We start from the raw sequence: 71843 nt of genomic DNA, 5'->3' as shown, positions 1-71843 counted from the left end.
TCACTTATCAGTGTATTAGGATTATGCCCAACGATCCTACAGGAAGTTTACAGGTAAATTGTTTACAAAATTTAATTGTATGCTAATATTTTCTAACCATTCCAATGCATATCGACTGAAGGATTGGTTTAATCACACGATAAAACAAAACATATCACATGATTAATTAATTAAAGTAGAATACTGAAGAATCTCAACGAACTGCACTGAATATACATGTCCTTTCTGTTAAGATATTCCGTGCATTAAGACAGCATGACAACACAAGTATTAAAACACAATAAACATCACTATTCATAGGACGGAAAAAGATGATGACGGTCGCGTTTTGCCCCGGCAATGACGGACGCAAAAAATGCGCACACCGGCTTACTGCTTCCGTAATTCCGATAACTTAATTAAATCGTCATCTTCGGGGAGCACCCAAAATGCCCACGGAAGGAACTGCTGTCCAACCGACCTGTCACCCATTTAACGCACTTCGGTCACCTGGGAAGAATAATTATTTCCTTCCATTTCAGCTGGCAGACCGGAATCAACCCCGGTAGGATTTCGTCGGAACTTTTAATGACAAAACTTTACCCCCTTACCCCGTGCTTCATAAGCGTGCGGTGAGCAAATCAGATGGGAATGTAGCTTTTACGTGTGCAGCACTGATTTTTGGGTGCCATGGGACTTTTCCGTTGATGACATTTCTTTATGTCGTATAGCGCGAAGTACCCGGGCGCGAAGTGTCCACCCGGATAAGCGAGTTACATCGTGTAAAATTTCATGCAAAGCCTTTTCCAAGAATCAAACATGGTTTGGATGGGATTTCCGCTAAACGCTACGAATCTGAAGATAACGAAGAAAAATGTCTTCTCCGTAAGCTGTAGATGTAGAAAGTTCTCCCTCTTTGCATCCCCCATTTCATGGTAAGCGTACTGCCTATCCCTCCAAATCTCTTCTAATCATCTCAAATCACCCCCTGCTGCACATCCTACCGAATCGCCGATACGAGGTTTCCTGCCCATTTAAATCCATGTTTGCGTTTTGCTAATGTTATGATAAACTGCAAAATGATCCATTTTTTCGCCCGCTTTCGAGGGCACGGAGATCGGCCACAAATCCTTGCTCCGGCGCTGGGCCCGGAAACACGATTAATCTCAATTTTTTCCCATTGAACCATCGAAACGGAAACCGGTACAAGCATTCCTTTGCAGCCGCTTCTTTGCCTACTGGCCTGCTGACAAATTGGATGTCTGCGGAATTGAAAATCATTTAAAACGAAACCAACCTCCCCAACGAAAGAGCCCAGTCGTACGGGCCTTTTTTTACACTCGGCACGCAGTCCAGCATATAAGGGAAGGGAAAATTCCCCTCCCCACCAAAAAAAAAAACCCATCACCGATAAGAGGGAGCACACAGAAGAGAAAAAAAGCACGCGAGCCGCTTCATATTTTATTCATGGCGCGCAAGTGGTAAAAATTCGGTACTTTTTCCATATTACTTGCCGAATGCTTTTTGACTGCCACTAACCCAAGTACATCCACCGGGCAGGGAGCGAGACAACGCGATGCGTAGCGAAGATGGTTTTGCGAGAAGGAGTTCGCGTACAAAGTTCGCCCCTTCTGTAGACGAATTCCTTGCATGGGATGGTAAACCAAATTATGTTTAGTCCGTTTTCTTTAGCCGGAACGCACGTTGCTGCATTTGGTAGGACGGTTTTTGCAGGGTGACAAAAGTGCTATGCTCAATTTGCATTTCGTTAAAGAATGATCTTTCACACACAGACACACACATCATCATCCACGAGTCTGACCTAAAAGGAACGAATAAATGCGTGAAACGTACGCATATAAACGATTGCGGGCATAATGTGACATTAATAACAATTCCCATTGCATTGATAGGCCCTATCAGGAGCCTTGAAGAACGGTTCGATTAATCAATCGGAATAGCTGATGTTTATGACTTTTCATGCATTACAACAACATATCGTAGATATCTTTTATAAAACGAATCAAGATTGTCACCTGTCTAGCCCTATAACCGCTTCGCGATCTTGACCTGTTGCAGAAGTCCTCTAAACGTCGTCCAGCAATCCGATATCCCGGCCTTTTTGAGGGACTCATCAGTGCCATCACCATTCCATGTGAACGAGCTAAAGCGACTTTACAAAGGGCTGAGTCGTCGGGTGTCATTCTAATGACATGACCAACCCACCGGAGCCTGGCGAATCCATTTCACTGAACCATAGTGAGTTCATGGCTCTTCATTACAGGGGCCACTCTATGGTCTTTTTACCTCTGAGCAAAAATCCCTCTGAGCATCTTCCTCTCGAACGCGACTAAGAAGGTTTCGATAATTTTGGACAAAGTCCATGTCTCAGAGGCGTATGTGAGTACCGGAACGACAGAAATTTCTCAGCTTCGCTCGTTGCAACAACTGGTTCCCTGATTCTCCTACAGTTCAAGAATGTCCGGTCAAATTGCCCTACAGGTGTTCAACAGTTTTAATTACTTTCCATAATTCGAGTAGATAGCGTTTTATTAAAAGAATCAATTTAACCCCCGATCATTAGCAAACCATAAATTGAATCACATTTTATAAAAACACCTGCTAATGATGGGTGAAATGTCCTCCACCTAATTTTGGCCGTGAGTCGACTCATTCGCCACTATAAATCAAACCATCGCTCCGGCACATTAGCAATTGGAATTGGTGATCTGTCTGTGCCGGGGCTACGCTTTCAAGAAAATCGTCCGGATCGGGAGAGGAGTATTTGTAAATATTTTACCACCGATGTTCCGAGATCCGGACCCATAAATAATCCTTTTTTTTTTGGGGGGTGGATGTCGCGTAGAGCGTCGGCCTCTTTCCTGCACCATACCGTGTTGCGTGGAAGGAACAGGTGTGCTGTGCTGTGCTGGAAAAACTAAGCCAAATGAAACGAAATAAAACAACCAAATTGCTTCACAATTCCACAGCAAAGAACCTGAGCAACAGAGCTCAAAGTTATTGGATCTCGGGGGGTAGGTATGCGCCCAGCCTGATGATTTAATTTAACGCCACCGAACTTGTCTGTTGATTTTGGGTAAAGGTTTTGTCATAACGTTTACATGTTTATCTCACCGTTTGGCGACCTTTTCCCTTTGCTTACGGTTTGCTGTGCCGGGCTTAAATTATACTACTGCATTTTAATAAATCATTACCACCATACGGCCGCGGAACGACTCCTTCTCAAGGCTTCCCAAGAATCCGGATGTTCCCGCTCGAGAGCTTACGGCTGGTTGTAATAAAAAACTGAAAACGATTTTTGAAACGTTCTGAAACGATAAGCACCAAATGCGTCCACCGGTGGAATGGGAGCGGAAGAAAAATTAGCTTACGAAGACACTCGCAACAGGGTCCCATAAATTCTGCGACTTTACGTACGTTCTGCCAGGCACACTGCTAATCGAATGACTTCAAGGGTGGTAAAGAAGAGGGCAAAAGGTCGGTTGGTTTTTGGCACTCAAATGCCTTTTTCTACATTATGGTTTTTCCTTTTTTTACTTTTGTACTCCACTCGTAAAATGTTTGTAGTTGAAAAAATGCGTAAAAGATTCTCCTAGAGCTAACGAAGGTTCCGTTTCTCATTATCTGTTCTCCCCTGTTCTGACTCGAATCAATAAATCCCAACTAATTTTCTTCTCAAAACTACCAGCCCGGTTCTTTGTTCACGCTTTTCCACGGATGCACTTTGACTTTCACCACAAAAGTCAAGCATTTGTCAGCACAAAAGCACTCGAGTGTCCCATATACAGCGAGAAGAGAAGGAAAAAATTCTCCCAATCTTCCATCAATAAACCATACCGACGATGCAAAACGGCGGTGGTGATTTACCTCCCTTTTTTTGTCTCTATCTCTTTGCTTCACACTTGTAAAGAAGCACTCGCACTCCTGAACCCCCCACACACACACACACGCGCGAACCTACCCCAGGTTCCGTAATGCAGCAAAGAAAATGGAAAATCGGAAGTCACTCGAAAACCACCGCAGGGCCTCGGTAAATGAACCACTTTGTAGCCTTTTCACTGCAGTTGGCCCGGTGCCAGGTTTCGAAGCTTACCGTGCTTAACTAGCCAGAAACAAGTTAAGCCGAACGGAGTGTGGCACTGCAACTCAACCATCGTGCGGCAGACCTTTAGGGCACACGATCATTCGATTTCATTTCCTACCCCAGCTTTTTATGGGTTTGGGAACTGTTTGCAAAATGAATGAATGGGAGGGCGCTAAAAAAACCCCCCTATTGGAGGACATCCCCAAACAGGCGCTAGAAGTGGTGGGGAAAAAAACGTTAGCTCCAAATGAGAACCGGAAAGCGTTGCCGATGGCACATAACTGATGAAATCGGACAGACAGTTCGCACCGCTTGTTTAATTGTTTTGTCGAAAGCACTCACGGGAATTGGATGGGACGCTGTGCGGTGATTATTTTCCAATGACCATCCAAAGCAAGCGAACGGTTATGGTTTTGTAACTCATGGGACGCTTTGGTCTTCCCGCTGTGGACATCTTTAAAACAAACAAAAACTAAAAAACAAAATGATGATGAATAATTCAGCAGAGAATTGTTCTTAATGGTGTGTTAATGTTAACAGCAAATCGGTTTGAAAATGTTCCACACATTCGTTAACATTCGTGCTTCCTCGCAACAGCACAAGAGTTTGTGGCTATATTCTTGACATCTTTGTATCTGCGAAGAGGCAACGGCACACAATCACACATCGAGCAACATTTGCACGTACCACCTTGAACCCACCCTGATTTATGTGCCCAGTTATGATTGATTGAATTTTTATTTCCATCCCCCATTTCTGGGGTTTCGGAAGGTTTAGCCGAATGTCCTTCCCGGACGATGTCGCACTGCAGAGCTTTAGTTTGAGGGTTATTTCCTGCCTAAGCCATTCACCGTCAGCATCAATCGTAAGCGTCCTCACCATCATCATCAGCATCATGCTTCTCGTCGTCGTCCGTGGTCCTTGAGGGACTTAGCTTACGGCACACAGGCAAGCAGTAAATGGACACAAAAATCACACACGACATCATGGTTGCAATCGTAAAAGCAAACATCATTTGTATTGCTGCATTCGACGATGCCGTCTGCTGCACCTTGACCGTACTGAATAACTTAAGCAAATGTTCGTCTTTTTTATCAATTTTTAGAGTATCTGATACACGTGAACTAGCTTGCCTTTTTTTTGGGCGGGAATCACTCACAAGAGCTTCATCCGAAATAAGACACATACATCATATGGAAGACGTAAATGATGTTTAACCCTCTACCTCGTACTATGCAGCACTACTAACGCAACACCAAGAAATAACTTCCAAATCGTGTCCAGGCGCAAAACCAATATCATTATCCCTGAAGGACCGGTGCAAAAAACAAAAAATTGGGACGCTCTCCAGGGAATTGCCATCATCATCATCATCGCCGCTTCGGTGTGTCCTTTTGGATTGAGTGCACCGAAATGGGAGCATCATAAACGTGTACATGCACATCACTTGCTCTGATTTATTATGCAGTCGATATTCCATCTGCTCAGCAGTTTGGGTCAGCCCTTTGAGGGTTTTGGGGGAACCTTGGACAGACGACTCTTCCTAACATACGTACGGATTAGCAGTGGGTATTCAGTAGATCTGCGAAGTATAATATGCTTTTTTGGAAAAAAACCCCGTCACTACAAAGCATACATATTGCTTTGATCAAGACTGTTTAAGTGTGCTGAAAGATCGTAGTTCCTTACGGAGTTGGTTGTTTTGCTTGGAAGAGATGAGGTTTGGAGGGGCCAACACACATGGGAATATATGTTCACTACTAACAATTTTAATAACCAATACTTTCGAACAAACCAAATCTTCTGCTTCGAGGATTTTGAACCTGTTCAACAGTTGTTACAATTGGTACAATTGCGATTACAGTTATATTACAAACTAATATACTTTACCAAATATTTCGGACAAAAGTTGCTTGAACTAAAATTGCTCTGACTTACCATAATTATGACTTATATTGGGCTACATTTAGTTCTACAAAACATACAATGAGGCACATACGTTTAATGTCCCTCTTCCAGTACTGGTACCCACCAATTCTCCATTGGAATAATGGTAATAAAATAAATCCCAACTACTGCACAACATACGCCTCATCTCCGAGGCCCAAACCAACCGAAACTGGGCAAATAAAAAAACATGACCTAACAAATCATCAGGCATCATCTACGTAATAGATCGCTAAAATCAAATAGCTGCAGCACATAAATTTACCACCCAAACACCGCCATGTTCGGACGTCCTTAAACACATGCCGTTAAGAGATCGAGCCCGTCGGTTTTGGGTTTTATCTCAGCGAAGACTGCAACGACACGCACGGAATATACAAACGGGATGCGGTCATTCGGTAGGCGACATATACGCGCAAATTGTGACACTAAATGGATTGTTTATGGTCCTAACGTGATTAGCGTGAAGCTACACCTTCGCAGGACGGTCCGATCCATTACGAATGCTTGTAATGGGCCGCCTTTAGTCTACAGTACCCATGTACCAGTTGATGGACCTGCAGTCAGATGGACGTCCCGGTCTTTTTTTTTTATTGCAAACCGATCTTAATCCAGTGCCGCTGGAATGCGGTCGTAAAACGGTTCACTTCTTTTTTACCATGTAGCTCTAGACGCTTGATGATACGCGTTCTCTGGTGGTCATTCCCAGTGGACGTCAGGAGTTACGATCGGTACCGAATCCATTCCGGCACCTGGAAGGATTTCCCGACCCATATTACTGTACCGGAAGTACGTGTTTTCTGGCAGGAAGGTTTCTCGCTCTCCCTCTCACACCATTTAGCTGATGCAGTTGTATTTTGTTCCCGTTTAATAACTTAACCTATGAACAAGTTTCCCACCAGCATACAGTCTACGAGGTATGAGACATCTTATCCCACCAATAAAACCCAAACTAACTAAGGTAAGAGGATGTACATACCTCCCCACGGCCACTCCGACAGAACTCCATCATTCGTCTCGAGAAGCTGCAGGAACTGCATGCAACGAGTGTCGTAAAACGTGCCAACAACTCAACTTGCATCACAGGACATCGTTCCGAGTACCTTCCCTGCTGCACGCTGCCCGTTATTGTACTGCTGGCGAAGGTTTCGACATCACAAAAATGACCACCAATGAAAACCGGGAGCCCGAAAGGTGAACGCATAAAAGTGGCTGGACAAAATTACACACGTTTCGGGATTATTTCCTCCATTGCCGGCCCCGAAAGATGGTGTCGGAACACGTAAAACATAAGTAACGAGTGATTTACTAGCCGTCTTACCCCGGGACTCCTTTTGCGGGACATCATTGGGCATGATGGCAGTGAGTTCCTGCTTGTATGTGTGTTTATTTACCATGTTTTTTTTTCTTTCCTAATACGAAAGTTTAACAACAGCCTCCGGTTTATGACAGCAGGTTGTGGCGATGAAAATCGTACGAAAGGTACGAATCGAAACGGTTTTCAAAGGCAAATAAAACACGGCACCGAACTCCGTGGCTCCGTGTAAAGGTAGCGCCAGTATTAAAGGCGGAAAGTAATTTATGAAGGTGCAATAAAAACTTACAGAAATCATAACATCCAGCAGCTTAACGGCACGGATGGGAAGGAAACAACCAACAGCATCCAATATTGGAAGTGTCGTACAAGGCGCATAATGGACAGGGAACATGTTACCGCATCAAAGACCATTCCCATTTCCTATCCACGGGGAAACCAAACATAACGAGGGGCGTAAGATTCAACCCAAAAGAACTAGAGCGAAGGAAAGGAAAACCCGTACATATGTTGCGGAAAATGATGGAATTAGTGAAAGCAATTGAGAGATCGGAAACGTGCAAAGGTAGTAAAATGACACGCAACGAATCACGAAGATGGAAAAAAGCGCAACGCAAGTGAGAAAATTCTGCCCACAACCATGCATGGTTTTCCGCATGCAGGGGGATGTTCTCGTATTACGAGCATGGTGAGGGTGAAACCGGCCGGACGACACCCTTCTAACGCACACCGGAATGGGTCCGTGCGGGAAAGTGTTCGGTTCCGGTGAAGAGCACCAGCGAAAGGCAATAAATTCAAATCCATGAATTAAAAATTCAATAAAAACCAATGTGAACACACAAATACGACTTGTGCGACCGGGTTGCGGTTAAGGGTTACGATCGGGAAACACGTGTTTCTAGACGAAACGATGCCCACTACCTCTATTCACTTACTTTTTTCCTGGCACAGGGGGAGGGGGGAGGGTGGGGGACAGAAAACCGATTGAATATGTATAAGAAAGCTGATCGAATTTCTGGCTAGCTGTGCTATTTTAGTTTTCCATATCGGGGTTTTTTCTTACAAGAGTTGCAAATGCTGCAGCACGTGGCACATAAGTGGTGTAGGATTACGCAATAAAGACATCAAAATGTCAATGGGGGTCGGAGGTTCAGGTTTTAGGATAACTGCTACTCCATCGTTCATTGGTGAGAAAGACTTCTGCTCTTAATGTCATGTGTCGGTATTTGCCGCACTACAAAACAAGTCTAGCGAACGAATCTCATTTTATGTGGCCTAATCTTTTTATATTTGTCACATTTTTTTTATTATTATTTCAGCAATGTTGATCGATTATATGGCTTTTAAGCAAATTTCTTAAATTTTACTTCTGTTGATGTTTAGGTTTACGTTATACGGCCCATTTGCCAAATTTGTCGTTGATTTTAGTTCCTTTACATGCAAACTGTAACTCGAGTCCTACGTGAGCAGACCTTTGCCTAAACCTAAGAAGAGGAAGATATCTAGCTCTGCCATTTCTAGCCTTTTTCGACTGTATTTATTCGAACTTTAATTGTAAATTCTGCGTACGGGGTACAAGTACAGATTGGATTTTTAACCATTCCTGTCGTGTGAAATCGGCTTCACTATCCAATAAACAACAAAGCCTTCCCAGAAACTTAAAATATACGCTGCATCGTTTATATCCCGTAAACGTTTAGAATATACATCGAAGAGACATTTCACACAGCATTCTTGAAGTAAACTTAGAAGATTCTGGATGTAATACAACCAATCGCACTAATCTCTCGCACACAATGGGAAACAAACAACAAAAGTGATCTACGCTGATCGATCTCCGGCTATGAAAAGTAATTCAAATTAGCTTTCTTCTTCGCTTGCACTTCATTGATTGCCTCCATGAAGTCTTCGTGCTCAACCACGGCCGCCGATCGTTTTATCGCAATTATACCGGCCTCCAAGCAAACCGCCTTACACTGTGCCCCATTCATGTCATCCGTACAACGGGCAATCTCCTCAAAGTTAACATCGGCACTGACGTTCATCTGGCGCGAATGAACCTGCAAGATGCGTACCCGTGCTGCATCGTTCGGGTGTGGAAACTCAATTTTCCTATCGAGACGCCCGGAACGTAGCAGGGCCGGATCGAGTAAGTCAACCCGGTTGGTCGCTCCAATCACCTTTATGTCGTCCGTCGATTCGAATCCATCCATCTGATACAGCAGCTCAAGCATCGTGCGCTGGACCTCCCGACTGCCGGCCTGGGATGAGTCGAAACGCTTCGTACCGATCGCATCCAGCTCGTCGATGAAGATGATAGTCGGCGCTTTTTCCTTCGCCAGGGCGAACACGTCCCTTACCAGCTTGGCACCGTCACCGATGCACCTCTGTACCAGCTGTGAGCCGGCAAGCTTTATAAAGTAAGCGCATGTTTCGGCGGCACACGCACGCGCTAGCAGTGTTTTTCCAGTCCCGGGCGCGCCGTACAACAGCACACCCTTCGAGGGCCGAATGCCCAAACGTATTAACTTGTCCTTGTGCGTCAGGGGTAGCTCGATCGCTTCGATCAACTCCTGGATTTGGTTGTTCAATCCTCCGATATCGGTGTACTGCTCCGTTGGACGTTCGGTCACCTGCATCGCCTGAACCCGTGTGTCATGCTCCTTCGGTAGGATGTTCATAATCATGAAAGTATCCCGATTAACTCCAACCAAATCTCCTGGGATCAGTTTATCAAAATCCACGAGGCCTACTAAGGGCAGGATGCAAATTTCCCGTGTAGAGGTTTTTATAATCGCACACTTGCCCTTTCGTTGTGAATCCTGCAACACCATGCCGTCCACACATTCTCGCTCATCATCCAGTGGATCCATATCCAACACCTCCAGAACGTTCGCCACAAGATAGGGCGCCTTACGGTTCTCGTCCAGAAATGCGGTGTTTTTATCCAACATACATTTTAACGCTGCAGCACGCCGTTCACGTTCGATGATATCTTGTTGCATTGAGCTGATCACGTTGTCCATTTTCAGGCCGTACGACACCAGTTCTTCAGTTGACAATGATAACACAAACTCTTCATACTCAGGAACGTCGATATTGATCGCCATCGACTCCACTACGGGAATATTTTCAGCCATTTTTGTAATGTTGTTTCACAATGCGAAGCAGCACGTTCACTTCACATGGATGATACACACAGTGTCAATTTGAATGATTTTACAAAATTGAGAATTTGCAATACTGACGGAAGACAGAATCACTCATTCCCCGAAAAACAATGCATTGTTTGACAGCTGTGCGCAAACGGTGAATATTTTGAATGATTTTCTCTCTTTCTGTTTGTAATTAATGAAGCTAAATAAAATTAAATAACTTATCGAAAAGATAAAAAAACATAAGAATATCTTTATAAAAAGACAAACAAATTTGTACACAGCTTCGCTCTTCAGTTGACATTTCGACCCGGTGGTATATACAGCCACGTTTTGAAAATAACGTTAATGCTAGCGTTTCCAAGAATTAAGCACAAAGTGCACTAGTTCTTTATTGTAACATGATTCAGCGCAAACAATGATAGGTAACTTTTTCAATTATAACTCCGTGAAATCATTTTACAATTTGTGGTCCTTTGATATCATCAATGCAACAAACGCTTTACAGAAACATTAAACTGCGGCAGCAATTTTCAACTTTTGGAAATTGTCACCAGTGGCGGAAACAGATCGATCCATCCCGGCACGATGGGACCAGTAAATGGATTAATAAATACCGAAAGCTGTGAAAAAACTTTTCTTCCACCGCACTTCAGACGGGCGAAAACTCATCAAACACAGGAAGGACTGGTCGCGCGTCCAGCGCCTCCACACCAACCGCGACCTGTAAAATGCGCCAACCCGTTTGCAAAAACCTGCAATCGAATTTTTCTTTCCAATTTCCACGTCCTTCAGCGGGCGAAATGCACATACACACAAAAACAAAGGCGCAAAACGGATGAAAGCAGGATGCGTCAGCATGCGAACGCTGGTGGATGTGGCGTGTTTGAAAGATTCGCCAATAACACTTATCATCGATCATTCTAATCACGTCCCACAATAACGTCAGCAGCGCGTAGTTCGAACTTTGCAACAGTAGTTTTTCATTTCCTCCCCTTTTTTTGCAGGGAGGAAGCAAAACTTTCATCTGCGAAATTAAATGGGAAACTTCCGTACTGCCACTACTGATACTACTGCATTGCTAAAAGGGAAGCACACAGAATCTTGTTTGGCCTGGAGGTGGGTTCCGAATTTTTTTGTTTGTGTCTTGTTGCTTTTCTCCATACTCCAGCTGACTCATATCGTTTCCGTCACGGTTCGATGCATTCCGGACATGGCGAAAGCAGGCCAGTTTCCTTCCTTCGATAGTGCTAAAATACTGTTCTTACTGTCATGCCGGAAAATATTCACCGAATGGGGAAAGTTTTCCTGCCGCTCCGATTCCATGGCAAATGTTCACGGCAATGGCTCGCGGAAAATTGCCGCCAAATTCATCGACTCTCACCGGCTAATGGGTCGCAGCCCCGAGTCTGACCCTCCTCGCCGCCATGGTGGAAAGGGCTAGAAGGACAAATTTACGAATGTTGCTGCCCAGCTCTATCACTGAAATAGGGAAAAGGGCATAATTAAGACGACTTTATGATAATTAAATTTGTTATTGATAAAGTTTTCCTAGGTCGTCCGGAATGTTGCCCAACGGTCGGTCACATATCGTTGTCGATAGGGTCGTCAGTGACTGTGCTAATGGGTGTATTAGATTGTCCCCTGTACTCACACTGGCGCTACAATACACAGCTACACTGCAAAGTAGGTCCACGTGTGGGCAGCCTGCGAGAACACCGGAATTAGCCGTAATTGCCGTGGCAAATATTCATGAACGCTAATAGAGAATAAACCGTATGAGTGCTTATGGGCAAAATGATTATGACGCCGTTAGTCGAGCCAGACCTATGTAAATGTTGTACCGTTTTTAGGGTATTTTAGTACTTCACTGGAAAAATTAGTGACAGTATTATTTACAGATTATTCAAATGTAGAAAGATTATTTAAATATTCAAACATGTCATTTTACATCACCTAATTCAACTGCGTGTGCTGTTCCGAATGTGTTGCATAAGTTGCAGAGCCTAAAAGTATGCAATTTGAATACTTCACCATTCTTCTCGATTCACGATTTCGCCGGAATTCAAAGAGACAACTGGCAATAGATTCAAATTGTACCTTTCTAAAAAATTGTTGAGAAAAGCTATATTACTGGTGCATCAAATTTTAATGGATGTTCCGGAAAAAAACAAAACGAAACCAAGCTAGTTAGCTAATAGGTTATTAAATCATATTAATTTTACTCCATTGCACAGACCCCTTTTCGATTGAAATTTCGTATTTCCTGTCTTGTTCGTGTCGCTTCCGGTTTGTTTGTCACATTACCAACATTCTTCCAATAGTTCACCACGATAAATTAAACTTTCCAATCGCTAATGGCAGCAGCATGTGTGCCAGTGTCAGTCTGTTGTTCTCGCATGCTGTTCCGCTGGCATAAAACTATCCCAACGATGATACATTTCCCATTCCTCTTCCTGGTTCGGTAATCTAGAAAAACAAAGAAACCCCAACCATTACGGGTCTGGCACGGTTTCGCGCTTCGAATCCTTCAGCCAAGATCCGTTTCGCGACGCGTTACTATTTGTCCTGCAGTTTCCTTCCATCCCTTCCCTTCCGTCTATCCACCATCAGGCTACAGATGTCACCAACCTCTGTCATGAAGGAAGTACGCCGGAAGGGAAGCGACGGTTTTCCACACCCACCAAAAACGGACATCATTGCTTTGCAACAGTTGTCCTTCGTCTGGATGATTCGCCACGCTCACTGCCTTCGCGACTTTTGTCCCCCTTCCCATTCCAGCCAATATTTCAACGAATGATCGTCGACATATTATGTTTTTTTTTTTGAAGCTCTCCCTGAGGGAACTGGTTCTGTTGGATATACACAAAAAAAAGACACAGGGAATGCTGACAGGCAACGCAATTTTCCTTCTTCGAGGTCGAGAAATCGAGACCATTTCCGGGGGGAAGATGATTTTCTTTCGATTACTTCTGCGGGTATCCTTCTGTCCCCATCATCATCCGTTATCGTGATCCTCCGCAACAGATCCGGATGAAATGTTCGCTCGAACTGCATGGAGAAAGTCGGGGAGGATCTCACCATCAGCGAGTTGCTCTCGAGTTGTGAGTGCTCGACGAGGGGAAAATGTGTAACGCTCACCGAAACCTGCAACTGCCGCTGGCGCCAGACGGACGCGTCTGGTCCAACCGGTCGACCCGTTGGCGCCGGAAAATCCGGAACCAGTTTTCCCGAGCCCCGGAACGCGCTTCCTTGCTCAACATGCTCCATGTTCGGGGTGGCCCGAAAAGGGGGTTTGCCCTCATTCTACCCTTTGTCGACCAGGCCCCTGTTGATTAACATGTGCGAATTGGAGACCGTTTGCGATGAGATTTCCACTTACGTAGACGCTGTAATAGACGGCCCATTTCGACAAGGTTTGCATGTTCTTTTTGGGTTCCACTTCGTAGACGTACGCTGCTGCTGCTCCGGCTGGCAAGTGAAACTATAACGTCCTTGTATGCTTTTTATATTCGTACAGCATTTTTAGGCAATTTTTAGTGCGTACTGGATGGGAACCAATATTCACTCCTTGTGTTCGTTTCCATTTAGTTCCTTTCGACGCGAAGACGACATTTCTTTGGGTGAATAAGCGAGTTCTGCAATGACAATAAATTGTTGTATAACTTTCGAATGATAGAAATCATTGTGTGATAAAATGAGAAGAAATTTTTGAATTCTTTTATACTTTTTTATATAATTTCCTTGCATTTCTTGATGAGATAATTGGATAAAAATTTGAAGTTAAACTAACTCTATTTAAACATCGTTAGTTACAATAGCAGTATTTAAGCATATTTGTTAACATTTCTATAAAATGTTCCCCAATACCTCATCAACAGATGCTCCGGAACTTTTGCACACACCCAACAGTGTATCTTTTTTGGATACCCGCAGACAGCATAGGGCCCTACGCTAGCTAATAAACCCTCCCTGCTTTCTCACCCATTTCTTCGCCCTGCCTCTTTGGCCAACCATTTCACTGCGTTCCACTGTCTTGAATCTGTCGCATGAGCTCGAAACTTTGGCTCCTGAACCACCATAAATCTTGCTCCAAAACGACTAACGCATCTTCCGTCGGTTTGGTCCTTCTTTGTACTTTGTTTGCTTTCTTTCGCGCAAGAATTGTGGGAACATTTTGCTTTTTTCTCATAAAAAAAAAATCTTTCTCTCACTTTTCTCAACCAGGGGTTCTGTTGGCTGGGGTTGGTGTTTGTTTTGAGGTCATACGGTGGGGAAAGTTCGAAAGCGAAATTATCATTTCAATTGATTATGGGTAATGCAAAGGGATGGATTTTTTCTTCTTTTGCTGAATGCACGCTGAAAGATTTCTCCCGAAACTACTAGCGAATTACTTTCCTTTACTCGTTTGCTCGTCGTTTGCTCGTTGAAGGAAAGGAGCAAAAAACAAACTAAGCCAAAGGACCTAGTGCAGCCAACAAGTTACCCAACTTCCATCGAAACATTGTAGCAAAAGTGTCCCAGATCAGCTGTTATCGCTGTAGTCTCAAGTCGCAAACAAAAGAGAGAAAAAAACCCACGATAGTCACCTTCAAGTAGTTCAAGGATGTAGCTGTTGCGGGTGATCGTAATGCACAACCTCGTACACGATGCAACGGGAAAGTTATAATTTGTTTTCCTATCGCTCGAACAAAATTTCGAGAATTGGTAAATGGACGAAAGCAACTTTATAAATACATTTTCCATTACAAATTGTGCTGAAGCTGGCTTTTTTTTCGTCATTTTACTCTCTACCCTTTGCCACTTATAACAATTAACATCGGGTTTCGTTTTTTGAATTCACTAATGTATGTATGGAGAAAGTTTCGAGTTTCCATAATTATGCCGTATAAAACCGGGAGCAAACAAACAACAGACTCACAAACTGAAACGGCGCCTGTTCCGTTTGCCATCAACTGCAGTAAGGGGGCGAAAAAGCATGGAGGAATATCGTCCCAGGAAGAAAATGGCTACGGCATACAACACGTTTTTGCGAAAGGACGAGAAGTGAATATCTGCATTGCATGCACCTAATTGAGGACCAAACCCCTTTTTAATAACAGTTGTTGGATGACATTGGTTTTGTATTGGGAGGCGTAATGATGGTTTGAAGCGCAAGCGAATTTTTTTTTGTATAAAGAATGGTTCATGAAATGATTCATGCAGTACAATGCACCATGCACCAACAGCATGTTTCCATAATAATTAAAAAAATTAAAGCCCTAATTATAGCAATTGCTGATCTAAACGTGCAGTAAAAGTTTGATCGAAATATTTCTATGAAGTGTTTGAAAAAGTTCAAATATATTTGGGTATTACGGGCATTTATCGTACGTGGTAAATATTTTTTAACTGATATTTTAGCCCCAACATGCTATTGCAAAGAAACTAATAAATTACATTTGCATAATTTTAGGGGTTTTTTTACATGAGGCCGAAAATAGTTATCCAGGAGAATGTAACTCAAGTGGTCCTTACAACCTGTGACTGGAAACCTTGATCGACTAAGTCAATTGCATGCCTGAGTTCAACAGACTATCTGCTTACTACGCACCAGCTCCTATGTCATGCAAAAGTTGAGCTTCCTTGGTAAGATATGTTTTACGTAATGCATACCTTCCGGCGTATAAATTATGTATTGACACGCAGGTATCTAAGGTGGTGCAAGGTACTAAAATACACTTTGATTATAAAAGTATATTAAGATCCTCGCCACGAAATACGATTTTAATTAACAAACTTTAGTTCATAAATGGATTTATCAAATAATGGTTTATATGTTCCAGTAAACGTTATTATTACAGCGGTTATTTCACCTTACGAACAAAATAACTCTGCTAATCCCCAGGATAATTTTCTATTCTCGCGCACTCGCTTCTCTCACTCGTAACGACCCAAAGTGATTACTTGTACCAATTTGTAACGCCTCTAGTAATTCCTACATTAGGTGTGAAGCCTTTATTTTCATCCGTCAGTCGCTTCGTCATCGTCCACCAAAAAAAAAATCGCCCCGATAAAAGGAAGGGGCGCATAAATAAATTATTGCATCTCATAAAGTGCATCGTTTCGTTGGTCGGGTTTTATCCGTTCACTTAAGGTATTCCTTTAACGCGTCTATCCCTCATCCTGTTTTAGCGCTACGTACATACGAGACTGGCACAAAAAAGAGACGTGGAAAATTTATGCTCATCTCAACACACACACACACACACACGGAATACTCATCCTTACCGTCAATTTTCGCGAACCACATGCATGTCGTTGAGTTTTCGAGGATGGATCCTCGAGTGTGAGCGATGCGAATATTATCCAACCGCCTGGAAGATGAACACCAATCCTTGAAGACACGACAGCGATGTGTGTCGTCCCTCCCCGGTTGTTTGCTGCACGGTGAGCATCGTCATAAAAATGGAACACTGTACCGGAACAACGTAGTAATATGAGTCTCCAAGGAAATGTGTCCAAAGGCCATCGTTAGCGCAACGGCGCAAATAAAACTCACCGCAAGACAACCCGGAATAAAATAACCCAACGTCTACAGCATTCCAACATGACCGAACAGAGTGTTGGTCGTCTCATAACAAATTGAGATGAAATGTTTGTGCACCAGCAAGGTACGATCAGCTCGTCTGGCAGGGGGGGGGGAGGCTGCTACTCCACCATGTTTAAAGTCTGCAATGGACACCGTGTCTTACACCGTAGCAGGATAATTCTACACAGCAATTCCGTTGTTCTCCTTCCTGCATAGTTACTGTTTTATTTAGCACTGCCCACAAACTACACACCGGATTGGTTGGGAAGCACCACGAAGGTTAGAAAAAAAAAATAGAACATCTCAACCCAAACCTTCGAAAAAAGTACACCTTCAAACACCAATTTTCCAGTCCACCATTCGCTAAATATTTAATTATTTTCGATTCCGAAGGTAAACTCGCTACCTCGAGGTCGAGAATATCTTAATTTGGTTGCTCCGGACATTGGAAGGTTGCCCTGTGAAGGTTCACCATGTTGCATTGTATTTTTCATAGATAGCTTCCGGAGACGACGACCTCCACGACCGCAAGCACTACGTTGCGGTCGAACTGAAGCTAAACCCATTTCCCAGCAACAACAAGTCGTCCGGGGTGCTTGTTCGCAAAACCGAGCGTCTTCAAGGATGCTCCAAAGTGTCCGGGATCGAATACAACATAAACTCTTGACCAGCAACAGCAACCTTCTTGGCCCGTTCAGTGCGGAAGGAAGCAGAAAAAAACCCGGGGTATGTTTTATATTTCTCTCACACAACGCGCCCCATCAAACAAGCAGATCCCAGGATCATCCGGGAGGTAGCTCTGGCAGAAAAAGGATTCCTTCCAGCACCAGCCACGAAGCGAAGGGCGAAACGAAATTTGCCACACATAAAACATATTTAATGGAAGTTTAACTGGATTGTAAAATTATATTAAATTGTGTTTTATTTCCTTCCTTCAGCTCCCCATTCCAAGTGGGGGAAAACATCTCCCGCAGGAGTTTGACTTTTGCACGATGCACCGCATGTCATCGAGGGCAAACGGGCAGAATGTCTTCTGGACATCGATTTCCGCACACACACACAGTGGGGATGGAAATGGGTGATCCTTTTCCGACATCTTCTCCCCGAGCCCAAAGATGAAGAAGAACCAATTTTCACCCGCACACACACACATATGCGCGCTTCCAGGGACACACATCGTAAGGATGTGTCCAGCGGACTTTTCTCCATTCGGGGATTCCGGGTTTTTTTGGAGAGCGTGGCGTAGCGTAGCAAATGTGCTTCGGTTCGCCCTCGTATCTATGGATTTATGTTGAGGGATATAAACATAAACTAGCAAAAATTTATGACCCTGGCTCAGTGCCTTCACCTAAACTAGCCATCTTCAAGATGCGGACCACCACCACACGGTCCGGGTCCGGGTGTGTTTGAAATTATCTACTTCCGGATGTGCTTTGCCCGGGATGTTCACGGGAAATCCCTCAAAACAGCCCGTCTCCAATATCTGTTTCACTGCATGTAGCTGTGTGTCCCGTTGCCCGATCGGAACGTGTCGTTTAGGATACGAGCGTCTTTTCGCCGGCCGTTTCCAACACTACCCTTACGGGCGGGAGCGGTGTCCTCGGGTTGGAGAGGGTTTAGCGTGACTGCAATTGGTCACATTTTTATCTCGCCGTTCTGATCCGTTGCACCTCATTTATGTATTTGCAGCGGTACAGCCCGTACGGAGGCGCCAGGATCGTTGCTATGCATGAGAGTGCATGAAAATTGCAGTAGCCGGTTTTATGAAGGGGATCGTTTATTCCGATGTGCTGCTCCCGGCGTGAGATATCTGCATCGGATTATGCTTGCGTTACGTAGTGCAGCGCAGTTTGTGGCTGAAGATTATTTTTCCCAATCTGCATTTTTTCCGTGTTATAGAAACTAAATAAATTCTTGCTTGTACGGGGAAAACTAACGTGTGATACATATGCAAATCGAACATTTTATCTCATATTTTAATCATTTATTGAATTAGTTCGATTCAATAAGCTTGAGAGACAACGAATAAAATGTGTTATTGTTATCAGTGAGTACTTTAAGCCGTTTTTTTCAGTAATTCATTCTACTTTCTCAATATTTAATCCTATCGCTCCGAGTCCTTCCCTAGCGCCAATTTGTACATTCTGCACCTTAGAACCACTTTCTTTAAACACTTCACAAGAAAACTTTGACGAAGCTTATCGACTGCTAAGCGCACACCCGAAAGCCTTGCTTAATTGCCAAACTTTCACAACTCCACAACGTGCGTTCGCTTATTTGTGACCAAACTTACCTCTGCACAAAAACTAATTATCAAACAGCCAAATGCAAAACCCCTGGCAGGAAATCATAAACTAGTGTCACCGGCCGTAAACGGATCCCGGCCGGTAGCGACCAAGGCAGGCAAATGCTGGCCTGGTATCGATTAAACTGCATTAAACTGCAGTGTGAAAGTTCTTCAATAAATTGTCAAACTAGCTGATTGCTGCGAGCCGTGAGTAGCCGTGAGTAACCGGGGAGGGCTTAGCGCACGAACGAAAAGGGCCGAGTCTGATGATGATGGTCAGCGCGGTCGGTTCGGCTTCCTGCTGCAGAAGTGTCGACCGTTTCGGCCCCCAAAAAAGACGCCCAAAGGTACGGTTGCAAGACGCCCGGCCGCGCGCGTACTGCTTCAATAAAACCGCTTAATTTATTCTAAGCACATTTACAGCAAAAGTCTACCCGGTGCCTTTTTGCAGCGCGTGTCACTGTGACCGTCTTAGTATTTTTGCATGCAGCGCACACCAGCTGCTCGTTGGCTCGAAGTTGGCATTTTTCTTTCGCCCACAAAGCACTTTGGGTGGGGAAAACATCATTAGGGGTTCGAGTGTTTGAAGGAAAAGACTGCTCCGGTAGGTTTCGACCCAAGACCCCGGACATGTGCACATATGTGCCGGGTGGCATTATGAGGATATGGGTTGGGGGATGGGGAGGGGACAAATAAAACCGACACGCTTCTTGAAGGACATGCGACATAAATATGTCGTCCACCTTAGCCAGGTTTTTCACGTCTGCTGATACCAGGCCGTGGAAAGTTCATCTGCATAGCCTTTCTTCGTTTGCGTGTGTGTGTGTTTGTGGTAAATTTGTGTCTCTCGAATGTTTCCAACCTTCCTTAGGTACAGTAAACGGGATACGGTGCGGAATCCTTCAAAGCGACAGCTTTTGGTGCAATGGGAACGCAAACCTGCCAAAGAACGATCGCGGCACAGTGGGAACAATGGCGATGGCGAGAAACACATGCTAAAATCGCAATAGGCGCTTACATACAGTTATGCAATCCACACACAAACACCCAAAGTTATGCAATGCGCTGATAAATATAACATTTTTACTAATCTTTTATAACATTATTCTAATCATTTTAGATATTTTGTGAAATGCCCTCATACCAGATAGCTGCTTTTCAAAATGTTATTTAATTATTGATCGTGAATCTGGGAAGCAGAATCAAGGTTAAGACGGAAAAGATAATAAATAATAAAAAAAAAACAGAACCTCCAACGAACATTAAGAAGAAAAATTACGATTTAAATTCATTTCTACTAACGCAAAATACATATTTTAAGAAATAGAAATTGACTTAAATTGCTCTTAACAATTTCCCATAGTGAGCCTCTCAAAGGCGGTCCGCCGGAAAAGTCCGAAAGGTGAGCCCTGCAAGGTCCCAGCTGTACAGACTTCTGCCTCCGTTATGGCCGCTGGTTTATGTCCGATGGAGAATAGTGTCCCCGGTTGCTTCGTGCAGGGATCGTAACTTCCGGCCTGCCTGCCCCAGGAACAACTTCTGCTCCCACGTACGCAATCGCTTCCGCTGCACCCGTTGAAGGAATGTCGCCGCTGTAGACGGCCTTAAAAACGACACACGTAAATCCAACCTTCCGTGAATGTGTCGCCCTGGATGAAACCAAACCCGCCAAAACCACCCGTTCGTGCTGTCCGAAACAGGGAACTGGAAGAAAAACAACCATCCAAACGATCCATTTGCGTTGGTGGCTTGGTACTTCATAAGGATGGAAGTTATTTCTGTTGGGACCCGTGGGTGGGCGGTTTAGCAGCAGCAAACGTAAAAACCACCGTCTTCAACCCTTCTTTTAAGAAGGCAAAATGTTCAAAAGAGTTTCAGTTCCTTTGGTTCTTTCTCCCTGCTGAAGCTGTCCACCGACGCTAAGCAGGTTCGAATTTATTTCTCCTCACTTCCACATTCTGAATTCCTGTGTCCATTTTTTTTGCCTTCTTTTTCCTTCCTACTTCCAGGGAAAACCGCACGTGGCTGTGGTGGTTCTGCTCGGTTGCACATTTAACCCTTGTACCCACCCCCTGCGGGCAGGGAGTGAAAAATTAAAAAAGAAAACAGCCAGGACAAACACATCACTGTCGCCCAAACCGGTGGGACAGTTCGCGATTTCGGGGGGTGATGGGGGAGGTAGTATTCCATGGAGCAGCCCTCAAACTAGCAATATTATTTATGGGTTCGGGCGGCATTTCGCTTTCCTTTCGCCGACGGAAGCGAAGAATTTGCATACCAAAGCAAACTGCACCACGTCGGGGTGTCCTTCTCCTTCGTCCACCAGTCCAGTCCAGTTCGTTAGGGCTTATTAATTCAAACATATCACTTTTTGCTGATGGTTGCAACGTTTTTTTGTTTCGTTTGTTTGTGCGAAGGGATCCACCGTTTCTTTGTCATCTTTCTTTCTTCCACTAATTGACTAGAAATAGAAAGGGGAAATACTTTTGGGCGGTGTTGCGTAAACGCTTCGACTTGCGGGAAAAGCGTGGAAAATGTGAAATATAGCATGTCGGCCCATCGTTGAAAGATGGTTTTGTTTTATTGGTTTCCCTTCGAGTGGTAATTATTTCTTACGATTTCTAAACACGTTTCGGTCTTTCGGAGGCTTTATAAAAAAAATACGATGGCAAAAGTAATCTTAGGTAAAAGGGATTGGGTTCTGTGAGTGCGTTAATGCGTTTCAGATCAGTGAGAATGGTGGAGTGGAGTTTTTTTTTTGTTTGATATTATCTCTTTAATGGAAAGATAATCAATAATTAAACTGCGGCTAGTGCTGATGGAATGGATTCCACGAACTGTGCGTAAGGTTGTGTGGATACGTTCAGTGAGTTTGTGAGTGCAATGGAGAGGGTTAGATCAGCAAATTATTAAGTGTCCTGAATGGAAATTTTGTGCTTAAACCCAAAGGGGAATAATCGATACATCGTCAGCTGTTCAATTAATCATCCTATGGTTCAGAAGTATTATTTCCAATACCAATGCCAATACCAATACCTTGTTATAGTATCTAGTTGTAGCTGTAATTTCCTCTGTGGCTTGGATAATTTGAATCGCAAACGAATGTTTGATAGAATTTAACCACTCAGAGAGCTCCTACACAACCTATACGAACTATGAACGTCCGACAACCCGCTTGAACGTTCAGGAATCTCAATCACGGCATCAAGACTTGTGAAACCTTGAGACCAGGAGCAGATCAAGCTCCTTGGAACAAAATGGCAATTGAGGCCTCTTAGGACTTGATAGTTTGGGACAGGTTTTTTTGTCGAGGTTTTTTTGTCCAGAAATTAGATACTTTTAGTTGATGGTTAGAAAACGCTCAGTCTTGCATTAAATTTATTTACTATTTTCTTACTGTAATGTGATAAGTCTTCACAACCAATACCATAAAAATCGTTTAAAAATCCTTCCAACAGATATACTCAACTCGCGATCCTCTTTGGTATCCAATTTAGCAAAACCAAAACAACTCCTCTCGGGTTTTTTTTTCCCCATTGCGTGTAAGGAAGTTTTCCCCGTTAACCAATTTACTGGCACAAAAAAATGCGTACCGGCAAAGCTTCTTTTCAAAAATAAGGACATAAAACGTAAAAGTTTTCAAAAGTGCAAATTGTTCCGCCACACCGCCACCCTTTTTCCTTCATTGGGTGTCAATTTGCTAAACTTTTTTTTGCCACTCCCGAACCGATACGCACCTCGCTCGGTGTGTAAGTGTTCCACCGGGCCCTGGGCCACCCCCGCACAATGAGGGCGGTGGTGTTACATTGTAACAGTCATGATTCAATTTTACGCATCCATTTCATCGCCGGGCTCAGTGCCGGAATGTGGCCAAATTTGTCATCTCGAAGGGATCCAAGGGCCGTTCAATTGCTGGTTGGGTAATGCATCGAAACCGGAGGGGGTGGGGGAGTTGGAACTGCTGAAAAACGGTTTTCCCAACAACGCTCTGTGAACCATTCCACCCAACCTGGTAACGCGTTTTGGGGTGAAAATTCACTTACGACCAAACCCAAATTGCATAACGCAATTTGCGCACCGTACGGTGACGGGAGATGCTTGCTGTGCAGGGCAAGGAATTACGGAATGAGTTGGAAGTCTCATCCATTTCCAACGCTCGTTTCGCTTCGAGAGCGTTATAAAGAAAAAAAACCCAACACGGGAAGATAAAAAAAAACCATCCATATGAAATGCATCAGATTAGAACCATTCGCCGCTCCCATTTCAGTTCAGTGGTGCGACCGAGACCGAACCGAAAAACACATGAAAAACAAATTATCGAACAAAGAAACAAAAAACAAACATGGCACGCGGTACGCATTTCGACGGGTTTTGTGAAGATAAAAGTTTTGCCCACGTTTTTGCGCACTACAATTCCGAGCAAACTTTACATCCTTAAGCAAAATGGGAAAAAGTAAATGGCGGAGAGGAAAAAAAAACCAATCTCAGGTTCGCAATTCTTAATGGAATCTCACTCACTCGTTCCCGTACACCCAAAGATGCCCAGACGTGGGCCTCATATTGGGTGCACGTGTGCATGGGGATGTTTCCGTGTGCAACTGCAAGTGATGGAAAGTTGTCGCCAAAGGGAAGGAAGGTAAAACATTCAATATGGTACGTTTTGATTTTCATCTCTTCTTATCGTCCTGCTCGTGGTGATTCACGGCTACACACTGGTAATGTAAATCAACTTACGTGGGACGGTACGGGTGGAACGTGCCGTTTGGATGATGGTGAAGATTTCTTCTTCTAGCATCACCAAGGGCTAAGGTTCGCACCGGTTCCGGTTCCGGCTGTGGTTGTTTCCCGGCTGGCTAATAAGAGGGTGCTTTGTTTGCCTAGCAGTCTTGGAACGATCAGCTTCTGGGGAAGATTTATTCACCTATCGATATCGGTCACGGTAAGGTCGGCCGGTTCGGTTGCTTAAACATGAGATATTGCTTACTTTCTGTCTTACAACATGCAATGCAACGAACATTGCAACATCTTAAATAGGCTTAATCAATAAGGCTTGCCAACGAACGGTGTATCCATATTTATTAATGTCCTTATAGAAGTGCCCTAGTCCTTTTTGACTTATAGAAGGACTTTATATAGATCACTCAATCATTTAATCAATGAGTTTTTTACATGTTAATGTTTTAAAAAACATTGCAAACTGTATTTTATACCACCAGACATTTCTGAAGAGCCCTTGACTCCTTACACGGTTTCTTATGTCCTATGCCTTTTCAATGCCCTCTCAACCCCCCCTTAAAGAATAGCTTATTATGGCAAATTATCTGTGAAGGAAAAGTTCCACTTAAACTTTGCAACCACCAGTACCCGTCTAGAGGGCTACACCAACACTTACGAAAAGCATCGCACCCTCTAATCCGTTTGGGACATGGGATCCAAATGAGAAATGATTACCAAACCTGGCTCCAGCCGGCGGCTCCGGAATAAACTACACCTCAGCTCCGCACCAGCTTCAACCCTTCCCGCACAATCACGAAACCATCCTTCAATGTATCATACAGCACAGCTAAAAATGCGCAAACTGCCTCTTGACATGCACCTGCTAACTGCAGTGTTTACCAGTGTGGCGCCAGACTCCACCAGAAGGAAATGCGGACAACATGAGTTCCGTTTCTTTTTTGCGGCATTTCTTTCTTTCTTTCTTTCTACTCCTTCGGAAGATTTCCTTCCAACCGAAACGTCCGTGATTGCCGGTTTCGAGTGGTGGCGTGTTTTAGCTTACGGCGCCGAGCAGCGAGCGTACAACTTCCGGCTGCAACCACACAACAAACCTGCAGCCGACTAATTTGACCGACGTATCCACCGGCTACGTGCCTTCGATAATTGCCTCCGGGACGAGCAACGAACTCCCGAAACCAAACATTTCAATTTACGGCTGCGGAGGTTACGGGAACGGAGTTAGACGAAAAAATTGGACACTATTAAGGGGAAGGCCCCGAGAGATATACCTCCAGACGATAGAGGCCTTACCAGTGGGGGGGGGGAAATTAGTTTCAAAATTGAAAATAATCGTAAGCATAAAAATTTCCCACCCAGTCTGCAACAGCGTCCAGTAGTGGGATGAGCAATGGAATCGTAACTAGCAAAAGCATTAGCCCAAGCAGTGAATCGTAAAAAAAAAGTCATACCAAAATTGTCTTCCCATAACAATAGCACGCCATCACTTAACCGCCACCACTCGGAGGGATAAGCGGAATGAGCACAAAATGGCAACAAAACAGCGCAACATAAATACTTCTTTGTTCCGTGTGCTAAAGTTTGCCACACAAACCTGAAGCCTCCCAGAAGCGGGTTGGTGGATTGATGTGCGAAAAATTATGTCCTCGCGTCCTCCTCAGCTATACCGCGCCACATTAAGTCAACGACAAAAAGCGTGGTTTTATGGCATCTTAAAGCTTTACAGGGCTGGGAGGGTTTCTTTTTTTCTCCGTTTATGGAACCACCAACATGTCCGTTTTGCTGGGTTGGTTCGAACATTCTGAGGGGAGTGCTTTTTTTTTGTGCATCGGAGCACACAATGAGTGCTCAATGTCTGGATTATGGGTAAATGACAGTAAAACTGTATCCATCCGTATCCCTTTTCGGCGGTAAGATGTCTGTGTGTGTGTGTGTGAGTAGTACGAACAAAGGGAAAGATAAAGTTATGACTCATGTGTCCGATCCCACGCCTTCCTCCTTCACCGTCCAGGCTTAGCCATCCATCAATGCATATTCGCATGAAAATTATACGATCCACCTTGGAATAACCCACGCATCACACCGAGCGTTGGTAGTGTAAGTTCGAGGTCTTTCATTTTTAGTTGACAGTTTAACATCTATTTTATCCTTCCTTCTCGTATCCTCTCTTTCTCTCTCTTTCTTCCTCGCATTCCATCGCATTTCCACCAAGGATATTCATTAGAATAAAGTTATTGACGAAAAATTACGCCTACTGCAATAAGTGGCATGGCATGCTCGGTGGCCATAAACGGCATGGCACAGCTTAAAATGGCCGCCGTACCGTAAAGCTGGATTACGATCACAACTCGTTGGATGAGCCATGTTGCAGTTTTACGATCGTAATCTTACCCATTTGAATGAATTAGCGAAGCTTGCTGTTGGTAGCGTTTGGCAGGCATTTGCCGTACTGTCGCTGGGTTTAGAGACACTTTACCATTCCACCAAGGTTCGCTATTTTATTGCAAAATACTAGAAGACTATCATGTTCAGCTATCCTGTTTGTTTTTTCCCTTCCCGAACGATGGACTAAAATAATAAAGTTTTATCAATAGAAAGAACCCGATAAGTATAAGGAAATGATAGTAATGTAATAACTTATTTATAACATCTGTACTTATACAAACGAAGTACTCATATATTGCATACTTTCCGGCGTTCATGAATCCTGCCAGAGGAACTATACTAACAAAGTTCCGAACTAGCAGTAGTAAAAGTTGTCTAAACGCAACACTATTCAAACACACCGTATTTAGAGCTCTTTTAGTTGTTAACTTTGCTAACTAATTGCGTTAAAACATGCAAAAATTTACCAACTTGTCCGATGACTAAGTCCACATGACAAGATCACTAGTAAATAGCTTTGTTTACAGCTCATTTATCAATTTACACACCAACTGTAAGCAAGGATTACATGTTTCAATAGGGACGTCAGAATAAATCCTCCACAATTATCGTAAGAAATTGTCGCTCACTCTCTCCTAGCTGATCGAGCTAAGGAAGCCGTGAAATTTTCCCCGTGATAAGCACCTCTTACGCATTAATCATATCATTTCAGCAAACACGCGCACGAGCCACCCTGTTACACGCGTACGCACCTGCACGGCTTCATCAATAAACGCCTATTAACGCACACATATAGAAACATCAACTTAACAAATCGATGGCCCACCAATTCGATTGCTGATTCCAAGGTGGCGTGTACGGTGCGCAGTGATTAATTACACGAATTACGCACGAACAAGGATAGCGAGCAAAGTGACCCCCCCGCCCTTGGTAGCCGGTAGGATGAATGTTGCTGAATCACATAATTCTCCTAACAAATGGCCGGTCATCAACGGTGTAGAGCTGACTTTTCAAACCAACCGTCTGTTGTTTGTGTTGCCTGCTCTTGTGTGCTGTGGCTAGCCTACCTAGCAGGCGCTTAACAAACCATGCATGAGTGTCATAATTCTAGTGCGAGTGTTTCTGCCCTCAGAATACACTGGCGGGCCAGAACTGATACCACATCTGCAAAAGGTCGTCCTTTAAGTAAATATCAATCATTAACTTCGTGCGAGCGAGGTCAACCGGGCAGGGCGGCCAGGAACGTCTTGTCCTCGGACTAATTGTCCCGGCCTCCTGATGTCTTGCTTCGTTGATAAATCCAATTATTTATAGTCTCATTTATTGCTGCATTGGCTTTGGTCTCCTTCTCCTCGTGCCGTTCGTGACGCATTTTAGCTCATTTTGCACTTACCCGACCGTAGTGTGCAGAGCACTGGCTTGGTTTGGCTCATCGCCAAACTCACTTCAAGCGGTCGCTTCACGGAGCAAATCATGAGGTTTGACTTTCGTTTCGGCCGAAGATGACCCTATCTGATTAGAGCCGAGCGTCGAGGTGGAAAAGTTGGTCCAAGCAAGCATTGGTCCTAGCCTTCGAGACGCACGTGAAGCTGATTCGCCTGCGATACATATGTAGCAAAGCGCATAAATCAAACTACACATACGGCAACTGGGGCCGGGAAGTTGCCTTCTTCCGGTGAACGATTAAGATGTTGTTCCGATGATTAAGACTTTGCCAGTTTTGCCTCCAACCGGGACCGGGACCGGTACCGTATCATCTGGCCATTCTCGGTTTCGTGCTGAATCAGGCAACACGTGACACACGGGCACAGCCGTGCAGTTTTCTCATTCCTCGTAAGACGTAATTTAATAAGTTTGCGTAATTTATTTTATTCTCGCAAGCGGCCTAAGCCCGGCGTTGTTGGTGTTTTGATCGAATTTTTGGGTTTATTTTTCTTTTACTCACACAATGTGTACACAACGAAATGCTTGATTGCGTAAGACGTATTGGTCAACGGTCTGTCACGTCGCAGTTGCACGCACAGTTGTTCTACCGGCGTCAGTTTCGTTAAGTGAAAGCTGATGAAACTTTTCTTACGATTTCTTTTCTTGCTTGTGATTGTAGATAGTATCGTGCCTGGGAAGAATAAAATCGTAAGTCATTCCTTATCAGCATACTGCTGTGTTTGATCTTGCTAGAGATTAAGATAACTAAAGAAAACAAACTCCTAAATACCTAAATGCGAACAAATTAATGTTCTAACTTTAAAAACAACGCTCTCGTTGCGATTACTAATTTAGCTTTCACATTTAGAATTTACTATTGCGAATAGCAAACATTTAGGCGCACCTCGCAAACGAATTTTTTATTCTTTTTTGCTTTGTGTTAGGAACATTTTGCACTGATTTAAATAATTTCCTATTTTATATGGACATTATAACGGACATCTTTAATTCGCACCTAACCAAAATCTCGATTTTATCATTCGGTCGACAAAACCACGAGCACACCCGTTGAAAGCTCACGTTCACACATACCGTGATTCAAACACACAGACACACTTTGGGTGCTGGTGCCGGTTTCTACAACACGGTCGAAATGAAAACTAATTTGAAAATTATTATCCCGGAAAAGAAGTAATTTTCGCTCCATTTTCGGCTGCTCCGGTTGAACGGAGTGTAGAGTGAAGCGGAAAGAAGGACCTTTTTTTTTGTTTTGGCAAGATTGTTCTTCCAACCCGAAATGGGAAGCATCCAATGAATCCTTACCGTCCAGCGTTTTTGTGTGTGTGTGTAGGAGGGGGAGGGAAAAGTGAAAACGTGCGAGAAATAATCAAAATGCGGCATGCATTTTTAATCATTCTGTTGGGTTGGGCCAGCGTCTAGCACTGACCGAACCATTGTTCTCCGTGCACTTGGTGCAAGATTCGTCCGCGTACACGGTAAATTCGGGATTCCGCCAGAACGGAGGCAGCTCGTGAAGGATGAGCAGAACGCATCCAGTCCGCGTGAAATGGAATATCCTACCTCCCACCACGCTACCTCATTTGGCCATCGTTTTGAAGACAATGGTGTACCGAGCGACGGCTAACTCTTCTTCTACCGTCTGTAATCTCTTACCCGCTAGTACCCTTGGGCTAATTACAGCTGTACACGGAGATAATTTGATTACTCTTACTCTTACACCACCGGAATATCCGCCGGGTGCCGCTGTAAGATCGAAACTAATTTATCGGAAATTAGTACGTACGTACCGGGAGCGGACTTTACTTGCACCGACCCAATTCCAATCACGCAAATGCAGCGGAATCCGTTTTCTACAGGCATTGATTTTGGGTTTCGCTGTTCCAACTGCAAACAGAGCAAATCGAACCGTTTACCCCGGAACGTAGGTTGGTAGTAATTTCCGCAAATCATGTTAAACTTTCCGGTTATCTGGGCTGGTTGGTAAACAGGTTAGTAGCATGAGCACAATTCATTACCGTATTTGACTAACGCGGTTTACACATTGGGTTAATCTTCTCAAGCTGGGTGTGCATTCATTTCACATACTTTTAGGCGCCAGACATTCTCTTTGATTGCTTCAAATAACTAAATATCTGACTACATGCAGTGTTATCCGAAGACGGTGTGAAATGAGTTTAACTATTCTGTCGTGTATATTATCTAATCCTTGATTCTAGTGCCTATTTATTATAGGAAAATAATTATTTTTAAATCATTCGTTCATTTGGGGTTTTTTTTAAATTGTAATCCATTCCTCAACATCTGGAGTTCTAAAAATCTAGAGTCTATCTAATCCAATTGCTATAAGATGTAAAACTGGCAACTAGATTTGAACTTTTATTAACCAATGAATATTTCTTCAGAACTTCAATTTCAAGAAGCTCATAGTTATGTCCACATGTCGGTAAATATTTACCACTCCTGGTAAATACTATTCACCGTATCCTGTCGTGCCCTATCATCTGAACTTAAAATAAGACTAACTCGTAATAATTCCCTGCTCTACAAATGAACATAAGTTAGGAACACCAGTTTTATAAACATTTTACTGACAATTTGCATAACTTTTAATCATTTATTATATAACATCTATTTTCGTATAAATGTAAAATCAAACACAAAAAATAGAATATACATAGAGAAAATTACTCAAAAAATACGACACGAAAGTAGAATCTAAATTTATTACATCCTTAAGCAAACGTGCCCTCATAAACGATCGTGCGATCTCACGCATCTTTGCACACGATATTTTGGCACACTAATTACAATCATGATGAAGCTAAATGTGGCGCTATCAAAGAAAATATCACCCCACCAAAGTCCCCTTGCGCGATAAGCAATTTCAGTTTCAACACCGACATACCATCTAACCGGCATTGGAATCACCCAAAACAACGATTGGAACGATCGCTCGTACGCATTTTCCGCTCCCACACACTGTACATAAAGCACGCGTACGATGCGTGTTAGCCACGACTCCTTTTTTCCCGCTTTTCCGACGAACCCGCGTTTGACAGGGCGCGAAAACCGCCATCACGAAAAACGGTCCGGTGGAAACATAAACGTGACACATAAAATCGCTCACGCGGCAAGCTGCCTTTAGGCTCCATATTGTGAAATAAATAGCGAAAGATTCGGTGCTCCATTACTGAGATTCGCCCGTGTACATGGCCCGTGTCGCACTTGTACGAGCTTTGACGAGAGTGTGCATAATTACGCGTACGTGCGTGGTTTTATGCTTTATGTATTTGTTTATACAACGTAAATTGCGAATGTCATAAAGTTTGCCCTTTCCTTGTATTTTTTTTTTTTTCTAAATACACCCAAAAAAGGGTGGTTGCGTTGGGGATGTTAACTTGAAGGATTTTATTTACGTCCTATCTACCAAAACGAGAAGGCAAACGAACGCGTGCATCCTTTTCGCTTGGTGTGGAAAAAGGAATAAAAACAACCTGCTGCTTGCACAGGGTCACAACCGATCGTAACATAAAACCAGCCACCATACATAAACGAAAAACACCGGAGAGCATAAAACAGTTCAGTCGATCCTGGAGCAGCATAAAAGTGAGATCGTCCGCCAGAGAGAACACCAGCAACCAGAGACTATTTTTCCATTTTCGAAGCGAGAGAGAGAACGCCACCTTTTTATGCTGCGCTTTTGGGAGAAGAAAAGTATGCCATGCTTTTTCGTTACATAAAACATTTTTCGGTAGGGATGAAGACCCAATGTACATAAAATCTGACGATACAGAGGTTTCCGCCCACTTTTTCCTCGCCAACGCTCACTCACTTTAGCTCACACAATCGTGCTCTTTCTCACCTGTACCAACGGGTGTTTTATTTATTTTTTCCACTGTTGGGATAAATTATTTTACCTATCCTTTTTTTTTAGGGCCATTTTTGGGGAAACTCGTCCGACTCGAGCGATTCATCGTTGAATGCCTCTAACACACACGCACCGAGGGCGCGTTGGAAAAGGCGTTTCCTTTAATTATTACATAGGTGAATCACTGATAACACGCGGTTGGCTTGCATCCTGGCGACGAACTGTCTGGTGGTGTGTGGTGAATAATGGTGGGAAAACCCAGTGCGTTCGTTCCTCGGCACCCAACCGCCAGCGGACTGTTGCATGTTTCACCTCGACATGACATTTCAAATGAAAGTGAAGAATTGATGGCAACGCCCCGGATCGGGGTTCTTTTTTTCTCATTTGTTTGCTACCTGTAGGTAGGTAAAATCTCACCCCCCAACGGTCATTGATCAACCAATTGGAGGTTTCGTGCGATGATGCTACCGGGCTGGTTTGTCTCATCTTGTGCAAAGATTAAAAGTTTACCAAATAAGACGTCCTGTCACGTCTTGTAATTACTTATAAAAGTAAGCAGATTTAAAGTTTTTCATGTTTAAAGCTTATTCAAGCGTACAATTTCACTTTCATTTCGGATAAGGGCTATGTTTGAGTACATTAGTGGTCGAATGCTGTGTTCGTTAGCAAATTAGAAAGTATAGTGATCTTAAAATTTGAACACACATTAGATGATTTCTTAGATTAGATGATGACGTATTGTATGTGTTTTTGGCAATGAGAATTTTTTAAATGATTTATTCATGGCGAGCTGTAATAACCAATCCCACAAATACCTACGCTTGACCATTTGATTAACGCCGAGATGTATGCAATGTATTTTAAAGAACCCTTTGCATAGTTTAGAAATTCCTAAGACAAGTGACCGATCATGAACCCAATCGAATCAATGATATATCCAGCATCCAGCACTATTATTGCATTATAGTTAATATGTTGATTTTACACTCCGCAACTTCACAACTACTGATTTTTCCTTTTACAATCAAGCTTTTGAAATATTTTTATTTAACTTTTCATTCCAATTAATTTCCTGCTGATAAGTATTTTACATAATTCTGAAATTTAAAGGTGTTGAGAGTATGATTGAGTTTGCTATAAGATATATCCAACATCTATTATGTTAAACTCTTCAAAAAAGTGATTTCTTCACCTCAAATCCACTTTTATACATCTAGAACGTCTCGAACTAAGCAGACTGTATTTTCCAAATCCTTCACAATCATCAGCATTCATCACACCGTACCATACATTACCCCGAAAACCCAATATAGTTAAATTACCCATCAATTTTGCTTTGCGGTACGATGACAATTGATGCAATGATGTCGTCTGTGTTGGCTCACTATCATTTTTTGCTCCATTTCTCCTGTTCGTTTCCATAGAAACACCATTCCATTAGCAAACCTAATGCGTTTTTCCCAACAGCGTTTTGTCCGTTGTCCTTTTCATTTTTTTGTTGGCCGGATCGGTGCAAAATTGGCTCTGCCTTGGCCGTGGTAGAGCAAGAAATTTTTCTTCACGTGTCAAAATATTCACTTAACGATGTTATTCACCAAATTGACAAACGACGTCACACGTCGGGGTGCCAATTTCAACCGAGCACGTACCATGTTGCGTGCGTTTAGAGTTCCGTTTGCTTTCTATCGCGAATTGACTCCCCAGTTTTTTTTTTTTGGGTTGGAGATTTTCGCATTGTGTGTGCGTTGGGAAGTGTTTACTACCATTGACTTATTGCATTATGGCACGCATTAGGTGGTACGCATACGTGTTCTTGCCGGCGTGCCGGTTTGCAGTGAAAGGAAAATTCGTATGTTACTCCCAATGCCAGATGAGGCTCTGCATGGCGACGTGCATGACAACGGACCGAAGCCTAAAACCTACGCAGACTCGCTGTCCGTGGAAGCACAACAACATGAGCCCATAAGAGACGGAAAGAATTTCGTACAAATTTGCCAAATATGCATGTCATTCTCGGTTCGACACAAACGAGCTCTTTGTGAGGGTAAATGTGAGATGGCAGCATGGTGCCCGGGGTTAAAATTCGTTTCTCTGCCTTCAAAAGCCTCAAACGGGTAAATTCAATTGGGTGGAAAAAATATACACAACCTTACACCCGTATGCCAACTGGTGCAACCGGAATCACCCACCATGGTAATAAGCCGTTTCATTTTGTTACATTTTATGTCTTTTTCTCGAAGAATATTGCCCCATACGTTCGGGGAAAGTATTTCCCATTTTAAGAAACAAACTGAAAATGGTATTCTTTGAGAGCTTGTAAAATACACAACTGCACAGATATCTTCGAATGATCTCACAGAGGCTTTCTTCCAATATCAAGAACATTAGAAATTATGGCTCTAAAAACATTGCTCACTAAACTTGGGATACAAATAACCAAGGCAACACAATGCTAACTAAATGATTAAACATCAGTTGAATTTCAAACTTTTAGCCATCCAAAAAGAAATACTAGAATGCTGTTCCTGTTCTTGGGAATTTTTTAGAAAAAGAACTGATCATAAATAAAGTTTGAAGATGCAACTCCTCTGCAGAACTGTTCGACTTCATTATCTCGCTGTCTATTTTCTGAGATCGCAAACGATCGTCCGCCAATACTCCTTCATCTCTTCATATTGCCGATAATGCTATCCAATAACGTTTGTTTAAGCGATCGCGATCGTCATACAACTTAAATTGAAAGTATCGAGCCATTGCACCATCCTGTTTCGGTTGATCATACAAGAGTATAAACAAGATCTCTAAGGTAACAACCTACAAAACTACAATCCCATATCCCAGCAATCACAATGACATTTTGAAAGAATGTGAAATTGCAGACTGGTTTAGGAAAGGTAGTAGGAACCTTTAAGGGCCCGTATGATTTTATATCCGTTTAACCGCTGTCTTTCACATTATCCAAATTGCATTCAAAAACGGCATTGGTCGAAAACACTCAATTTAAAAAACTACATATTAGCATTAAATTTGACCAATACACCATTATGAACACAACCAGCACACGTTCCCTTCGCCAACACACATCCACTAACTATCTAATTTATTTATTGTAATTGAATCGAAATTGTGACCAATCGTTCGGGAAAGTTCTGAGCTCACGGGCACATCAATTTCGTGCTGAACCCTGAGGGAGGAGGGATCTCTTACTTACATGATGTCACCCGGCAAATGCATACCGATAATTGCTTTCAGTAGTTGCATTCGCATAATTTGAACTCCCCCCACCCCCGGGGTGTGCCAGTTCCTTCCCGAACTGGTGGGCAAAGTGCAGCGAAAAAAAGCACCGTTCCCGAAAGAACACATTCAGAAGCGATACGTGCGCACCGCTCTAATTGAATCGTACGGCCGCCAACGAGACTGGTCAGCTGGACGCCAGCATAACCTGGGCACTCGGTACTTTTTGCCCCGTACAATGAACCCTAACCGAATGACAAAGCACACTTCTGTGGTTCGCTTGGCAAATGGCTATTTTAAAAGGACGAGCGGTGCAATTTTACGCTTCATAACTGCACTAAAACGCCGATTTTTTTTTTGTCCAAAGATTATTCGATGCATTTGCGAAAACTAACACAAAAAATTCAACCAAAATTGTATGCTTAAATCGGGCATTAAAAAACCCTTGTCTGCCCGGAAGTGAACTTAAATCGTGCCTTTTAATTTGCCTAATACCTGGCAATTAGGTAAATTGGCCCAAACAGACGTGTTTGGAATGGCGGTTTTTTTTTTTGGTGAAACAGGAGAGATAAAATGGGAATTATGATTTATGACCGCTCGCGACCGAATGGCGATGACTAACCAAATTCCATACACACACACACACGAAAAACCAGGCGCCTCCATTTCCTGCCAAATGGGTGACAAATAAAAAAACGGAGGGAGTGGACAAATAATTTTGGCTGCACGGAATCACTTTGATACAAAAATTATTATCTGATTGAGACATTTATTGTGGTTTCATTCGTGGGGTTTGTTTTTTTTTTTGTTGCCAGTACAAGCGTATGTGTGTGTGTGTCCTGACATGCATGTCGTGCGGTTACTTTTCATCTTTTCTATTCCCCCCAGGGCTTGGTTCCAAGACGTGTCAAGTGACCAATATGGAAGAATAATCAAACTTCCCTTTTTGCTCCCATCCAAACCACTGTTTGCTTTCTGCAGGGAAATCGATCCCATAACACTTGGCAACGTCCGGCTGCGAAAGGGACTCGGATTGAAGGTGGCGACAGTGATAAGTGATTTGTTGATAAGGGAAATCATACAATCTTACCAAAGCGGACAAGCTCGTCCTGTGTGTTAGCCGTGATGAGCAACAGGCCAACACCGTTCATAACACTGTCGGGCAAGCTATCGGGATTGCGGGTTTTCCCAACTCTCGAAGGTTATTTGCACTGCCATCGAAGGATGACCATGATTATTCCCTCCGGAGTGGCTTTTTCTTCGGCAACAGTAGCTTAAGATGGAAGTTTTATTAAGTCATTTGAAACATTTTTCTTCGAATGTCCCTTTGTATTTATCGGAATTTCTTTGGGTGCTTCTAAATGCAATTCATTTAATCATTTCACTCATGTTCATTTAATCATTTCACTCAAGATTCCAATAAAAAGTGGAAAAATACTATCAATTCACCAGACACAAACTAAACCAGCGCAGTACGGTATCATTCCTGGCGCCAAACAAATGCAAAGGACGGAAGTACTTAGCAAACATCGTCGCCATCCAACGACGAAGAAAATTCTCCAGAATCCTTCCCGTACCATCACCATCGTCATCGTCGTCGTCAAGATGATGGGAAGAGATTCTTCGAATATGAAAGGAAAGTATTTTACACGTCAACAGATATTGTAATAAATATGGTAATTATTATCCTGCTGTTGAAGAAGCTGCTGAACCCTCCCCCCCGGGCACGGGCCATGTTTTAATGTTGCCTTCATATGCAGATAATACACTCCGGATTGCTGCGGCGTCCCACCAACCGCACACACCCGTGGAGAACGGAGGAATGAATTAAATTCACTCACACACCATCACACAAACCCATCGGGCGTGGATGCTGGCCTCCCCCCTCCCGGATGGATGGATAGATGGATGATCTTTTGAAATTCCTTCGACGTTTTGTTTCCCGGTGTACGGCGGAAGATGGCTTCGGAGGGGAAGGTAGCAAAGATTCATTGCACACCCGAAGCCTCGTGTGACAAAAATACCTAAGGGAAATTAAAAGTGTGATAGAATGCTTGCCTTTGATAAATGCAAATATTCAGACACGAAACAAGAATGACTGGCAATTCTGCTTAGCGATAATAAGCAGGCAACAGGAGAAAGGCGTTTTGAAGTATAACGTATTGAATCGTGTCTGTTAATGTAAGGGCTTTTTAATGAAGTTTGTCTAAGAATGGGTGCAGGAGTAAAGCTTTGTGTTAATTAGCGATTGAGATTACATGGAAGGTTTTACATAGTTAATAATATGTCCATAAAACAGTTCGAGATTGAGACCTGATGAAGATGTCAAATAAATGAACCAACTACATGTGGTTCGACGCCACGCCATTTGTTTTAATCAATGGTTAGTAAAAGTACCATACAGCTGAGCATTCGATGGCAAAATAAATAAACATAATATATGATGCTAATCAATGCTTACAATGCTAATCAATTCACCATCAATCAAAAGTATGCAGCATATTTGATTAAGCATGGGCAGAAAGTGACAAAATCTGTCGCCTGCTACTGCGATTGTTCTCTCCTTTAAAAATCTTAATTCGCTTCGTCCAACTACAGCCGCTCGGCGGTACCTATTCCTTTTGCTTGCTCTTCCTTTCTTTTTAGCAATTTTTTTCATTTTTACATTATTTTGTTCAAACCACTTCCGTTCTGTTTTCGACAACTATCATAATAATCAACACCATCCTTTACATTCCTCCGGTTTTTGCTAGCACGGCGCGAAAAACAGCCAGGGAAACAATACACCCCTCAATTGTCTGAAAAACCGAATCTTTTTGTCCTTCCGTTATCAACCCCTCTCAGTGGATGACGGAGTGTCTTTTCGGCGTACGACGAGTCCTTGCAGTAAGTCATTGTCGGTTATTGCTTTTTTCGGCTGAATATTCTGTGTTCGAGTCTGTGTTGCGTTTGTGTGCCTTTTCCCAGACTACAAACCCTTTCTACAGGGTAAACGATGTTGTTTACGGCGGGTGAAAATGACGATAGAAACAAAACCCTGCGGAAGCTGGGGACAATTTGAAGATCCCGAATCGGACAATGAGCCATATGATTGGTTGCTATCGCGAAGGAATCTTTCGTCGTGGAGAAAACTCTTAAGTCAATTAAACTGTTTCGCCCTTCTTGTTGTACGTTTCGTGTTTACTCCCATCAACTACAGTTTGATGGAATGTTTAAACGAATTCAATACAAAAAAAAACAAACGAAATTCAACCCCTTTTGCTATGCCGGAACGTTGGTAGATGGTTTTTCATTCGTATTGGAACAAATGAGTCGTAATTTTTCGCTTTATTGTGCTTTGTTTTGGATTGAATCAAATTAGGTGCGATGTTAGATTACTCATAATCAAACGGATGGGCTGCGGTAGTAACAATTCAAATAAAGTCTTTCATTAGAACCAATTTATCGTTTGCATTAGGATTAAAAGATCTAAAGTTGCTTTGCTGTTTGAGGACTTCGTTAAGCAAGAATATGTTGACTTTATTTGCATTTTTGATCATATTTTTTTATAGATATAACCATTATAAAAATTCTTCTCATTTGACCCTTAAAACAACATCTACAATTTATTATTTAAATCCCATTTTTCCATTAAACCATCGAAATAGCAGCTGATTCGAATCTATCAAAAGCAGATGGGAGAAATATTTAAAAGAAGCATCATTTTAATTCGCACTTAAAACACGCCATGGATTGATAATTTGGGCAAAACTTTAGCGTTAAAAAACTGTCAAAAGTACTGTCGTAAAATTTTATGTGCACTTGCACGTTGGCCTTTTGGAAAATACGCACAAAACGGGGTGCTTGATCTGTAGTTTTCCCTTGCCCGGTTGCGCTATTTGTATGCTGTTTAAAATCACCAGCCCGGCCACTCGTTAGGGGTGAAAGGGAAAGTCGTCCGATTGTGCGGACAAGGATGACATTTCATCGCATCTGCAGCTAATGAGAACGTCATAACATTGATAAGACGATTGTCCATCCCCGCGACGTTACGGGAAATGTCACCCAAAAGTTGGGCCAACCTTTAATAAGAACTGACTGATTCCGTCCTGCTACTTCTGACCTCCCATCGCGCCCCCATTCCCGCCCGCCATCCGGTTGTCTAATTAACCAATTAAACCTCCGATACGCTGCATGTTGCTAATCCCGTTTCGCTACCATTCCGGTGTAACCGTTACCATTTTCATGGGCGCTTAATTCCGGCCAAACCATCGGGCATAAGTGTTGAAAGTTTCCTATTTATTGCTATTTGCCTTTGCGGCCAGAAGCATAACACACGGTGGCAGTGGCAAAAAAAGAAACATCGGCAGCGGAAAAGGAAAATGGGAAATCTCATCGTAAAACTTTCTCCCCGGTATTAATTCGGAGGAAATTACCTCCGAGTGACGGCTTCATCGGGATTCCATCGAAGGCCAGAAAAATGGTACGTTTACAGCCATCTCCCCCATGCGCGTCGTTACACGGCTGGAGAGCAAAACAGGAAAAAAAAAAACGGTACAAAACTGTGACAAAAGTGTAACAAGTAGCAGGCAGTCGTCGATGGGGATGGTGGCTTTGGTGGCGCAAAACCGAACATTTGACGACATCCGTCCGTCATTTATCGAGTCTACCCACCGATACGACGCTGAAAGGGGCACCCTTTTGGATACGGGATACGCCTTCCGGTTCGACTGCAAATGAAGATGAGTTGGCAGTGTAATAACGTTGGCCCCGGCTTCTATAAGGCTTGTCGGTTTTTTTCCCCCCAGTCCCAGTTCCTGTGTAGATCTCCCTCAGTATTGCCCGCTGACTCTTATTAAGTTTGTCACGTTTACCTTTTTGATTATGCGACCGGATCGGAACGTATCTGACCTGAAACATGATGGTCCATGCCGCCATTCGCCGCCCATTTCTAGTCGCGACTTTTGCCTTTCAACAGATTGTTTTGATTGAACATGGAATGGATATTGATTATACGGTGATTACCGAACCGGGGTTTACCTTGGTGGCAAGATGTGCCTGATCTGGACGATTTTTCACGGATTTTTGTCTCCCCGCAGCCGGAACGGGGATTATGGTAATGGGCCATGGTGTTTGGTGATGTTGTTGTGTGTGTTTTTTTTAAACCATCCCTTGATATCATTCAAATTCATTAATTTTCCATCTTCATCGTACGGCGGCACACACACCACGGGGTGATGGTTTGACGGTTGTACGTGCGACGACTAAATACACCACACGAAAAACTGCTAGGCCGCCATGCGATGTGGAAGCGGGAAACAAATTATCAAATTAAAATCAACTGTCAACGGAATTAGGAAATTCTGTGTCAGTCGCGTGAATGTGCGGTACGGTGGAGCAGGATGAAGCAAGGAAACATTTTGTAAGCTAATTTGGATTTGTTTTAAATTCATAACTTCATCATCTATTGTGATTTTGTTGGAAGTTTGTTTCATGAAAAATGGAACACGAAATAAGTGATTAAAAAAAGCAAATTTTATTAAATAAAGCGTTATGAAAGTTAAACGAAACAAGCGATCAATTTAATAATAAGAAACCAAAAAACTAAAATGAACAAAATCATCCAAATACAAGAAAACTTTAAACACACAAAAACAAAGTCTCCACAAGATTAAAAATCAAACAAGAAAATACAACCGAAAACGAAACATTACAAAATAAATACAAATATAATAAACTATCATACCGCTGTAAACAATTATGATCAATTATTACATACTCGAACACTATTCAACGTGATCTATAAAATATCTGAACGATTCACACTTCACTATTGATGTTAAAATGCTTTCCTTCTTACTATCAAAAGTGTCATTTTCTAAAAAAGTACTATCCGAAATGCGTATCCACGACCTCCTTTTTGTCGACCCAGCTTCAACGTGCAAGACAAGGAATCAGAACCATCCACACACCCATTCGTGGGTTGGGAAATTTAATTTTCGTACTGTGATTTTTCCATTTGCATTTGCATGAGCGAACGAAGAACGCGGCCAGTGGAAAACAGCAACAACAACATGCGGCGAATTCTCGACAAGGCAAGAAAGACAAACCGCGGATGCGAACGGCAACCGACGGGAATCGCTACCAACTACCAATGACCATCCATCGTTCTGTCCATCCATCCGCAACGCGTTCTTATGTTCCTTACTTACTGTTTTTCGTTCTGTTTTGTGTGTGTCTTTTCTAACACGGTAACAAGTTGATTGTATGTTCACCATTCCGAAGGCAGACCCATCGCTTCTTCCGTTCCTCACAACGACCAGTCACAACTGAGCGACGCCAAACATTGCCAGATGAAAGTGAAGTGGATTTTTTTTGGGCATTTTTTTTTTCCTTAATACATGTGAACACACACATTTCGTTTGGTTTTTCTTTGTGTTTTCGCTAACGAAATTTTGCTAGTTGAATATTAATTCTATTAGCCTTTTTTTTGTTTTGTTGCTCACAGTTGTTTCGATTCCGTTCCACAGTTTCACCGGCAAACGGATGAACCGAAACGAAGTTTTGAGTCGTAATTTACCAATTGTGTACTTCGTACCCTGTCTAGCGATAAAATTAGATGTCCAATACTGTAGATGAAATTTTGATCCCGGTCACGGCACCAAACCCGGTGCCCTTTAGGCTTGTACTTTGGTGTAATAAAACTAATTGAATGAGCATAGAATTCAATCGTCGGTTGGCACACTGAAAACGATGCTATTTTCAATGAAAGCTTCGCCTTGCTAGAGGAAACTCATTGAAGCTTAACAAAACCGAGAAGACACACTCGTGCCATCAACTTCCCTTAGACTATTCGCTTAATTACACTTAATATTCGGTTCATGTGTGACACTCTTAAGCCGACTATCTAACGAATTTTATCAAATCTCGGGTTTGTCATGCTAGCGGACCCTAATTCTCAACACTGTCGGCATATAAAACAATGCACTATCCCACTACACGCTCATTACCGGCCCATTTGTTTGCCATAAATGGGAAACTTTGCTTCCTTAAAACCACGTCTCTTTCTTTCTCTCTCTCTCGTTTCTGTTGTGCCGTTCCTCTTAGAAACCTTTAATCATCTTCACGCACACGTCAACTAACCCTTTTTCCTTGCGCTGGACTGTCCGAAAATTAGACACACAAATGTGACCGGAATCGATAAGTGTCTTTGTATGCACACACACACACACACACACCGGCAACTAACACCCTTACGGCTATCAAACAAGGTTATATCTCATTAGGAAGATCTAATCCACACTATACGCACGGCGTCGGTTCGCTAGTGGCTTCTGTTCGGTGTTTACTTTCCAAAAACGGATAACATAACCTCACACTTAACCTGCACAACCCCGCTGGATGCCTTGAACGTCTCTTGAGATTCGCTTTATTCGCCGGGAAACCAACCGGACAGTGATCCTTCAAAGAAACCGGACAAGAAACCCACCGAGCAGTGTCCTAATCCTTTTAATGAATAATTAAGTGAGAATTTGTTTCCTCTCTACTGTAGCCGTGCGGAGAAAATTAGTTTGTGGAAAAGATTTATTCGGGTTTAATGGCATCTTAATGGGAAGGAGTGTTTCGTGTGCTTTTCTTTTCCGAACTTGATTGTTCTTAGAACGCTCGTGCGTAGGTAGCCTTTGGTAAACCCCAAGCCAACGGCATACCTTGTGCTACTGAAGGGTTAAGGAATGATGTTAGATACGAACAGCACACATAAGATGACTCAGTAGGCTATCCCTAAACAGACAAGAAAAAAAACAACTACCAAGGCTATTGCTTTCATGGAGCTAATTGCATTGCCATGATTATGCGAGAGTTTACTTATCTTGCCGATAGTGGACAAAACGTCCGAAAGCCGTGGGTATTCCCCCACACAGCTTATCTGCATGCACGATCCAATTTGCGTTCAAATTGATAGTCCACATAGTAGACCCCACAAAGGGTAGACAAATGTACAAACACACACACACACATAAAACAACAAAAACTTATGCCAGTGCACACATTTTTATCGCATTTCAAATATAAATTCCGAACGCGATTTCAAGTGGATTGCAGTGGCGCCATCTAGCGGACGGTAGTGAAAACTGTTTGTTTATCAACTATCGGCTAGCAAAGCGAAGGGCGATGAGAAGCGCGTTTCAACTGTTTCCTCTTATCGTACAGAATTGAGCATGACGGAGCAATTAGCCTATTTAACACCCTGCCGCCTATTAGCGTGATACACAATGGGAAACAATTGAAATTAGCTAGCCTCTCATTATTAGACGAGGAGCTGCAGTAGCCATTACTCACAACTTTAAGCTGCACTGTAAAGACTATAAGTCTCTCGTCGTGCTATCATTCTTTCTACACAGAGCCATACGCTATCAAAGTGTTGGGAAGATACCTGTTTAGTACCATCTTATCAAAGCGTAGTTATACTACGATAAAAAAGATATCGAAATTCACGTTACTGTAGCACACGCACCAGGTTGAGGAAAATAGATATTCTACATTTGCCACATCTTTCACCAGCTTGATGGCAGTTGCAAACGGTAACAATTTCGCAGCAATGCGATGGCTTCCTCTCCGCTATCTTTATCTCTAGGGGGATCGTACCACGCAACATGCACCTTTACATACTGCCACGGTTAAGCGCCTACTCAGATATCATTTTACTGTGAGGGTGAGCGGACTACTGCGCTGTCCGACATCTTCGTACCGTTCGGTTCGGCGTAATTTCGTACCAACCGTAGACCATGTGCACGAGTGCAGAGTGACACACGACGTCAGCAACATGAGTGCACGGTACACCACAATTAGCGGGCTGCTAGGATTCGGCGAACACAGTGGCAGCAGCGCAGCATCCCAGTTGGAAATCGAAGTACTGCCGGACCCGGACGACAATCCGACAGCACCTGCAAGAAGAACGCGTAAAAGAGGTCAGTATCGAGTGGAAGTGGTGCTCTCACCAATCGGACTTTCATACCAGCCCGCCGTTATCTTCGACATTCTCTTACCCACAGATAGCCTTCGAAAGATCAGTGTACGCCATCTGGTGAGCAAAATAGAAACCCGTGCCGTCGAATCGTTGGAGCGCAATTTCGGTGGACGGTTTTCAGGCCGACTTCGGAAAGAGAAGCGACTGGATGAATCTGCTCTTACCGCGTCCACGTCGGGCACCGGCGTGCAATCGGAGGCAGAAAAGCCCACCAGTTCATCGCCACGGTCCTGGTATATGGTGCACCTGACGCCGGAAAAACGATCCAACCTTTCGGACGGTACGGGCGCTGCTCTCTCGCTCAGCTCCAGTGTGGCTACAGACGGGGACAACGACAACAACGACGACGTCCAGCAGGGCGTTATCGGGTGCGATAAGATAACCGCAGATAGCGCTGAATTTAGCCAACGGTAAGGGAAATGTTTATTATGATGCACGTACCTCGGACGCCTGGAGAGCCCTGTCCACGGGGGAAGCGGCGATAGATACACCTGAACTACATTCAATCATCGATTGATTCGCAAACTTGTACCATAGCAAGCAAGCAGCCTCAGTGTGCCACAGTCGAAATCCGTACAACTTCCGAGACAGCTGATTAGCATCGCGCTGCCGGTTCTAAGACGAAGAGTTCGTTTTATCGTGACTTAATCAAGCCCTGATAGTGGAATAGTTACACCAGTGGCCGTGAATGTGGCGAAGGTCTCGGAGCGGTTTAATGAACTCGTGGAATGTCCAACTTGACGGAGACGAGTTTTTCGTGCGTTACAAAGCGGGATTGGATTTGTGTGAGCTGTGAGTGTTAGTTGTTGATTTTATTGTTAAACTTTAACACAAATTCTAGCCGCCAGTGCTGGAGAGTGATTCGAGGATTACGAATCAAACATAGTGGATACACTAAGTGCTTGAGCCTTACATAGTACTAGAAAGTGTTGCCTAAACAAAACCAAAATTATAACTTTCATGGTAAACGTCATCAGTGAACTCCTCGTAACTTGTAAATCACCTATAAAACGAACCGGTTTAAGGGACAAAGTACGCGTCACATCCGCATGACTCTCCGCATTTACCAAACAATCCATTTCGTTTGCGTCACAAGCAAGTCATTGCGTATTTCGGCCACAAATGGGTGTGATCGCGCCTTACAAATATCAATCACTCAGCACTCCGGAAGTTTACTCGCACAAAAAAGCACATTTTTTAAACGCCCCTATGAGCCAACCACCTACCAGCTGCTGATCGAACGAATCGAAGTAATATGACTCGTGTGTGACATGCGACCTGCAAGTCGAGTTCCGGGTGCATTCGTGTCGCGCATTGTTTTTGAAAGCGCTGCTTATCATGGGACGAAAGGGGCTGAGGCTCGAAAAAGAAGCCTTCGCCAATCGGGATTATACCACGGGCGGCGTACATTGTAGCAATCCTAACTGGGTGCTATTTTGCTTTGTTTTATTGCAGATTGCCGAATGACGAGATGGCAGACAAGAAGCGCGTCATCAAAACCGTGCCCGGCACACCCAGCATTGATCGGGAAGATTCCGGTCGGTGGAGCATTTGTTCGTAAGTAATGGAAAACGCATCCGCATTGCTACCTCACCACCCTGGAAATGTGACCCCCAACATCGTCTTACATTTTAGTGACTTTGAAAAAGATTCTCTGCCGGACGTGGCGGACGTGTGTGACACCTGGAATGAGTTCATCTATCTGCGACTGTCCGAAGACAACGTCAAGCATTTAAACTCCTACAGCCCGTAAGCAATCGCGCCATACATTCTAAATGCCAGATATACAGCAGAGATCCCTCCTTTTTTGCCAGTGACTTTGAAACAACACCATTCGATGAGTTCTACCAACCAGCAGAAGCGTCCAACACGATCATCGCTTTACAGTTCACACCGGACGAGCTACATCGCATACTCTACGGAGGAGATCGACCAGACGACAGCGACGATGAGGACGACATCCAGTCCCATTCCTCGCACGCCTCGTCCAGTTCCGACTTTGTGTTTGTGGATGCACGGCTGCAGGAGTACGCCGAAACGCGCGCTACCCCATCGGTGGATTCCCTCGACGAAGGGGTCGCTTTCCGAGACAGTCCGGTGGAATCGCCGGAACCGCATCTGCACCCAAGTGATATTGACATGTAACGTATTACTCAACACAACGCCGCATTCCACCTTTGTTTCAGTGCCTCAGCACTATCAGCAGCACCCGTTATCACGCTCACGATAACCGTGTGTTGATTTGCTTTTCCATTGCAGTAAAATCTCGTTCCTCATCGAGGAACTGCTCGACACGGAGCGAAACTACATCAACACGCTCGAGAAAGGTATCGCCACCTACATTGACGGCGTGTTCAGCGATCGCACGCCACCCGAGCTGAGCGGCAAGAAGTATCACCTGTTCGGGAACCTGCAGTACATCTACCGGTTTCATCGGAACGTTTTCCTACCGAAGCTACTGACCGCGGGCAACGATGTGGAGCACATCGCCGACACGTTCGTGCACTTTCTCGACAATGAAAGCTTCTACGGCTACGTACTGTACTCGATGTATCATCCCAAGTCGCAGCGGCTGTGCGAACAGCACATCGAGTTTTTCCGCGACCATCAGCAGCTGCACGGCGATAAGCTGGGCGTGAAGAGTTTGATACTGCAGCCGATTCAGCGGTTGCCCCGGTATCAACTGCTGCTGACCAGCTTGTTCAAGCAGTTGGTGAAGAAACCGGGCGCAATCAGTAGGAACACCCAGCTGCACAAGGTTTGCGTGGCGGAGAAGCGGCTCCAGACGCTGATAGGCATTATGAACGAGTCGGTTACGATCAACGATATTCTACAGTGTGAAAAGGTGAGGCACATGTCGCGATAGATCAAGCGCACTGGCAGTAACACTTACACCAATTCCAGGCAGAAGACGATGAAGTCGAACTTGGGTTCGGAGTACCCAAACCGGCCGTCGTGCTCAAGAATCAGAACCACGATAATCAGGTGCTGTTCCTGTATCCTAAAGACAACGAAAATGTCGACCACAACAAACCGGTAGGTATCTGTACTGCGTGCCTAAAACCCTTCGGTGCATTTCCAACAGCGTCTGCATTTCCATTCCAGATCAACATTCTTCACCAGGGCAAATTCCGCAGTGCGTTTCCCGTGTTCATTCACGATCTGCGACTGAAGCGACAGTATCAGGGCCACCTGTTCGTTTTCGAACGTTGTGTGATCTATGCCGAACAGCTCGAGCTCAAGTCGCTCATGTACCGGGGTCACTACACGCATCAGGAGATTGAGTTTGACTTTAGCAACCGACAGATCTTGAAGCTCTCCTCGCGGCGGCACGACCGGTTGGAGATCGAGGTGAAGATTAACATACAGAGCCCGGGCAAAACGCACCTGCCGGACATCATGATGGCGATCAAGACGATCATCGATCGAAGAGATCAGCGCGAAAGCTTTGCGATCGATCATAGTACCACCGATGCGCTGTCGAACGTGCGGGACACATTTACCTGTCGGAATTCCAGCTTCCGCAGTAGCATCTCCAGCACGACCAGCGATTCCAGCTTCTTCAGCGTGTTCAGCGGCCCTACGCATGGGGATATTCCCGAGGAAGAGGACGCCACCGCTGCGCCTCAACGAACCGGCAGTGTCCTCTCGGAATGTGGCTCGATCGAAGCGATGCTCCACTTTCAACAGCACTTTGAGCGTACGCTCGACGAGTGTACGAATGTGTACATCCGCACGCTACCGGACGATGTCGCCGGTCAGCTGGAGCAGATGGTGGACATACTGGACGAGATGTTGACCCTGCAGCGTGCCATCAACGAGCGGCTGTTCGAGCAGGAGTACGAACGGCTCAGCTTCGACAGTGATCTACAATACTTTTGCAGCGTGTTTCAGGACTGTTTACGGCGCAGTGAGTTCGACGTGTTTCTCCGGTACGTTGAGCAAACGAAGATGGTCGAATCGATGCTGATGAGCTTCGAGCAGTACTCGAACAGTCAGCCGAAGGGAGGTGCCGCCGGTTCGGGGACACCTCTCTCGATCGATGCCTTTCTCTACCTGCCGATCAAGTACATCAATCGGTGTCACCAGTTTTTGAGTGTTGTCTGGCACCAAAAGGAGGAGGAGGACCGAACAGCCAACGCCGGGCTCAAGCAGGCTGAGCTGCAGTATGTACACGATCAGATGGCGCTTATCCAGCGCCGGGTGAACGAGAACTATCAAATCCGTCAGCTGATCATGGATGTGCAGTTTCTCAACGAGATCGGGCTGGTAAAACACTCCGAGATCGTGAAGTTGGAAGGATCGTACGCCCTGTTTCGTTTGCTGCTCACGAAAACAGGCCTGCTGTGCATGAAGATCAACGCCGAACAGGTGAGTTCTGGTGGGGTTGATGACGCGTGGACTGAATAGTAAGCCTTTTCTCCCTTCCTAACGTCCCACCAGCACAAAGTCGAAACGTACAGCAGTGTCACGTTCTACTGTCCGTACACGAAGCTATCGGCGCGGACGAGCAAGCGGAAGGGTAGCGTTTGGTACGTCTATTTGGACAGTCGGAAAACGACACTGATCTTTCCTTCGCGGCACCTGCGTTACCTCACGGTCGAACAGTACAACACCCTGTCCACTCAGATGAAGCAGAAGGAGCGCGAAAAGCGGCGTTCATTCTTCTACGTGACCTGACGGTTTCGGTTGCAACAGGACACCTGACGCATGGAACTCGTGATACTAGTGTGTGTGTGTGTGTGTGTGTGTGTGTGTGTGTGTGTGGACACGGCAATGCCATACGGTGATGTAATCGATAGTCAGCAATAAATTATTCCATCATTCTGCATTCGGCGGGGAGTCCCATTCCTTTTTATGTGGAGTGAATAGGCAAGGGATACTTCCCGGAATTCCATACCTGACACCGAAATGATTTGCCGATATCGCTAACGTTTCCGAAAATCAATAAGGTCGCGCTGAGTCATCGGTATCTGTTACACCTGGGTAGCCTTAGAAGTGGTGTTATCTATCCGCGATAACACCCACCCCTTATGGGTGGAAAAGTCCACGAGCTGCGAGTCTGAAAATGCACAACCACACGCACACATGGGACTAACGCGAGTATTCGGCCACATTGTTCGGGTTCTCGCGTGTTTTTTTTTTTCGCTGCTGTGAAACGAATGAAAGCATGAGGAAAATTCAACTGCAACGGAACCACGCCATTAAGCGTTAATTTGGAAAGAACTGTAGCCGTCCGGCCTTGGATGCACGGGAAGGGGTTGGAATGGATGTGCGCGTGTGTTATCTTCACAGCGCCGTGTTGGAATTATCGCATGGAATAACATGTGTCCCGAGTTGTGCGCTGTAACGATATGTGCGCATGATGAAAGGAATTTTAAATTACGCGCAATATTCCACACCAACAAGTTAAAATTTGGATTTTTGTTTGCGAAACTTTACAACACTTAATTGTTGTATAATATTGAAGATTTTTGTTGAATGTATCAAAAATAAATGATCAGTATCTACTAGCCACATACGATCTGTTCGCTGTGATGGACACCTTGTTGAGTAATGAATAAAATTGGTAAAAACATATTTCTTAGTGTTATTATGGTACATCTGAAAACCATGACTCAAAATTGATATTATCAAAAAACAATTGAGAGAACTATTTTCTTTTTAATGATCACATTTTCGATCTGTCGATCAGAGCTATTGCACAGGACATTCGGGATGATATTTCTGCCATGAAGAATTAAATCGATGAGGTGAAGATGTTTTTATGAAATCAACGGACAGATACGAATTTTCATTTTTTGAAGCTTTCTTTAAAAAGAGATATAAAACAAGTCATGTAAACGGAGGAAAAGTTTAGCCTTACATAGCATGAACTGGGTTCGCTATCACATCACTGCACACTAGCACGTGCTTATTTGATGCTTCGCTCTTGGTTTACTCTACGATAATGGCTACCGATCTCACAAACTAAGCATCCAAGCTGTGAGAATAAAGCCCCCAAACTACGTCATTAGCTGCGGTATAATCTACTTCAATCTCCTACAGACACAACACCGCACTCGCATTCGGTTTTTGTGGCGGTGGAAAAATAAACACCGGCATTGTGTCATCTTCCAGCGGTCGGGCAATAGCGACCACAGCGAGGGAGACTACGCACACCTCTGATAACGATCGACTTAGCCTCCGCACACCTGTTGCCGCACTCGCACGCAGGCAAGGGGGTAAGGAAAAACTGTCCCGCGGCTCAACAACAGCGCAGCACACGGCCCAATTGTAACCAACACACCGTCAGTACGGCCTGTAAGCGGACGCGGCCATTCAACTGAGTCACGGAATTCCGCAGTGTGTGTCCGGTGTCGCGCAGCGCGTAAGGGCAGTTTCTTTCCACTGATTAGAAGTGACGGTCTTGGTTTCGGTGGCGTCCGGGAGCTGGCTGGTGTCGGAAAAATTGTGCAGGAAAAGCCGATCGATCTCTTGGGATTATACTCACTCCTCGCTGCGCTGTTTTTTTTGGTTACTGTGCGTGGCTGGAATAAAGTGTCCGACATTCGCCGACTGGTGTACCGGTCATACTCGTACGTCTTACTGTGTGTCGTTTAAATTTCCGCATACAGCGAGCAGAGAGAGAGAGAGAGAGAGAGAGAGAGAGAGAGAGAGAAAGAGAGAGAGAGGAAAAAGTGATCATTCCACCCTCTCACCCCTATTTCGTTGCTGAACAACCCGCGCGAATGTGTGTGTCGATTAGTTCGTCCGAGTGTGTTTGTGGGGAGCCCGTCGTAGTGTAAGTGGGTGCGCGAAAACACGACGATAACCGCCAGATAGCGCGGGGATACAAAAGGGGAAAACATACTGTGTATGTTCGCGATAAAAAGCGGACGCGAAATCAGTAGAAACGAAGCCTTCCACTGCATGACATCTTCTCATCTCGTTTGGCACAGTTTTCTCCTCCGTTTTCCCTCGTGCATCTGAGCCCGTGATCGTCTTCGGTGCGTGAGACGTGAGCTGCCTACGGCACGAAACGCATCCAACTCACACGCCTCCGTTTGCGCAAGATATCAAAATAGTGGGTGGGAAAGCGACATGTACGGCCAGCGTAGCAATGGTGGTAGTGGTACCAACGCCGACGACGATGCTGAGGAGGCGAACCATCAGTCATTCGCCCGGCCGAAGAGGCAGACGCACTTGAAACCAGCTGCCGATCGCATTTCGTGTGACAGCGGTATTTCGCTGGAGGATCCGGCACTGATCCCCACCCACCCACCGACCCTGGTGCGCCGCCCGAATGGTGGTGCGTCGTACGTGCGACGGTTGACTCAGCTATTCGAGAACCTGACACACGACGAGCTGCGCCAGGAGCAGCACCGGCAGGAACAGTGCACAATGTCCTCGACCACCGTCGGTCCGTCGATTCACCCGCCGTGGGAACTGCACCAGGTAACCGAAGAGCCAACCACACCGGAAGTGACCGCCGAATCACCCGTGCTGCGGGCAGTGCCGTGCCAAGTGCTACCGACGGTGTGTGAAAGTGTTGTGGCCGGGGGTGGCACGGTGGAAAGTGAAAATCAACCCGCGAGTGATGGTTCCAACGATGCGGAAATTGCACAAGACGCATTAGCGCCGCTGCCCGTTGTGGCTCGTACGCTACGGATGCCCAATTTGGAGGCCAGTGCGGAGGATCGTGTTATGTCGATGAGTGTGCGGGTGAGTGGTGGTGCACGTGCGAGTGCGGTGGGCAAGAAAAGGCTAAGTCGCCGTCGCCGAACAACGCAACAGTTGGTGGCGGACGAAAGCGTCGGTGGTGGTGCGCGAGCACTCAGCTACAGCAACGCGCAGGGTGATAAGATGGATGGTGGCGAACAGTACGACCACGACTACATGTACGATGACGACGAGTTCGACACTAGCGAGGAGGAAGAGGAAACGACAGAGCAGATGTCGGAACCGCACGGGGCTGGTATCGCGGGAAGGTATGTTCACTTTCGAATGGTAAATACTTTGTCCACCACCCTCCCTGTTTTGAAGGGTGAGTGAGTAAAGCCACACACACAAACAAACCCCCCCAAAAACAACATCCAAATCTACAAGATAGCACGCTTATCTTTCATACCGGGCGCGATCATCGCCTCGTATCGGAGGTCGCAGATCTACGTAAAAAAGTTATCACACAGCTTTGGGCCGTGTTTGGACAGTGCACAACCAGAGCGTTCGGTTTTGGGTATTTTCCCTTTTTCAAGGCTGCTGAAGGTGAAGCATTTTTGGGTAGCTATGCTTTATGGACTCGATAAGGTGGTTTAAAGTGCCGATGTAAAAAGAACTTTAGGAGACCGCTGCAATGGGTGAAAAGTGACTGATGATAAATATTACATTTGTATCACTTCACTTCGATAAGCGGCACTTGACGAAACGCCTGTGCCCTAACTGTGTAAAGTTCTGGGATCTACCTTTGCTACGAAGCGAAGAAGGCATGACAGGATGGTTCATACGAATTGAGCTCCAAAAGCGTCTACTTCACATCGCTTAACTTGTTTCCCTGATGCTTGATGCATCATTTATGATTTCTAGCGTTGTAAACGCCTTAAAATATGCAACATAACGTTCCATTTGACAGTCGACTCCTACAGGAGGATTTTTTTTAAATGGGTTTTGCTCACTGCCGGGCCTGCTTTGATCATTTTAGTTATACAAGGCAGCTAGAACAAGTCAATGTGCATAGCATCGCAGCCTTATACGGAAAAGGGGAGCATAATCACCAATTTCCCAAGAAGGAGATTCCCCCCACTGAAAGTTGTATCCAGGGTTTTAGAAGATTAGTTATAGAAATTTTTAAGTCTAGCTGAAACAAACCGACTTTATCTTCCCGCATGCTTAACAAACTATGTACGAGTGAAGATTCATTCATTTGCTACACTTGATCGCCCAGAACGATGACGATCTTGATGTGCTCGCATGAATAAACCATTCACGTTTGACGAATCCACTTTGGGGTAGTAGAATTTACAATTCTCCACCGAAACGTTCTACCAGGTCAGGAAGTGCCGCGCAAGTGAAACGCTCGTACACTTTCCACTCTTTAAGTATGTGATGACCTCGAACCGGTGCAGGAAGAAGCAGGGAACACAGAAGAACGTTCCGTACACTTACATTACCAGTTATGCAATTGCAATAATAAGCCCTATCAGCGCCATGCATGAATAATGCATGCTCGCCCGCTTCTTGGAAGTTTCTACGCTCGCAGACGCCGCACAGATTGCGAATGCGAGCGGCGAACCACACACCACAAAGAAATCGCTCCTAATGACGCCAGATAGACAACGGACGAACCCTGCAACAACAACGACGACAGCAAGACCAAGACCCTCTCACGAGGTCGATCACGATCGGAGCAGGGTTGTGCAAATGGGTTTGCGCGTCGCGGTTCTAGCAAGAACGAGCACCTCCGACCCGATTAGCGGAAGAACTTGAACCATTGCGAGTCGGGGAAGCGGGCGTGTGGGCCCGAACGGCTGCTGAGTCATCGAAGCTCGCACATAAGAACCACTTACCACGGCTGCGTCTGTTGGTAATGGCCAATACAAGTCGTCGAAAAATAAAACGGGAACACAGCGAAGGACATATGGTTGATTGGCATCGAAATTTGTTGTTATGTTAGTATAGCAATAACGCGTTTGTTAGTTTCCCTTATCACGTTTCACATAGTTGTTGGGTTGTATCATCAGTAGCGAATTGTATTTGCGCCTGGACGCACCGAAAATTTGGCTACAATTTGGCCTTAAACAGCATAACCTCTTGTTACTCATTGACCAGGGAGGTTGCTTGGTTGCTTGCTTAATGATGCATGGGATATTCCGCCGAAGTTCTTTATCGGCCTCTGCTGAAAGGTTCATGCTGCTAACGAACAGACGTTCGCTAATCCGTTTGGAACTGTGCTTTGTGCTTGCAGTGGGAGTGAATTCGGCGAAGGAGAAGCACCGCCAGAGATTTTCGAAGCTCACAACACGCACGTACCGGTGATCGATCGCGGTACTCCACACTACGAAGAGCACGACGAGTTCAGCAGCAGTTCGTTCGACAGTGACTCGGACGATGGTGAACCGTTCGTCGTGCGACCCGATTCGAACAGTTCACTCAAGACGGCGTAAGTACGACCGTACCTGGACCTGGTTAGCTCGTCACTTCCAATCGCCATGTCTTTCTACCACAGTCGCGTCACCAGCATACTGCAGGAGCTGTTGGCAAACGAGGCAAACTACGTGCAAACGCTCGGCCGAGGGATCGAGAACTATGTCAGCATCATGACGGGGAAGGACCTGCCGCCGGCGCTGCGCGGTCAGAAGTATCACATCTTCGGTAACATCGAGAAGATACACAACCTGCACCAGAGCCAATTCCTGCCGATGCTGGAGTGTAATCGGGCCAGCATTGCCGGAATCGCGGAAACTTTCATCTGGTTTCTGGAGAATGACAAGTTCTACTGCTACATCATGTTCGCGCTCAACCGTCCTAAGTCGGAACGGATATGCAACAGGAATTTGGACTTCTTTCAGGTAGGTGAAGCTCCCCTCAAAAATAAAGCAAATAGGTAGTCCCAATAAGTCACCCCTCTCACTGATTTCTGCAGCGGCGCCAGCAAGAGGTGGACGATAAGCTCGGACTGAACAGCTTCCTTCTGCAACCGATCCAACGGTTGCCGCGGTACAAGCTTCTGCTTGCCGAGATCAACAAGGAGATCCTCAAGCAGATGGAGGACACAATACTCGAATCGGTCAAGGACGAGATCGGCATCCTGTGCAAGGCGGAAAAGCGTCTCGAACGCTTCATCGACATCGTGAACGAGGCGATGAGCATCAACGACATTCAGGAGTGCTACGAGGTGCGTATCCAGTGGCGTGACCCTGACCCACACTGATCTACTTTGAGCGTTGAGCGTGAAAACGGATCTGGTCTCTCGTCATGCGGAGACTGTCACAACTTTGACACCCAAAGCAATAATTTCCACGCACGTGTGTGTGTGATTGAAATTGGCACGAATTTACCTCGATTGTATACAACTCAGGGTCCGAACAGTGTGCGGCTGGAACTCATGAACCAGTGCCTTGCGATATCCGATCTCTTCAGCAGTCCGGTGCACACACCGATGGTGTTGATACTGCGCCCCCATCAGGATCATAACCCAGCCAAACGAGAACCCGTGAGTGAGGAACTGGAGAACGGTTGTCACCGGTTGTACTTGACACTTGATCGCAAACACTCAAACGGACCACAGTATGGTCCACCACACTAACACAGCATTTCAGATGGTGACAGGGTGTTGGACACTAATAACAATTACGGGGTGGGGAGGGGAAAGGGGAGGGGGTGCAGGTTTTTCCTTCTATGATCTACGCACTACACTAACCAGGTGGACAGAAGCAAACACTTATCGGGAAACAGTAGACAAGCTCTCTCTCTCTCTCTCTAACACACGTTTTCATTCGATTAATAATATCTTGAACGACTTCTGTCGCCCTGTTCCACAGATTAACCTTTTCAGCCAGGGTAAGTTCCGGAAGATGTTCGAGGTGGACATCTACGATTGGGACCACCGTAGACGCTACCCGGCGAAGCTGTTCCTCTTCGAGCGGAGCGCCATCTACGCGGAGAAGGTGAAAACCCTGCTCGAGTACCGTGGCCGGTACGACGAGTCCGAGATAGGCATCCACAACGAGAACCGGAACAAGGTGTACTTGTACGCGCGGAAGCGTGGCATCCAGGAGATCGAGGTGACCTGCGGTGACATGAACGAGACACAGCGGCTGTCCGCGCACGTCGAAAGGATGATGCAAGAGTTCGCGGTGAACGAGCGTGATCGCATCAATACGCTGGTCCGGCCCCGAATACCGAGCGTGATGACGCTTAACCGGCGCAGCGTTGCCAGCATGGTGTCCGGCAACAGTGCTACCACTAGTATGCGTAAGTGGAAGAGTTCTCTTCAAAGCACGATACGGCAGGCGACAAACTTCTAGTACGCTCCTGTCACAGAACCGAAGCCGAAGCCAATCCTACTAATTAGTGCAAAAAAAAGGCTACTAATACGAGTACGCCGCACTCTAACGATAACAATGGATCCAAATTCCTAGAGGCTTTAAGTAACCATGCTTTAGTCTTGTGTTTTGGCCCTAGTAATCTCTGTATTTTATAATTTTTTCCCCCTATTGTTTGGTAATAGCAAAATGTTGTTCGAAGTCATACGATTCGTTTATTTATTTGCTATTGCTCAACATCTAGGCATTTGCCAATCGTACATATTTACAAAATGATAATATTATACCGTAAGAAGGAATTGCCTGCCCGTTATTTTCTCTCTCTCTCTCGAACGTTTGGTTCCACTCTCACCAGTGGGAACAAACATGCGACAGACTGTTGGGCGTTTTGTGCGATTTCGGGCGGCGTCGGTTCTGTGCTGTCGTACCAGTGTGTCACTTCGCCTGTCAAAAAATTCAGCCCGTTAAGCTTTAAGCCGGCGTCCGTCAAGACAGCCCGTTAGAAGCGCTTAACGGGCTGAACGATAAGCAATAACAAAGATCTCCGTTGCAAGCATAACGAGCGCTAAAGTGTGTGTATCCTCCACACGACCCTCAAGAATACCATATTTTGGAGCCCGTCAAGCTCGCTACGGGGCACCTGCCCGATGGTAAACAATAAGTTTTCGTTTTCTTTTCAGGGGAAAGTTACGAATCGCAAACTACCTGGTATGTTAGCTTGTAGGTGGTATCTGTGTGGCTTCAGCAATAACGAGAGGCCCTCTGTACTGTGTGCTCGTCCACATCCTTCGTTCCCTCGCCTCCCTGTACGACCGCAAAAAAAAAAACAAATCATCTCTGTACATATCTGCGTACGTGGTAGCTGTAAGCCAGACGCCCGTCACGACCCATTTCAACCCCCCGTTGTTTGTGTGGTTTGATAATAAAATTGACACCACGGATTGGAAAGCAACAGGACGTTACTACTGTGTTATTGGGAAAATTCGGTGTGGGAATCAGGCGCTGTTCGTGTTTCACATGTGTGTGCTTTATATTCCCTCATTACGTATCTCGTATTCGCCTTCTGGTACGCACTCATGTCCGAACCTGCGTTAAATTGTTGGTGCTGGTAGTCGTCGCCTGGAACTGTCCGTGTATCGGATTACGTTTCTTAACAAACTTTGAGCATCTTTCCACAGGAGCACCGATAAGCCCATCGCACAGCTTGCCACCATGCAGAAGAACTTCTGCCGAATACTGGCGGCTAATAGGCGCTACTACTTCAACGAACTGCCCCAGGAGTTGGCGTCCCAGGTGGCTGACTTTATGCGCGTGTACGACCGGATACTGCACTTCCACACCAAACGTTTGTACGAGGAGCTATCGCGACCAGACACGGGAATCGACGATGTTTGCGAGATGTTCATCGGATACCTAAAGGTGCGTTGAGGATATTATTACCAAAAAAAATAAATAATGCGTTACTAGCGCGCATACTGGTTCATTCTACAGGAAGGGGCGCTCGATGTGTACAACGAATACATTCGTCTGTTCAAACCGGCCGCGGAAGTGCTTAAAAACATCCACAAAGCATCGGTGAGTTTAGGCTTTGCTTGCATTTAAACCATTTACAACCTCATCTCAATTCAAATCGGCCACAAAACCAGCATGGTGTGAAATATTTCAAAACAGTTTCAACGCACCGTATGAAACGTTTCATGGAAATGAAAAGGTTTGCTGTTTGTATAACAGTCCACGTGCAGCGGTATAACAGTTGCAATGGGGTTTGCGTCACCATGGAACGTTTTCACGAAATTTTGCGGACAAATCACTTTTATCAATTGTTTGATAATTCCTTATCCAATGCATTATCATGAGTACAATTTTTATTTTGTATTTTTATGAAAATTTATTTAAGTTATGCTAATTTTATTCATACCCCGGGTCAGTCTAAAAAGTTTATTGTATAATTGTTTGATAATTATTGCTCACAACTAATCAAATAGCAACGCATTGTAAAATAGATTTATCATATTAGCTTCGCAACATTCCTCTCTACCGAAACCACTTTCGGCCAGGGTTCAAATGACATTCACTTTAGTTTGGTAGAGTTAGAGATGGAAGCGTGCTAAATCGGACAATTTCACATTGTCGAGCGAGGAGTGACGAGAAACTGGGTTGCTTAATAGTTGATGAAACTGGTTAAACTCTAGTCTACTTGAAGCGACTTAATCGAGCGTTGATACACTTGACACAACACATTAAGCTTGACATCGATCGTTTCCCCCCTATTATATACAAGTTTCCTCTCGGCTAATCGAACTCACTTTTTCCTGCTACTGATTAGCAATCAATCTACAAAGCAATATGTTATCTATCAAAACTTAGACAAGAGATTGCACCCCATTGCCGTCTTTTTATTTTTGCATCGCTTTCAATCTTCTGCACCTCTTCTTTGCCGTGGCAATTGAACCTGACCGACACCTCAATTACAGCGCTCCAGTATCACCGACAGCATGGTCGCGCCGACGATGGATGAGTTTACCTTTCTTGCCGTACAGCACTGGAACAAGCTGGAACACTTCCTGCAGGCGCTGATCGTGCAGATATCCGAACAGATGAACTCGGGCCACATGGAGCACCAGGATCTGTTCCGCAAGCTGGCATACGTCGAGGTGCAGGTGGCCGGTTTCCGCCAACTGCTCTTCCAAAACTACCGACTTTTCAACATGGACGAGAAGATATCCCCGGCAAAGATGGGCCTGGTGCTGTACTCCGACCGTGTGCGGTATGACAACGAAACGATCAGCTCCCACCGTGTGCTGCTCTGTGAGCGAGCGGTCGTCTGTGTCAAATTCCACTTCGTGCGGGTAAAAACTTCTACACCAGATAGCCAATGCAACAGCTTAAAGCAACACGCACGGTAATCCCTTTTTTTTTTAAGGAATTTGGACGCCAAACGGAAAAGTACACAGGGTTCGCCTTCATCGATCGTTTCGGGCGGGACGTGAAGATGCCCAACGTACGGGTCAGCAAGAAGTCCGAGGTGCGGTTGAACGTGGTGATGAACGAGGCGAAACACCCGATTGACTTCGGCAACACGGCCAACCGGGACAAGTTCTACGGTCAGTACTGTGCGGTACATGCAAAACACGCTTAGAACGTGCAAGCAAACGAACGGAACGCTTAGAACTAGTCGCTAGTCGATAACCTCTCTGTTTAAAACCCTCACCAAGCGCGTAATAAATGCCACACTTTCTAATAATCACTCTAAAACAACAGACCCCCAAAACATCCCCGTCATCCAATATCGCCACGCATTCTCCGAAACTCGTACTTTCTCCACGGAACTACCCCGGTTTGGTGGGGTACCTTCCTGGACGCGGTTCTGTCAACATCACACCAAAACGCTCAACGCAAAACAAATAAGCGCCCACCCTCTTTACCGTGGGGTGTCCATCGGGCCTATCGGATCCAAAATCCATTATTCGCTTCTGATAACATGCGCCCGGCTAGATAGCTTGGCGGTAGACATTCCTCTTTGCGGAGCGAGATAAGCAACTTCCCCATTCTCCGAGACGCCGGAACGCCGGGCGTCGATACGCTCGGTATTGGACAGTTCGCTATATACCTTTCGACTGGACGGACGGTGTTCGCGGGTACGCATGTACAGGCGTCGCAAACCATTGAAGTGTTTCGTGGCAGTTCGCTAGGGCGGCTGGGAGCTTACTTACCCGAAGTGTGAATCAATGCGTTATCTAATCAATCGGCTGGACATTTCCCTGCTCTCTTTCATCTGAAGTCCGAGAGCCCCGTATGAAGTGTTTGTTCTCTACCTCGTGCCTTGTGTCTGTCTCGCGAAAGTGTTAGTGTTCCGCAACAATCGCTTACCAGTGATCAGATCACCGTAGCAAAGATGCATCCGATTCGACCACCGATTCCGCCCAAACCGAGGCTTCTCAGCGTGCCACACAATCGGGACTTGCGCGACAGTGGTATTTCCGTATCGGACGACCCAGCCGCATCGATGGATTCGCTCCGGCCAACGATTAGCACCTCCGATACGAGCTCCACACTGGGTACGCCGAGTGCTGTGCGGCAATTAGCGACTCAGTTCGAAACGATCGCACTGCGCCGCGGCAGTCCCAGTCTGCAGCGAACGACCGGTGAGGAAGGTAAAACACCACCCGTGCCACGGAAACCATCCACCACGCAGCTGATGCAGAGGCTCCAAACGAATGTCGAGAGGACTCTGGCCATTGCTCCAAAAGCTCCCTGCCTTCCAATTCTGCGTTTGCCGCACGATCGAACGCAGCTTTCACGCAGTGCGAGCAGTATCGCGGAAAGGATATACGATACCGTTTACGAGAGGTAAGCGATCTTACACCCCGCAGTTGTCATGAGTCACGGGCTATATAAACATCACCGCGATACGACCTTCTGCGCACTGATAAGCTGATGGTTCGCTCCGATAACGCTGCCGTACTTCAACAGGAAGAAAATTTACAATCGATTAATTTATTTTTTTTTTCATTCAAACTTCCCCTTTTCTCGCGTAATAATCCGGGTGAATCATTTTGCAATCGGGATTATGCGTGCGTGTGTACATTTGGGTCGCAAGTTCTGGGCGGTATGGCTGTCTAGTTCAGAGAAAGAGGGATTAAAACAGCTCTTTACACAATACGCTAGTTGACACGTTGGAAAGAACACATCCTCTGTTCCTTATTTGATCTTTAGATTTTTTTAGAAATGACTCACCGCTAACTGAAAACGACACGTTGGCCCACGACACTCGCCAAAAACCTTCGCATGCCTAATCTTCCCTCCATTGTTCTTCGATACAAATCAGGGACCACAAAACCATTCTTTATCTTGATCATGTATAATTGGACTTTGTGTTTCGGTTCGTTTTTTTTCCAGATGTGCACTTTAGTATTGCAGGTAACACTTCTTCTTCGACTTAGATTAACTCACTCTCAGGTTTCAGTACTGACGGGCTGACAGGGCTTAAAATATCCCTTTTACCCCATAAAGAATGGGCAAGTGAAGGCCTAGTGAATGTGAAAAATTCTCCGACCAGCCTTGCAATTCATTCATGTAGCAGGCGATGTTCGCACTATTGCGATCTGCGGGTCGTATGTTTGACATATTTGATCAATCTGGTTCTGGTACACTACCTCACCACCATTCCGGTTCTTCATATCCTGAAAAGCTGACAAATGAACTTGAGTCTTTTATGTGGATATTCTCTTGGTATTTTTGATTTGGCTTAATCGAGCAAATTTCTTCAAATGGATTGAGGTTTTACATAAAAGAATGTAATGCAATCATGGCGATTTCTAGTATGCTCATAACTGAATATACTCGTTGCTGGTAGCTCGCGTGAACTTGATCTCCTCAGAAAACCAATCGCACACAGCGCTGAGAAGAAACATAGAATAAGAACTGTATGACATCATAAAGTGATAATGTCCCTCCTCGAACAGAAAACATTCGGAACATCACAAACAAAACCCTGTTGAGGCAGTCTACGAAGAATTAGATGATCCAACCTTAACCGATGGCTATTCTTCGTTTGAGTCGTCGTGAGTAGCTTTCTAATCCGTCTGTAGTCCGCTATGTCGCATTTCCGTTTTTTTGGTATGGCTGCTCAAATGCTTCTGTTTAGTCGATAGATGATTGGTTCGGTTTTGCTTGATGTGATGTCTCGATGTGTATACCAATGCCACCAGCTGTATATTAAACCATTTCTACTTTTTGTTTAGCACTGATGATGAAGATGAAACAGGAAAGGAAGGAAAGATCGATAGAAACAAGTACTACTACTCGATAACTCCGGACATTGAAGTGACCGACTACGACACAACTAACCCTGTCGATCATATTAGAAAAGTGATCACCGAACTGATCGAGAAGGAACAGAAGTACATTGAAACGCTTGACCAGGGCATTCGTAACTACGTACCAGCTATGTACGCCCAAACACTGCCAGCAGCACTACGCGGCCTAAGAAACACTATTTTCATCAACCTCGAAGAAATACTACGCACCCACAGGGACCAACTGCTGCCCGATCTGGAGCATGCGGTAGATCTGTCATCCACGTCGGAACTCAACAGTGGCCGAATGGCGGAAAATATTGCCGAAGTGTTTTTGAGCTATATCGAGAACGATCGGTTCTACTGCTACGTTCAGTTCGCGATGCATCAAGCTGACTCGGAAACGTTACGATTACGGTACTACGATTACTTCCGCAAGATTCAGCACGATATTGACGATAAGCTGGGACTGAACAGTTTGATGCTACAACCGATACAGCGATTACCGCGATACAAGCTGCTGCTGAACGAGATGGTAAAGGACTTGCTAAAGGACGGAAACAAAACGTGCACGATGAGTCGAAGGACGGCCATACTGTGCAAGGTTGACAAGCGGCTTAGTATACTGATCGAACGCGTCAATCAGGCCATCAATGTGCACGACATCCGTCAGTGTAGTGGTAGTCAGGTGACGACAAACGCCAACTTAAAGCACGGATCGGACATACCGCTGTCATTGATACTTCAACCGGAAGGCAATCGAAATCCGGCTCGAGATACTCCTGTAAGAAAGAGAGTTAATCAACTAATCAATGCGTTATTCTTCTGTTATTCATACTTCTTACCTCGTTCTCTTACAGATAAATCTCCTCTACCAGGGCAAGTTCCAGCGGCTGTTTCTAGTCGACATCTACGATACAAACGTTCGCCGGAAGTATAGTGGAAAGCTGTTTGCATTCGAAAAACTACTCCTCTACGTTGAAATACAGCGCGATCGGTTGGAGTACCGCGGTCACTTCAGCGACAGTGAGGTGTGCTATCTTGAGGAAGGTAACCGTCTTATCCTTTACACTGGTCCACGTGGTACGCACGAAATCATCATACAATCAGACACCAACACGGAACTACAACCGCTAGTGGCAACCGTACACACGATGACAAGGGCTGTGATATACGATACGGTTAAAACTGACGACCGTACATCGCCGGATATGCTGAAGGAAGCGGAAGAAGATGAGCAGGATCTCCCAACATCCAACGATGCGAGCCATAGTTGGTAAGAGTTAGAGTTTGAACAGAGTGTTTTCAGATGGTTTTCATCGTACAATACATCCATTTTCAGGGATGAGCAGAAGCTAACGGCGTCCTTGGTCGAGGCCCAACGACGATTTCTTGAGGTGTTGAAGGCTAAAGGACGCTTCTATCTGGACACACTCAGTTCGGAGGGAAAGACGAAGTTAACACATTTCATCAGTGCTTTCAAAGCTATTGTGGAACTTCATCAAGCGATCTTGCAAGACATTGCCGAACCTCACGCGGATCCAGATAAAATTTGTCAATGTTTTGACCGTTACTTAAAGGTTTGTTTGCACAATTCACATGTCTGCCACTCCTTCCTCATGCTCATGGTCTCATGTCTTTCAGACTGACGTTTTCGACCCGTACTTCGTTTACCTGCGTGAGTTCCGGAAAGCTACAAAGTGGATCAAGCACAGCCAAACCCCTTCGGTAAGTATCGCAGCATCTAAACAACTAACCGTAGACATGGTTTTACATCACGAATTTGGCTTTTTGCAACAGAACTGCAACAGTCGCAAGGTCAACCAGTTCACGTTCCTTTGCATCGAACACATGCAGGAGTACAGCCGCTACTTTAACGTACTCATTGTCAAATACTCTGAAAACAGTACGCTCAACATCCCCATTGATAAGGAGCTTTTTCAACGTTTAGCGTACGTGCTGGTACATCTAAACGCGTTCCGGAATAACCTAGCGATCAACTATGAGCTTTTCGTGATCGATGAACAGGCATCTGCTTATGGATTAGTGTGCCACAACGAACGTGTCGCGATTATCAATCCTCCACACGCTGCCGATGCCGGCTCGTGTCGTTTGTTCGTATGTGAAAAGGCGGCCATCTGCGTTAAGGTGCAGGATGTTAATGAGCATGAACAGCAAGTGGAACGATTCGTGAAGGTTCTATTCTTTGACCGCTTTCAAGGTCGTGGAGCGCCGATGCGTATGCGCAAAAGCAAACGTCAACTGCAGCGACTGAATTTCCTGATCGATGGGTTAAAGTTTCGGATAGATTTCGATAGTACGCAGGCTCAGAACACGTTTTTCAGCAGCTACGTGAACCAGTACACCATGTAATAATGCCGTCTACATAAAATTAAAGCTGTGCATACTTTGAAAAGCCATCTACCAAATATAATTTCTAAAGATCTCACACATTCGGGTAGACTCTTATATCTCGATCGCTCCCTTTGTTGGGGCTATTGCTCGATGACACAGCGGACACGTCTTGCGGGTACTGATCTCTAGCGGGCTCGCCAGATGATAGCACCCGGTACACTGCCATGCGCCGGTAGGGTTTGTCAGCGGTTGTCCAGATGCTACACATGGTGGAAACCGACTACCGCAGCTCGGACAGAGCGTACTACAATCGGCGACCGGTGTCTCGCAGGTAAAACAACTGATGTGTTTCATCTTTCCATCCTGTGGCTCGTACCGGGAGAAAATCTCAATCGCCAACTCCTCGTACTGTTGGCGCCGAGCTTCCGAGATCGTCTCAATCGATTCCAGCTTGATGAAGGCCTTCGAGCACGTACCGAACGACCGATCAGCACAGCTGGCTAGGGCGAGCAGTGCGTACAGTGACTCCACCTCCAACACATCCTCGTAGTCGCGTAGCCGAAGCGCTGTTACGACGGCACTATGCAACAAGCCTGTCCTGAGCTGACGCTGTGCCAACAGCATGTAATGATACGCCTCCGCGTTATGCCAGATTTGCTCAATCAGTACCGCATCTTCGGGACTCAGCTGGGACAAGACTATCGCTCTGCTTCCTGCCGCTTGTACAGTCAGTTGCTTTTCTACGTGCTCTTCGGCCAGTAGCCCAGAGAGTACATACAACTGCTTTATCCGCACGTAGTCCGATCGTTTCTCTGCTTCCGCTTCGGCCATCTTCACGAGCAGACGGGCTGCGTCCAGATATCTTCCCGCTTTGCGCTGCAATTCGATCGCTTCCGGTAGCTTGCCCTCCTGGAGCAGTTGGGCCGCATGCTTGCTTAACAGCGTGTTGATCTGCGGCATACGGTACTTCTGTGCCAGTTCCACCGCGAGACCCCACTGCCGCAGGCTAATGCACGTTGAAACGGCCGACTTGACGTCACCAAGCTTCAGGTAGGCAGCTACCGACTGCTCACACATCCCAACCGTGGCCAGCTGCTGTCCGAGCTTTGCCAGCTGTGGGCTCTTCTCCGGCAGTCGATGCATACACCCCACCAGCTCATCGTACTGCTCCAACGCGTACAGCGCATCCATCAGCCCTTCCGTGTGATGGGCCTTCTCGTAGTACTCCTTCGCATTGTCCCACGCACGCATACTCATGTAGTGGTGTCCGATCTCACGCCACGCGTTCTCCATCTGCTGGTCGGAGATTCCCGGCCCGAGCCGGTACAGCTGCACCGTGCGAAACCAATCACACAGTGTTTGCCGCAGTCGGATCGCACAGTCGCGCCTATCTACGTCCATGTACAGTTTCTCCGCTTCGTCGAACTCCCCAAAGAATGCACAGATCTCTGCCCGTTGCAGTGCCTCCAGCTGAATCGTCTTCAGTCGCTTGATCAGCTGAATGCCCGGATAGTTGCTGCACCGTACGAATGCTGCTTCGGCCGTTTCGAGATCAAGCTTTTTCAGTGATGCTTCCGCCAGAAGGCGCCACAAGCGTGGATGTGCGTTATCCTCAATGAATTGCTTCGCTTCTGCAATGCCGACATGTGCGAGTAGATCCTCGGTGTCCCGTAGTGACTTCACTCGTAGCTGCAGCAAGTGTTCCTTTACGTTCGGTGTCGCGCCCCCCTTCACGATGTCGTCCAGCAACACACCCGTAATTTCAAGCTCCTCGAAGTTACAGATGTATCCAGAGCAAGTGATCGGTTCTTCCGGGTCGGCACCACGCAAGATGTACATGCGCGTTTTCTCCATTATTGCCAGCAGTTGTGGGTTATCGCGTGCCCAACAGATAGCCCACACATCTTTCCGCTCAATGTGCGGTGTCGTGGAGGCTGGCTCCGATTCGCTCGTATCGTCACGAAGTGTTAATGTCGTCAGTACACCGTTGCAATCGATCATGGCGGCCCGCGTGGAGTTGCAATTGATAGCGAGTTTGTAACTGCGTGCCTGCAAGTAATGACGGTTCCGCAGTACCAAGTGGGGTAGTGTGTACTCATGAATAAGCCCACTTTCACGTCCAATCAGTAGCAGATTCTCCGAGGAAGCTACACAGCATATTGGATCCTGGCTTGGGTCGACTTTGGGTGGGATTTCGTTGGCCGTTTTCGAATCGAGATCGTTCAGCACCTCGAGGGCTGGTGTATCGTCAATGTGGTATTTGCGATCTCGTTTAATTTTTAAGTTAGCATGTAACGTTGACGCGCCCTACGAAAAAATAGTTCGGAAGAGATTGAATACAAACAAACAGATTTACAACAACAAATATTAGCGTAAAAACAAAACAAAATTCAAATTCAGCAATTAATCATTACCTTCGGCGTATGATAATGCCACAGCAGAAAATGATCCTTCGAGGCGACGATCACGTGGGACGTGTTCATCGTAATAAACTCTGGTCGTATATCGATATATTTCGCTGTAACATACATAAAACGATAGATTGTTAATTTCCTTCCATATGAAACCCGTTCTTATACTCACAATCAACCGTTGTGCTGATCGAATTACACACCAACAACTGGTACATCAGATCCTTTCCCTTGCCTTCGCTCACGATGCTAAACTCCTTCCCGGTCATACGCGTCTCAACGGCCAGCACACAATGATCTACCGATGCTGCCATCGACATCAGCGCGTCTATCTGCTTCGCATAGACGCACTGGTTCGAGTTTGTGTCCCAAAATGTAACCGTATCCACCTCCTCGCCACTACCGTTCGCTGCCGCTTCCTGGTAGCAAACGGTACGGTTGAAGTAACACCAGTTATAATCAGGCCGAATGTTAGCAAAGTAAATGAACGAATCCACCGACAGCGCTATTCGTAGCGATTTGCCTTCCCAGGAGAGGCATGTAATTTCTTTTCCCGGAATTTTCAACGTCCGAATGTGCTGTAAACGGAAAGATGTGATAATTTCCTGGCGACCGAAAATCCAATCATTGGATTTAGATGGCTTACCACACCGTATGGAGTGTAGAACAACACCTGACTGCTATCCTTGTCACTGTTCAGGTTAGTCTTCATGCCACACAGGGCCAGAATCGTACCGTCATGGTTCCACATGCAGGAAATCGCTTGCAATCCCGTATCCACCACCACCGGTGCATCATCATTCTCATTCCGCATCAACTGCATGCGTCCATTCTCGTAACAGATCGCCAGCACCGGCCGGCTTGGTGATGTACCTTTGTGGAACCAGCACAGTCCCACCACCGTAACACTCTTGGCCGGCGTCAAATACACGCACTGTACGTGCAGCTTCATCACGAAGATGCCCTGATTATCGTACAGATGCACTTCGCCGTTCTTGATACTAAACAACAGAAACCGACCATCCGGACTCCACTGTACACCAGTCAGTGAGACATTCTTTAGCTCCTTGCCCCAGATCCGGTTGCCGTCTACCGAACCGACGATCACCGTACCATCCTCGTACACGATGCAAATCTTCTGCCCGTCGCTTGTCCACGCCATTCCCTTCACGGTTGACTTTTTGCGATCGTTTGTCATCTCCTCGTACCAGGAGCCCTACAACGAAAAGCGACAGTTTAACAATACCGTCTTAGAGGGGGAAATACAACAACCTACCTTGTAGAGCATCCACACCATTATAACGCCATCCTTGTCGGAGGAAGTCAGCTTCTGCTGGGACTCGTTCCACGTTACCACCTGTATGGCCGATTTATGGCCCTCCAGCGTTTGGTTCATGGAAAGATTGCTCGCCTGCAGCGCTTTTCCGGGTTGGGCTGATACCGCCGTACTGCTGGCTTGTTCCAGCTTCAACACCTTCAACAAACCATCCTCACCGCCCACCGCCACGTACCCTTGGTCCTTGTTCCACGCGATACAGTTCAGGCGGGTGTTGTTCGGGATGGCAATCTACAATTATTCATACAATCAAATATGGCGTTCGGAAGCAGAGCGAGGGTTGAAAAATTAACCCTCTCTGTATCGCTCGTTACCTTTTTACTCAGGTAAATAAACATTCTGTACAGTTGCGTTTCGTACCCGGTGACATTTAAACAACAGGAAAAACCTTTTAAAACATAAAACTCACTTTTTTTTACAGATTTTCCACCGTTTTTCCACTCAAAACCAATCGAAGCGTTCGCACACCTGCCTGCGCAAAGCAAGAAGAAAAAATCCCGTTGTTTGTGACCTGTTTTGTGTTGGTAGCGCAGGTTGCCATAACGACCAAACTGACAGTTCGATCGACACACGATTGCACGCACACATTGATGCACGTAAAACGGAGAGTTTTGTTTGTAAACAAATACCTGTTGCGTATTGCTTTTCTTTCTTGCACAAAAAAGAGATGGGATTTTTTTTTTTGTAAATTAAGTGTGTTGTCTTGTCATTACCATTTTCTTTATTTTCCCCTTATGTTATTATCATGTTTGCATTAAATTGATTAGTTTTAATGTAAGTAAACGCTGTTTATGTTGTCTCTTAATAGTCTGGGCCTCTTTTCGTTTCCTTTCGTTTCTCTCTCATTTCTCTTCTAACTTTATCCTTCCTCTTTTTCGCGCTCTAATGATCGGTGGCTGCAATGGTTTCCTTTCTAAATGAACGTTCTTCTTTTCATATTCTTATATATCTTGTGCTAAGTTTTGTCTTGTTGGTTTCTTTCCTTATTCTTTTCCTTCCATTTTTTTTCTTCTTTTTGATCGCATTTGTTTGTTGTTCTAACTATTTTTAACACAAAAGTTCTATTGTTTCGTGAGTGTTTACATCCAGCATTATTCCCTTCAATCGAAATAATAGTTCTTTTTCTTCCGTTTTCCACTGCTTACTACCATTTTCAAAGCATTAATTGCTAATATAGGACGAGTTAGAAACGTTTTCTTTTTTTCATCAAATGCCGCAAGTGGATGTACATTACAATTTCAATCCACCACTGATGAATCCACTTTTCGGAGGAAAAAATGTTTAAGCCATTCAGTTAGGTCAGTTTTGCATCCGTGTGCCGTAGTCCGCATTTAGTCGGAACAACTCGTAATACTTCCTGTAGCTACCCAAAACTATTACACCCAAATCGAACCAGTTCTAGTAGGTGTTTTCGGGTGCCTGGTCCTATTATCCCACATTCCACTATAAAACGTGATTTGTCCTGCATTCAAAAATTCCAACGATTCCAGCGGTCAGACGGTAATGTTTTCCCTTCAATTTTCGTTCCCTTTTCGTAACATCTGTTTTATGAATATTTTTTTAGCGCCTTGTTTTATGTTTTCTTCCAACCCCCTCTACTGCCATTCTGTCGGAGTGATTAGGTGTGAAAATAGAAATCATTTCATAGAAAAATATAATTTTAAAACCTGTCATTTTCTTACGCGTGGTTTATAAAGATATACGTGTACTATTTTGTTCTGCATCCTTCCATTCTGCCAGTTCAGTTTCCTCACTCATAGCTTTTTTCCTATTTCTTTACTTCTTTGCTCTGTTTTGTTGAATTCATCTGTATATGTTTTTTCATTGTTTGGTGTAAATATCATCCTTCACAACTATTTTCATTTCCTCATTTTTCTATTGCAGTTTTTTGCCGAATGAAATTTTACTTTAATAAATGTACCTTTCTCTTCTTTACTTTTACCATTGTTGCTATGTCCTTGCTACGTGTTTTGGTCGGTTTTTGCTTAACATGTATCGGTTGTGAATAAATTAAATTTTGTGTTCCATCTTGTTCATATCACTTTGCTTGTTTACTCACATTCACATTCCTTCTCTTATGGTTCAAAGCCCTATACTCAAAGCCCTTTTCTTTGATATTTTAAGCGATAGTGTCAGTTATTTAAAAATCAATATGATGAGAACTTCTTTCTCTTATTTATTTCCATTTCCATTTTTCATCCATCTTTTTATGCGTTTTTTTTACTTCTAATCGATCTAATGCTCTCAATGGAACCACGAATTGACACGTCCAGAATCATTGTTGTAAGGAGAAAAAATAAATTCAATTTAATTTCAAATTTCCTCAGCACACACCCCTATTCCAGGCACCAGCTCTCTGCTTCTAACCCATGTTCAACGCACTTTTCACTCGTCTTACACACTCTTACAGGCGACAAAAAGGAACAAACAATAATCCGTCCTGAAAAGCGAATTCACACTGACCTGCTGGAATATCGATCGATCGTTATCCTTTCGCGCGTTCTAATTCATGCCCTCGTCATCCCTGGACCGGCTACAAGACCACCCCGCTTACTGTCATACATACAAACACACGTACATACACAAACACAATCATGGCGCTTTTATGCGCTACAAGCTATCTGTAAAGTAGTAATATTATTATCATCATACGAATGGCTTCACATTGTGTGCAAAGACCTGCTTCCTTAAAACTGTATCTTACCTCAATCTCTCTCTCTCCCACACACATTTATGATGTCGTTTTGCATATTATTTTCAGCACCAACTATTGATTCGTTTGCTTGTTTGTTTGTGTTGTATTTAAATTAATCAAAGTGTTCATTTCTCTCCTTTGCTACACCGTTCTACCTTCCGTTCTTTTATCGTGTTTTAGAAATATCACAATTTTTAGCTGACTTTTGCTCCTCTCTTAATACTTATATCCGTTTTTTTATACTGCACTGTTATTTTAAGCATTAACCAAATTAAACAATAATTTCCTTTTATGCTACTCGTTTTCCTTACGCAAAACAGTGAGAGTAATCAGTCGAGTGGACGAGATGGGTTATGGTAAAAGCAGTTGGAAACAAACGTTGAAGGTTTAGAAATTAATATCACTTGTTAACGCTTGCCACGACCGCATCGATTATTATTCACCATAAAAGTTATCGCTAGCCTATCTCGTTCGTGAAAGCTAAATCGGTTAGGTTTTATTTGGTTCGCTAATCGCTCGTTTCGCTTGTGAGCAATATTATCCAAAGGAAACACAAACATAACACACCCCCAGCGGCACGGGACACATCAACGATGCGTGCGGATGCACCATTGCCGCTAGAAACTATTAACGTTGATTTGGTTCTACTTGTTTCGTTTTGCTTGTCCTACACCTCTCTCACACTAGGGCAATTCGATTAAACTACCATTATTTTGCGACATGAATACGAAACATGGCTGCTGTTTCGTGGACACAATCAAGCACAATACTCTACACGACGACGGTGAGGATGAGAATGATTATGATAAACATGGCGACGATGATGGCGACGACGACGACGACGACGACGAACGATACGACGTGTAACGGTGAGATTTAAATGCACGTATGAACGAGTAGGACCGTGCCACACGATTAAAACTACTTCACACGCGTGTCAATGAGGCGATAATTATTGTTATCTACTGCAAATGTGTCGGTTGGCCTTTTCCTAATGCACGATATGAAATGTGTTTATGAGTGTTATTTTAAGTTTGTTCGATTTTTATATAAAATAATAAAAATTGTGGTAAGAGTATAGCAAAGTTGAACAGAACATATAGAACATAGAGTAAATACGAGAAAGTAACAAAACATAATGATAGATGAAGATTACAACAAAAGTAAAACAAACATGTCATAACGAAACGGC

At 44.8% G+C, this 71843-nt stretch overlaps 5 protein-coding genes across 5 annotated transcripts; 3 read left to right on the top strand and 2 right to left on the bottom strand.

The window, feature by feature from the left end:
* Positions 1-9187: 9187 nt before the first annotated feature.
* On the bottom strand, positions 9188-10486 carry LOC128718784 (26S proteasome regulatory subunit 6A-B-like). Its single transcript, XM_053812400.1, has one exon. It carries the CDS (start codon positions 10484-10486, stop codon positions 9188-9190), a length of 1299 nt encoding a protein of 432 aa, XP_053668375.1.
* Positions 10487-43829: 33343 nt separating this feature from the next.
* On the top strand, positions 43830-48713 carry LOC128707458 (uncharacterized). Its single transcript, XM_053802410.1, has 9 exons — positions 43830-43974; positions 44059-44443; positions 45489-45590; positions 45669-45782; positions 45848-46174; positions 46293-46878; positions 46938-47069; positions 47139-48404; positions 48477-48713. Exons 1-9 carry the CDS (start codon positions 43830-43832, stop codon positions 48711-48713), a joined length of 3294 nt encoding a protein of 1097 aa, XP_053658385.1.
* Positions 48714-51116: 2403 nt separating this feature from the next.
* On the top strand, positions 51117-59195 carry LOC128706840 (uncharacterized). Its single transcript, XM_053801782.1, has 11 exons — positions 51117-52003; positions 53983-54171; positions 54238-54580; positions 54655-54906; positions 55090-55224; positions 55553-55985; positions 56737-56764; positions 57235-57475; positions 57548-57631; positions 58531-58905; positions 58980-59195. The coding sequence occupies exons 1-11, from the start codon at positions 51117-51119 to the stop codon at positions 59193-59195; spliced, it is 3183 nt and encodes a 1060-aa protein (XP_053657757.1).
* A 756-nt stretch (positions 59196-59951) lies between these two features.
* Positions 59952-64227, top strand: LOC128718783 (uncharacterized). Its single transcript, XM_053812399.1, has 7 exons — positions 59952-60406; positions 61522-61620; positions 61801-62638; positions 62715-63130; positions 63197-63434; positions 63499-63582; positions 63655-64227. The coding sequence occupies exons 1-7, from the start codon at positions 59952-59954 to the stop codon at positions 64225-64227; spliced, it is 2703 nt and encodes a 900-aa protein (XP_053668374.1).
* Positions 64228-64320: 93 nt separating this feature from the next.
* Positions 64321-68294, bottom strand: LOC128707258 (WD repeat-containing protein 35). Its single transcript, XM_053802209.1, has 6 exons — positions 68271-68294; positions 67897-68187; positions 67267-67836; positions 66793-67198; positions 66624-66727; positions 64321-66516 (listed from the first exon to the last, which is right to left on the bottom strand). The coding sequence occupies exons 1-6, from the start codon at positions 68292-68294 to the stop codon at positions 64321-64323; spliced, it is 3591 nt and encodes a 1196-aa protein (XP_053658184.1).
* Positions 68295-71843: the final 3549 nt, after the last annotated feature.

The sequence above is a fragment of the Anopheles marshallii genome, chromosome 2 (assembly GCF_943734725.1).
Source record: "Anopheles marshallii chromosome 2, idAnoMarsDA_429_01, whole genome shotgun sequence".
In the NCBI taxonomy this organism is placed as follows: domain Eukaryota; kingdom Metazoa; phylum Arthropoda; class Insecta; order Diptera; family Culicidae; genus Anopheles; species Anopheles marshallii.
The sequence above is the reverse complement of the archived record's forward strand: the minus strand, read 5'-3'. Positions and strand labels throughout refer to the sequence as shown.

Excerpts from the sequence above, each read along its gene's own strand:
- LOC128718783 (XM_053812399.1), top strand. The coding sequence starts at position 59,952 with ATGCATCCGATTCGACCACCGATTCCGCCCAAACCGAGGCTTCTCAGC. Across the intron at positions 60,407-61,521 it reads TACGATACCGTTTACGAGAG|AAAACATTCGGAACATCACA; the intron begins GTAAGCGATCTT and ends CTCCTCGAACAG. Across the intron at positions 62,639-62,714 it reads ATCCGGCTCGAGATACTCCT|ATAAATCTCCTCTACCAGGG; the intron begins GTAAGAAAGAGA and ends GTTCTCTTACAG.
- LOC128707258 (XM_053802209.1), bottom strand. The coding sequence starts at position 68,294 with ATGTTTATTTACCTGAGTAAAAAG. Across the intron at positions 67,199-67,266 it reads TCTACACTCCATACGGTGTG|CACATTCGGACGTTGAAAAT; the intron begins GTAAGCCATCTA and ends TTCCGTTTACAG. Across the intron at positions 66,728-66,792 it reads GATCAGCACAACGGTTGATT|CGAAATATATCGATATACGA; the intron begins GTGAGTATAAGA and ends TGTATGTTACAG.
- LOC128706840 (XM_053801782.1), top strand. The coding sequence starts at position 51,117 with ATGTACGGCCAGCGTAGCAATGGTGGTAGTGGTACCAACGCCGACGAC. Across the intron at positions 56,765-57,234 it reads TACGAATCGCAAACTACCTG|GAGCACCGATAAGCCCATCG; the intron begins GTATGTTAGCTT and ends ATCTTTCCACAG. Across the intron at positions 57,632-58,530 it reads AAAACATCCACAAAGCATCG|CGCTCCAGTATCACCGACAG; the intron begins GTGAGTTTAGGC and ends CCTCAATTACAG.
- LOC128707458 (XM_053802410.1), top strand. The coding sequence starts at position 43,830 with ATGAGTGCACGGTACACCACAATTAGCGGGCTGCTAGGATTCGGCGAA. Across the intron at positions 44,444-45,488 it reads AGCGCTGAATTTAGCCAACG|ATTGCCGAATGACGAGATGG; the intron begins GTAAGGGAAATG and ends GTTTTATTGCAG. Across the intron at positions 47,070-47,138 it reads ATGTCGACCACAACAAACCG|ATCAACATTCTTCACCAGGG; the intron begins GTAGGTATCTGT and ends TTTCCATTCCAG.
- LOC128718784 (XM_053812400.1), bottom strand. The coding sequence starts at position 10,486 with ATGGCTGAAAATATTCCCGTAGTGGAGTCGATGGCGATCAATATCGAC.